The sequence below is a fragment of the Acipenser ruthenus genome, chromosome 40 (assembly GCF_902713425.1).
Source record: "Acipenser ruthenus chromosome 40, fAciRut3.2 maternal haplotype, whole genome shotgun sequence".
In the NCBI taxonomy this organism is placed as follows: Eukaryota; Metazoa; Chordata; class Actinopteri; order Acipenseriformes; family Acipenseridae; genus Acipenser; species Acipenser ruthenus.
The window spans coordinates 1,858,188-1,911,059 of NC_081228.1; the positions used below are offsets into that span (position 1 = coordinate 1,858,188).

A 52,872-nucleotide genomic window follows, 5' to 3' on the forward strand; every position below is an offset into this window, starting at 1 on the left:
GTTTTGACAGTTTTTGGAAATAATAGAATGCATTTTGGACAGTTCACCTTGATTTGCTGAAATGTATGAAACTCACTGTAAAACTATTTACTGGCGTTTTACTCCTTGAAAGAAGGAGATGAAGATTTACATGATTTCATAGCCAAGGCTCACTTTAGCATGCCTTTCTAGCAATGTTTTACTTGTGAGATCATTTGTCTTTTAACCATCTGAGAGACAGAGAGAGAGAGAAGTGTGCAAATGTATTAGAACGCCCACCTGCTTCTGTAGTTTTGATTTGTTGTGCATATGAAATCAAGCCACTGGAACTAAAAATCTTGGAAAATTGTCAAAATAGGCAAATTAGTTATTGTCTAAAATTAACTGAAGTCTTTAATAGACCACACATGCAATTCATTTCAAATAGTCAGAGAAAAGGAACACATAGACTAGAGCCACGAATGGTAAAATGTATGAGACCTTTTTAGGAGTTGTTAAAGATGGTGTAACATTTTCACGCATGAGCACCTATTGCTTCTATATGACCGATTACTGACAGAACATTGAAATTCTCACACCCTGAGGTTTTTCATGCAGGTAGGTATATAAAGGATATAAATGACAAATCTTCAGGTGTTCTAATAAGTGTGCACACTGCTGTATATATATATATATATATATATATATATATATATATATATATATATATATATATATATAAAGAATTAAATCAATAAATAAACAGTCCACATTCAGGCTGGTGCAGCAGGTGGAGATGGTAGAGGCATTGACACATATTGATTCATGTTGGGACCCTTATTTCCTAGGAGGACGATGAGCTTCGATGATTATGGACTAGCCCTGTCCTGCCCTTCCTCAGTAACTGCCTCACCTGTTAGGAAAGTCAAAGACAAGCTGTTAGTCTACAGTTACCTGGATCAGAAGCACTCAAGGGCTGTGTACAAACATGCCTGGTCTGCTGTGGAACTTGAGATGCAGCCCACTCATTACAAGAGTGTTCTTTAATGCAATTTCTATTCCATATACAGTGAGCACACGCATTGCAGTGTTCTGAATGCTCCATCGTGCTTGAAACAATTCAATACTGCTATTGAGTGGGGTCAGCTGGACGTGATATTAACCGCAGTGTAACAAGCACCATGTCCGCTTTGACTCCCATTGTATTATTGACAAGGTGCTGATAACAGACGGAGGACGACATGAACATAAGTGACACTGAGCAGGTTTGACTGGAAAGAAATCTGGCTGCAGGACTCATTTTATTGACCGGATTCACACAGCCTGGCATGTTTGAAAGCTCTTTGTTGTGCCAAACCTCAGAGCCGAGTGCTGCTTTCCATCTTTCCCACATCTAAGAAGACAACGAGCCGGGAAAGTTTCTTGCTGTTTCTTGCTGTTTCTGAATTGGTTTAATTTAAAACTGAAAATCAGTCTCTGCCAAGTCACATGCCACTCCACCCATGCACAACAAGACCGAACTGCAATAGCTTGTTCATACCAGGCACGAGGGAGTACTGAACTCTGATAATCTTAATATATAAAGAAGAAAGATTGTCTGTCTGGCTGTTCCTTTCTGCATTCGGGACCCGCAGGAGCCAGTGCAACCAAACTCTGAATGGCCTTTCATCCAGAGGAAGTTCAAGGGTTATGTTTGGATCCAAAATTTTGACCCCCGGGGTACCTTATTTAGTAACCCCATTGCTGGATCAATACAGTAGCCATGTATCTCAAATAAAAAAAAAAATTAAAGTTAAAAAAAGGGAAAGGGATCTGAGCGCATTGTGCAACACCCAAGATAATTAACTATAGGAAACCATAATGTTACCGTTCCTCAATCTGTCATGCATGAAATCTTAAAATATTGAATTTCCCCGGGCAACGCTGGGTACTTCAGCTAATATAAAATCATTTCTGTCCATTCCACAGACTGAGCCCACCTCTTTTTTTTTTTTTTTAATAATTTAGTCGTTGCCAATTAGTTTTTATTATTTTCTCCCCAATTTGAAATGCCCAATTATTTTTTTAGGCTCAGCTCACCGCTACCACCCCTGCGCTGACTCGGGAGGGGCGAAGATGAACACACGCTGTCCTCCGAAGCATGTGCCGTCAGCCGCCCGCTTCTTTACACACTGCGAACTCACCGTGCAGCCGCCTCAGAGCTACGGCGTCGGAGGACAACGCAGCTCTGGGCAGCTTACAGGCAAGCCCGCAAGCGCCCAGCCAGACTACAGGGGTCGCTGCTGCGCGGTGAGCCGAGGACACCCTGGCCGACCTAACCCTCCCTCCCCCCGGGCGACGCTTGGCCAATTGAGCGCCGCCCCCTGGGAGCTCCCGTCCACGGTCGGCTGTGGAATAGCCTGGACTCGAACCGGCGACGTCCAGGCTATAGAGCGCATCCTGCACTCTAGCGAGTGCTTTTTACTGGATGCGCCACTCGGGAGCCCCCCCACCTCTTTTGACTTAGCAAGCAACACTGGTCTTTGAACCTGGAGGTCTGTTGATCCCTTTTTAGTTCCAGTAAGTACTTATTAATTTAAGTATGTTATTAATTTAAGTATATTAAAATCAATGGGAATCTTAATGAGGCAATCTGGGTGCACAGGAACAGACTATGACATGCTAATTCTGTGCAGGTTTTAAACGTGTATAAATTCCATGCTGGAATGGGCTCTATTTTAAAACACAAATCATATTTTCAATAAAACAGCATATCATAAGCAAGAAGCAGCTCAGTTGCAATGATGATGGCCAGTTCAAAGCAGTTCCTTGCTACTTTTATTTCACAATCTTGTTTGTTGTGATTGTCCTCACTTCTTTTAATTTGATTCAAAGGTGCTAGAAGCTGCTAATTCCAATTGGAAGACTATTGAAATCTTTAAAGAGCATGCAAACATGAAACATCCATGTTTGTCCCGGCACTGGTTTATACAATTACTGGTTCTTGTATTTTTGTCTGTAAATGTGCAGGTGAGATCCAGGCCTCTAACTGAAGTGTTGCCTACCCTCTCCCCCTCCTCTCCGGGCTGGACCAGGTGGATGGGCTGCTCGTTCTCCAGATTCCGGATGCTGGGGTCCGCGGCGTGGTGCAGGAGCAGTTTAATGATTTCTTCTTGGTAGATTTCATTCCTCAGGGCGGCAGCCATGTGCAGAGCTGTATTACTGTGAGCCTGGCACCACAGAGATAAAAAAAAAAAAAAAAACAACAACAGCAACATCTTCTGTTATCTTGTGCAGATAAGCATTTCATTTCTAATTAATATGGGATGCAAAGGCAAATTTTCATGAGGGGGATTAAACAAATATAATGGTAGTACGATTAGGAACAGGAAGTAGCTGCAGCCTATAGTTCTGAGAAGTTTCTTGTTAGTTTTAAATGTGCAGCTCAATTGATTTTAACCTGAAAATTAGCTTTTGCCTCGAACTTGCTTCAGAAGAGTTTTGAAGTTGCAGTGTCACAAATGATTTATTTTTGTATTTATTAATTCAGAAGGTTATTGCCTTAGAAGTAAGAGACACATATGGTAACTCAGTGTTGACATCACCTCGCTGGTATATGACAATACAGAATGCTGCAAGTTCAAAGTGATTGTAGCTTAGAAAATAACTCCAGGAATCGTACCTGTTTTGCACTTCTATGAGCTACATAGCTCTCAGGTGTAGCAAACATATTTTTTAAATTTTAAAATACGAGCTCTGGTGCCACATTAGGTTAGGTTAGGAAATGTGTTACATTTGCACTTCCTGGGTTATTTCAACTCAGCAGTGTCTTCTGGGTCAAAGATTGTTACTAGCTGAAAGTCTGTCAGTCAGTAGGGGAAGCAGCTGGTTGGTTAATGAAGGCAAAGAAGCCGTTGAAGGGAAGGAGACAAGCTCAGCCTCCAGATGAAATGACCAAGGAAGTGCAACGCTATCTGAGAGTATGGCTCTATAACACATGCTTCTTTCAAAACTGCATAATGGAGACCGTGACAATGGATGGAAGTGGACAACGCTTTGAGGAATAATGTTTGCTACACTTCAACAGACCCCATATACTTGTGACTGCACAAGGCTCTCTACACATACCTTCATGTTAACAAAGTCCTCATCCTTTCCAGTGTTGAGTTCTAAAAAGAATTTCAGGAGTAAATAGTTCCCTTCTTGAACTGTGAGGTGGAGCACAGATTTACTGCTTTTTATATCCTAAAAAAAAAAAAACCACAAAAGAACTCTTCTGTTACTAAAAGCTCGAATAAAAGAAATGAGACATTTGGCATGGGAATTCTCACATTTTATTAAATATAAATTACAAATACAAAAGTAATAATTCATTTATTGTGTAGTGCTGTTCATGAAATGGTGGGGTTAACGGCACAAGTACTTCCCTTGATAGCTTTGACAGTGAGCGCACCTCAATCCTGAACACCCCATGAGTTAATCTGTGCTGAACTGTTTGGTGGTTTTATGAAATGGACTGGTCCACTGGTAGAGTTAAGCAGGGTCCTAAACCTGATCTCTGAAACTCTGCGACAAGACAGCCTAGTGAATTAGCCCTCTAAGACAGTGAGCTTGTTGTTTCACGCAGAGCTCCCAAGGGTTAGAGAATTAAGAGGCTGGGAATAGGTTTGTCTCATAATGGAGATCACCAAATAATAATATAAGAAGTGCATGTCACTGTGTGAGTTTTGCCCTACCTGGCTGGTAACATTGGCTCCAGCCTGGACTAATAGTTTAATGCAGGCCATCACTTCGACAATGCGCCTCTCCAGTTCTTTCTGTCTCTCTGGGGAGATTGTGAGGTCATGGTTCAGTTCCCGGCGCATGGAATTATGGGTTAAAACAGCACAGTGCAGAGGAGTGTGACCTGAGGAAAGAGTCAAAACGATGCAGTCAGAACAATTGGTGCAAGCATATCAAACTGTTAAGAGACCTGTGTGTTTGTTTCTTACCTTCAAAGTCCAATATTTCTAAACCGATGGTCGTCGCTGTGGACAATATCACCTGGAAGGAATGACACAGTAAATATATACCAGGGGGGCTTTCCAGCACTAACCCATAAAGCATATGTAGTGGGACAGGGTGGAGTGAGATGAGTGCACTAGCACCTCACCTCCAGATGTCTGGGTTCCAATCGGTCTGGGATCACACTTTGGTTTGGGGATCTCAGCTTCACTGGACAGTATTGGGAGGGACCAACTCTCTCACAACCTAAAAGGATTGTCCCTCCAGTCCAGAGCAGGGAATGATACATCAAACAGAGAAAAAAGTATTATGCAATCCCAAAAAGAAAGTATTGAAAAAAACTACCTGTGCGTGCATAACAGGCTGCATCCTTAGGCACTGTCATTTTGTTGGCAGCACTGGAGATAGGAGAATTAATAACCAGCAGAGCAGAGCCAAGATGTTAACATTTTATTTATTTACTGTTTTCCTTGTTTTCTTCTTTTTTTTATTAGTTTAAGGGTCTGTAAGATGGGAACTTTGCCTACAAATGACAAACACAAATGAAATATTTACTTTGGAAGTGGTTTAATTTATAACGCAACTGCCATGGGGTATAGTTGAAGAAAAGAACTTGTCTTCTGCCATATAGTTCTGCTGATATCATGTGCATTGAATCCTGCTTTTTGCTTCATACATTTTGCTTCATAAAGTCAAATGAAACCTGCTGAATAATGTTACGGTAACATGTTGAATTGCATAACGCTTTGTCGTTTTCCATGTACTTAACGAAAAACTGACAACTGACATTTTTTATCTAACATGAAATACTGTACTACTATTATGGCTTTGATTACATGATGTTAAATAAAAGATCTAAATTAAGTTTACATAGTTTTTTTTAATGATGTCTCAATCCTAAAATTCTAGGTGATGCAAAACTTTTGGCCATAGCTGTATATATATATATATGGTGATGTACAGGTGCCCACTGTATCTTAAAGATTAAGAGGAATCATTTCAGATGAAACCTTAAAATTTAAAAGCTGAAATGTAATCAACGATTTGTTCTGCAATCACAAGACACAACCTGTCTATGTAAACGATTCGGCAGGTAAAAGTTAACATCACTTGTTTTCAAGTAGATGTCTGGGCCTGTATGTTTGCCAATTGAATTCTGCCTTGTGGTTGATTTTATTTCAGGTTCTGTTCACATGGAACAATCTATTGGCTTTGGTAATATTTAAGTGTCACGGTCGCACTAGTCCTGCCAGCGATGGAAAACTTTGCAAACAGCTTGAAGGGTTGGACTTGGGTAACACACAGGCTTGGATCTGGTGTCACACAGCCAGTGAAAAGCAACACAATGACGAATATGCAAATCTCTTGGCAGCATGCATAACTCTGCCTCAATACCAGATGCTTGGGATAGTAAAATGCTGCAATAACTTGTTTTTTTTATTTTTTACAATAACCTTAATTTGAGCAACATTAATGGAACCCCCTCCCTCCATTACAAAATAACCTTCCTTTGACATCTGATAATTTGGCACCGTGTATCCTTAACGCTGTTGAATATATGTAGTTAGTGCAGCCAAGGTCTTGCTTGAATGCCTTCCAGATGATCTTTATTAGCGATGCAGGGGCAGTACAATGGTTCTGAACAATGGTAGCGCATCTATAATAGCCTTTGGTACTACAGTGGTAACATTTAACAGTACAGATAGAGAATACATTGGTATACCAAAATCTCATCAGAATCGGAGTGCAATAAATACCATTCATTTTAATGTGTATGTCCTGACCTACTGAAGTGTAAATAACGCGCATTCACTAATCTTTACAGACCCTTGAAGATTGCCGACATGTAGTTGCTGTTCTGCCGGTTTCTCTATCAAAAACAAGGTTTCAACATCTTTTGTTTTTGGTTGGGTGGGTCCCTCTGCTGATAAAGGAATTGATTGGATCAAAGAACAGTGTGTTGTATGTGTCGCCAGACAGTCTCACTCCTTAACTGTCCCTCAGTATTAAACTACCCAAGTGCTGTATCTTAATTTGATCATTTCACCTTTTATATGAGATCTAATTGGAATCTCGTTGGGGGTTTAATTGGGGCAATCAAATGCATGATGCTTTGTTTCAGAGGCTTTTGTAACATACAGTTTACTACACACTACAGTCTGACTCCAGAAACCTCCACAGACATGTACACCTGTAGCCTGTTTTCTTACCAGAAGCAAATCAGCGTTTTTGCACACGAGGAAGTGAAGTGCTGGTACCGTAGCTAAGCAACCATTTAGGGAGAATGAAATCATCTTGTCACTTAAGACAGAGGTATAACATAACAAGTCATGGAAGCCTTTAAGTGAGCCCTGGAGCACTGTAAATCATCCCTGCCGTCTTATCCTGCTCGTTAGCAGGAGGAATTAAATAATACAGACATGTGGCTGAGGCCTCCAAGGCATTTTTTCAAGGCCGTATTTACCCAACCCTTGCATCGTTGTCCTCAAAGTATCTAGTCCACTGACAGTTCCAAACCACAAAGTGGCTTGGTGTTCCTTCAGCTTTACTTCAAGGTTTAAACTGACTGTGTTTACGCCTTTTGTTTAACTTAATTCAGTAAACTGGGGGTGAGCTGAAGCTTTAATACACTTTGTTATCTTCTATAATAACCTGTGTTTATTATTACCATGTTCCCTTTTCCAATCTGTCCGCCTTGCCTCAATTAATACCTTTTAATGGTCCTCTCCTAACTAGTCTGTAAAGATGAACAAGGTAACAATGTAATATTACCCTCGCCATGTATTTAATAGTGCAACACCATAATGCTGTATTGTGTGTGTGCACCAGGATTTCCTCTATAGTACCACATTTCTGTAGAGTGGGGCAATCATTGCGTTCTGTGCACAGGAAGGGCCTTATTGATATTTTACTTTGTTATGCCGATGTAGGCGACTTTATTGGCGTGTCAGTAGATTGCACTGTTCCAGTGATACAATATTCAATTCAGAATAATTAAGAGAAATTCATAGGACATGGATATGAAATGCGTACGTTTAGTCTATAGCTATCAGAACAATGTTCAAGCTTTAGGAAAAAAAAATAACATTGTGATTCAGGCAATAGACCTGAATCCATTTGAATTGTGTTATTGATAATGTATTAATTGAAGCAAAGTAAATATTGCTTCTCCTCTCTCTCTCTTGCCCGGAGACTAAACGGAATTCACCTGCCAAGGCCTGTTAGGATGTCATTAGAAGGCGTGGCACTAATGCCTTTAGGTTAACACTTTATACCAGTGAAGTACACATCTCCAGGCATGGGCTCACTCTGCTCCAGTCTTTAAAGTCTTGATATCATCACAGCAATTAATCCTGAGCCAGCACATCTGGTAATCCACATTGAATCAGTGAGTCAATGGTCATTCACCATCGTTTTGCATGCAATGTAGTGGAATGTTTTTTCCCCACGATTTCTACATTTATTTTTGCATACAGCATTTACGTGGCTAGGATCTAGTTTGGTACAATGGGATTTTTCTCCTTTAAAAAAAAAAGAAAAACTAAAGCATTTCTAAATCTTTAAACTCTAAGCACAGATCTACCTAAGAACTAACTATCTCTATAATGGCAACTCTGTAATGTATATAGCCCATTTTACACTGCCTGCACATGACCCTAGACATTCTGGCCTTGTTTTGGCCCATCAACCAATAGGCTATTGCAATGGATCTCCTCCAAGCAGCTGAGTTAATCATACTGACATCTGAAGAAGACAAGATCTTACCTCTCTACTAGAGAGCTTGCTCTTGAGTTGAACGGTAAGACGTTGGTCTTTGAACCATGAGGTTAGTGGTTTGCAATCGAATTCTCCTTCGGCAATGACCCACACCCCTGTAGCTGCTGCTTGTCACTGAAGATCAGCTGGTAAGGGTGCATGCTCAGCACACTGCAGCAAAGTGGCTGACGCCAGGCCTAAAACGATGTTGGTCAGTAAAAATAAACAAAAAACCCATCCTACCTGAATAACTTCCAAGAAGCCGTAAGTAGCAGCAAGGTGCAGGGCTGTCTGACCTTTGTCATCGACCATGTTGATGTCTGCCCCGAGCATGATGAGATCATGAGCGATGTAGGGATGATTGGCAGTGACTGCAACCAAAAGAGCAGTCTGCAAATACAGGAAGAGCACAGGGTCCATTTAAAACGATCCAGTCAGCGGCATCTTAAGACAGCCACCCTGAAACTCTCAACCCAGATGGCAGACCTCTTCCTGTGTTTGTTTTATATTTACTGATGTTAATAAGCAGCTCAATAAAGCAGCCCTGGGAGTAAACACCAGCAAGATTATTAATAGAAATTGGAAAATAAATGCAAGTCATTTTGCATTAAAAAATTAGCTATGTTTCCACCCTTTTTTGTATTAAAATATGTCCAAGTGTGCATTGAAATTTCTGTTGGTCAGCATCAATGCTGGAAGTTTAAAAGATAGATTTATCAATGTGTTTTCCTTTATTGCTACCAAAATAAAAAAACCCTCAAAACCCACGTGCTGAACAGCATCGTTTGTGAATGCAAATGCAACTTTGTTTAAAACATCACAGTTAAAGCTTTGTGATATAGGCCTTGCGTTTCTTTAACTGCAGAGTTAATTTGTTCTCTTATTCAATCCAATCTGTATTCCCCTTCCAAATCAAATTTTTATCACAGTACAAGCAAGCCATTTAACACGTTTGTATTGACTGCCTAAGACAAACAGGCCCGTCTGTTATAATAGCATCTCATGGGGTGTGATGAATGTTAAAGCTCATGCGTTTATAGCCTGCTAGTCATGGGATCGTTCTCTTCAGTCTGGGACACACTTGACTAGTTAAACTGGCAGACTGATGTATGATCAAGCTCAGTCTGCCTCCCGTCTCTGCGTCACTTCCAAGACACCCCAAGAATGTCTGTTGAGAACCAACACTAAGAGAGGCCGGCAGTCTCCATCAAAACATGTAGTTGTATGGCCTGTATTAGTCCCTGTTTCAATGAAACTTCCAGACAGGTGGACTGCTCTGTGTGAACTAAAAAACCTTTTAATGAACATTTAATAAACTTTTCTTTTTAAGCACATATATACGAGTGATTGAATGCCACGAAACAGAGAAACGATGCAGGTGTGTTTTCAATGAATCGCTGGACCTTGGGCACAATGCAAAATACAGGTACATCAACTGTAATGCACTTTTTTTTTTTAAATACATGCAATTATTAACTAACAAAATAACTTGTTAAATGCATGCTGTTAATGTATAGAGTGCCATCCTCGCAATCAGATACATGTAGTAAATATCTACAGTGTAGCTACAAGTGCCTAATGTGTGTATTTTGAACTGTGTTGCAAGAGTGATGTAGAATGACATCCCAATCATTCATTTTAAACAGGGTTTGTTTTTCATTGCCAGGCATGACGATGTCAGAGGCAAGCTTGCTCTGAGTTTGGAATACTTCATTACCTTTCCATGGTGCTCCTTGGCGTCTATGCTTCTGAGCCTGCTCATTTTCTCAGCAGCTACAATGGCGTATTCCCTCATTCCCTTGGCTGTATAAATATGCAGAATCCTAAGACAATACAGAACACACCAAGGCTACGTTTTAAGATGCGGTGCAAGATGTTAATTACAATCCATGTGTGTGTGTGCCGGGTTAGGGCTCGTTTCTAGAGCAATCACTCATCTAACCTTTATCATCCACAACTAATAAACTCGCAATAGTGCTACACTAAGTAGAAACGCTAACAATCAATGAGAAGCGCTTCAACTGGAAGTCTTTGAAGACACTGAAAACGTTAAAATGTTTGTCATTGGATTAATTACATTTCCCAATGGTAACATCCCTTGTTTTATGATTCTTATAATAACGGCTACATTTTTAGTTTTTAGTAGGGTTGGTTAGATAACTATAAAGAGAAGTAAAATATTAATTTGAAAAAAATAAATCAGTGATTTGGCATTGATGTCTGTCTCAACAACACTACAGCGTCCAGCACGTTTTCATATTTAAGTATATTATGTGAACATGAGTATCTTGAGATAATTACCTATGTGCAGTTTTCTGTTTTAGAATTGTGTGTATTTCTCTTCTGCGTCTCGTGTGCTTCACTTCTCCAGCTCATTTCTGTGATACTGTTTTATAAAATGCGTCTCGTTTTGAAATGTTTTTCATTTGATTTCGCTGTAGCGTGTTTAGGAGAAACGTTTGAGACATACATCAGATGCCAAAGAAAACTAGATTCTAAAACATTTCTCTGAGAAGTGGGGATATACACCCTTTGAATGTCAACCCTAAATATTGAGAACCAGTCTTCCAGTATTTGTGCATTTTGGTATAGACATTCTTTACTTTTGTAGAATATCATTATCAGAATCTAGATCTATTTGTGCTGGAGAACGCTATGCATGGGAATAACTGTTGGATGCATTACTGCTGTTGAAGTGTTGAAGTCATGGTGGTTTAATAAGACACCTGCTCTGTGTTACTGATATCCTTGACAGGAGATATGTTACTGATATAACATATCTTCAAACCATATCGTGAAAAAAACAACAGTATATTCCAATGCTTAGATATATGTTTTATTATTGTTATTGAAAGCGTAAAATCTTGCTGAACAACCCCGAAGGAAATTGAAAATGTTACATGCTGCGGGTGCTTACTGTAAAGAAACAACAGACAGAATGAGATAAGTATACAAAACAGATGTCTAGTATGTTTACAGTGCAGTCTACATACGCCACAAAGGAAGGCATCACATTTCTTTACTGGGTTTTCCTGCAAATCGACCCTGGGTTTTGAGGTTTGCAAGTGATTACTTCCACATTAAAGGAGCATTTGCAATGCTGTTAAAGAGACTGTAACTAAGAAAATAATGCCACACAGTCCATTTCCCACGCCACACGTGTGCATTCACTAAACAGGTCTCAAATGGGTAGTTTTAACATGTATTTTCATTCCACGATACTGCATTTGGTACTACACTAGATTAAATAAATCTGTTTACAGAAACTTTTATGCCATGTCGCCTGGACAGTGAAATTGTCTCCGCCCCTTCAGGACCTTCATTCCTGTCAGTAACCAACCAGCTGCTTCCTCTAATGACTGACATGCTTTGCAGCCAGTACAATGCTTTGACCATCAAATCCATCACTTAGGGGAAATGACCTATGAAGTGAAGCAGTAACAGACTTCCTGGAAGGGAAGGCAAGCACACTGAAAACTGTAATGGCAGAAGTTTTCAAATGAAAATACGTGTTTGCAAAAGAACATGTCTTTCTTTTAAAATTGAACATTTTGAGACCATGCAAGTTTACTTCGGCAATTATTTTATCAGCTGCAACCACTTCTAAAAAGGTTTTTATAGCTTGCAGCCCTTCACTCTTTGTAATGTTTCACTTTGGGAAGTGTTATTAAGAGTGTGTGGGGTACACTCCGGGCTTTGGAGGCAGAAAAACCCAGACAAGAAAGCAATGTTTGAGTATAAAATACAGAGATGACTTTCAAATAGAATATTTAACCTGTCTTGATAACAATAAGCGTAATATGCATTTGCAAACATTTGCAATCACATGCAATGCAGTGCCCTGCCCACCGTTTGCTACACAATAAATATCATCACATCATCTGGAATCAAAAGATATTATACAAAGTCTAAGTAACAGGCTTGCACAGGCACCAGACACAAAGCAGTTCAACAGGGCTGCAGTCTCACTTTACCAACGTCATTGTAATCTTTAAAAGCTGCTGTGTGTGTGAATGAAAGACAAGCATTTTGTGATAGACAGGCAGCGTGCGACTCTTCTGCATCGCTGCAAACTAAACTGAGGCAATCGTGGAACTCCTCCATGTAGTATTATGTGAGGTCTCTCCTCAATTTGATCAGGACCGTGTGCATTTTTACCATAGCAACGTTGTAAAGTTGCCACCTGGCTTTAAAATCCACCAGTAAAATCGAAATATATAGTTTGGTTTTAAACTAAGGAGCCCCATTCAAAAATCTCTGTTTCTAAAGACTTTAAAAAAAAAAAAAATTATTTAAGACTTTTTTTTTTTTGTCTTTCGTTTAGACACGCTTTAAGAGTTAGGGGTTAGCGTTAGGATTTCTGTATGCACGCTATTATGCATCCTACTTTGGTATCATTAAAGAAAAAAAAAAAAGCTGATCATAATCTTTCAGTTATAAAAACAAAAACACGGGTTACACTACTGCAAGTGCCAACCCCATAGCATCAGCACCCCTGACTGAAAAACAAGCATTCTAATGCCATTAATGAATAATGCGTGGACGGGGTGGTTTCAGGAGCACTTTATACAATCCAAAACGAAGCCAACAGCTGAAACGCTGAAGGAAGGACTATCAGAAACCTTCAATAAAGAGGGTGTTACTGGAAACGTACGTGTCTCTGTCTTGGTCCTCCTGTAGCAGTTTCTCGATGGGCATGCTCCCCAGGGTCCTGTGCGCCTCCTCCAGCTCCTGGGCAGCTGGCTCTGGCACTGTGACGGGCAGGGGCACCAGCTGGGGGCTTGTGAAGGGCGTGGCAGCGGAGGGGCACTGAAAGGCCTGGGCTGGCAGGGCAGAGATGGGCTGAGCCCAGGGAAAGTAAGCCACTTGGGCTTGAGGGTCTTGGAGCTCCCCTTGTGGGATGGGGGACGGAGCGGGATGCCTTGGCTGGGAAAGAAAATAGAGATCTTGAGCCCATGGTATTGCATTCTTTACACCGGGATGGTTTTCCTGTTTGTGTGGTTCCTAGATGTAAAACAGATTTGGGATTCATTCATTTGCATGTTTGCCCAAGGTTTATGGACATGGTGATTTTAAAGATCACTTATAACTTCAACGACCCAGTCATAATAATATATAATAAAATATACTAAACAAGCACAGATGTCTCAATAGTTTATTACGCAGTCATATAGTTGTACAATATGTTTATATATGATGATAACAACAAATGTATACTAGGATTACATTTGAATATATCCCTACAGTGCCTGTATAAAGTATAAATAACAAAAACTAGGATATGTGTGCAACTGTTTAATGGTAATACTACATCAAATGTCTTATCTTCATAATAGTTGTTTTTTTTTTATTTACTGTACAGTAGTACCTTAATAGCACCGTAAAGTGGATGATGCATAAGATCTCGCTGGATCTATCTGAACACAAGTGAAACAGAGAGGGACTCACTGCAAAGTTTGTGAAGAGAGGTGTTGAAGTGTATGTCAGCACCGAGGAGGGGCCCACCACGGCATAGCTGGGACACATGGGCTGCACGTACATGTCTGCAGTGTAGGTGGGGGCGGAGCCATCGAGGGGGAGGTACTCGGGGCAGGGTGCCCAGTGGGTCAGCGGCTGAAGAGTGGCAGCTGAGGGCTGAGCAATCCAAGCCGTACAGATAGTGCCATCCTCTGTGTACAGAGGCTCTGAGCCACTGCTGCCAACGTCCATACAACCCGAGTAGCCTGCAATGGACAATGATAAGGGATTAGCGCTCACTGGAGCTGATGCAGTGATTCACTTTTAAGATTTACTAAATTGTTCTGGGCTGTTGTTAAAGAAATCAGTGCCATGCATACCAAACAGTGTTTTATTCATCAGCTTTAAAACATTATTTAAATGCATTTGTCATTAATATTTATTCCTATACCGCCCAGGTGTCAGCACTTTGATTTACTCGGGATAGCAGTGAACTGCAGCAATAACCAACAGAATTTTCCACACATTTGCTAGTCGGGTTTCATTAACAGTATTGTGTATTTCAAAACCTGTTATAGTTAACCGTTCAGAGCAGTGATTTGGAATTCTGAGGTCAGCCGCCACTCTGCTTTGATGATGTCACAATGATCATGTCTGATTCGCTGCGACTACAAGCCAATAAAACGTACCGACTGGTGAATATGTTGACAGTGCAGCATGTGGGAGCACAACCTGGAGAAAAAAAGAAGAAAACACAAGTGCATTAACATGTGTGTGTGTGTGTGTTTGATCTTGAAAAGGCATCATTATCTGCAAAACAATTGTGAGACATTGAGCCAATTATGCAAGTGCTTTATTTATTAATGTATTAATTTATTTACTTATTCTAAGCCATTAGAGGTATATTTTAGTCGGACAGGATGGCTTCAAGCTAAAACAAAGTTTTGGTGTTAAAAATGTATAATATATATACATGTATATATATACATTTGTCATCTCTGTATTTAATAAAAATTCGAATAAGTGAAACTGACTACATTAATGTTCTATTAATACAAAATGTTATCCAAATTGGACCATCAGCTTATTTTAACTTTGGAAATAAGCAAGCCTGAACCTGTGTACCTGTAATCCCTCCCCCTCCTCCCCCCCCCCCCCGCCCGCCCCCTTCTAAGTGGGGGGGGGGCGGGTTGCCGATGAACACCACCAGCAGTCCTCTTTACACTGGCCTCAGCACCACATCTTGCTATAGATAGCTAAAATACGTACTTCTAAACATGCCAAACAGGCCAGGAACAGTTACAAACAATGATTAAGAACATATCACGGCCTAAAAAAATAGATCTGAAATATACATCATGGCAAATTCAGGGTACCAAGTTAAGGATACAAAATGCTGTTTGAGCTGTTGACAGGTTGAAGCTACTAGGTATCCTGTTGGCAGGAAATACCAAAGCAGGCTTGTGTTTCAATTTGCATGGGCCGAATGCCGAACCCTCAGGTGAAGAAAATTTAAACTGCCGGTTAAAAACACCTGGAAAAAATATGGAGAAACTGAAAAAGCCCCTTTTAAATCACGTGCGTTCCTCAGGTGTGTTGTTTAGGGTGTAGAATTAAAGGGCCATACAGAAACCAACTGACAACTGACAGGGCTTTAATACTGGGGAGAGCAGGCTCAATATTCAGTTTGGTTATGCGCTTATGCCAAAGGCGACAGAGATAATAGTGGAGGTTGTACTAATGACACACTTGTTTACATATATATTGAAAACAGCTTTGGATAATTGTTGGTTCAGTTACATTTATGAGATTTCATCAGTGGCGTGCAGTGACTTTTTAGCAACTTTTAGATAACAGATAAAAAGATGTTCTTATCGTGTAGGCTACGAATAGCGATTCAATAAACCAAATACCACTGAAATACCTGCAATTTTGGTTTTGGCCTTCCTTTTTTGATTATTTCTGTTTTTGTTGCAAAGTCTCTTGCACTAAATGGATTAGTCAACAAACTTTTTCACTAAGTTTTCCATTTTGATTTTGACGACAAGAGTTTGTGTGCCACTTCAGTCAAGGTGGATTCAATTCTACAGTTGCATGCCTTGCCTATGTTTTCCAGGGCACTGCCACCAGAAAGTGAGGTGCACGCTGCGTCACGTTGCCTAGGCAACACGATGCCACTTGGAATGTTGCAAGCCTTGACCAACAAAACAAGAAGACTGCCGAGGTGACTTGCATACAGGGCTATCATATACTTAAAAATGTTGTAGAATAAACATATTTTTCTATCGTATTCTTAAAAACGTTGTGGAACATATTCCAAGGCATGCAACATAGAAGGCACGTCACTGGAATTAGTTCAGATCATTTAGCAGTGCGTGCTGTATTTACCAATCAAAATGCATCCATACCCATTTCTAAGCATACTCTTTAAACATAAAGCAGAACATAGTGACCCGATAGATTAAGTTTGATTGTACCTGAAAATGCATCTGTAGATCACGCTGGCTAGTTTGAGCTGTTTTTGCGATTTTAACAATTTAACTGAGCGTGGATGTGTGTCGCTGTCGTTGGGGACCCCCTTGTCAACAAGATCTCACTGGAGTTTTATTCTGACTTTACAAAAATGAAATGCATTAAATAGAGACACACAGAGCTGCCTCTATTGCACATCTCCAGCAGGGCGAGGCAGGAGGAATAAATCGTTTCTCTTACTGTGGGAGGTGACGTCACCATAGTGTTATTATGATTCCCCCGTTTTCTCTTCAGTAATTCCTTGACTGGCTCTTTCACACGAACCCCCTGGTACGGTCGCGGTTCGGGCTGGTCAGAGGAAGAAGCTACAAAAGAAAAAACTCATATTTAGGAATGAAGAACTGCATTCTGTTTAAAGTGTCATACACCTCCTAGACAAGTCGTATCCACATGCAGCTGCCAGTAACCGCAGTCATGTTTAACACAACTGGTAACAGAGTAAATAATAAACTGTTTATTTATTACATTCTTCAGTGCATTCTGCTTTCTCAGACAGCACGCCCTGCCCTAAAGATATCTGCGGGTGACATCTGCAAGCATCTAAACGCTTGCAAACTGATTGTCACCCTTTGTCTAATTATAGCACACCTATTTTAAAGTTAGTGTTACATAATGTGGTGTGTGATGCTCTTTTGAATTGTGTTAAGACCCTCGCTCGCTGGTTCACGTCGAGCCTCGGCTCTGTAACATTGGAGCTGTGATTTCATAGAATCACTGCGGCTGATCGCTGAGGGTAATACTTTACTATCTCTGATTACTGTCTATTCACATAGTAGTTACACGCTAAATACATGTGTACATTTACATGATTACATAGGGTATTAACTACAGGTAAGTGTGTAATAAGCCTGTTAAAGTCTACATCTCACATAGAAAATCATTTTTTGGCTTTGGGGTAATACTTGGTTTACTTTCACAATGAGCAAGAAATGAAATCTCTACGATCAATTTTATGGCACATGAAAATACCAACAAAGCGCCGATGGTGCACGAAGTTGGCGTGACATCACTAGAGGAACACATACCAGAAGCAGAGGAGAGATATACATGACTTCAGACTGTGAAAGCGACCGTTACGGATTTCTCCGAAGTTTTGAGTAGTCTGTATTACAGTAAGGGCAGCGGGAGTGTGGTGTGTAATGAAAGAAATTGTGGGGAGGAAGAATACGTGGTTTGAGACCCGATTCTGAACTGTTTAGAGCCTCCAGCAGAGGAAAAAAACACGCTGGCATGAAGAACGCGAGCGACACGGCCCCCTTGTCTGCAGGTCGGCAATTCTGAGTGTTGTTCTTGTGTACAGTTTAAAAAAAAAAAAAGTGTATTTCTATATTTGGTTTGTTATAGCATTTATATCTTGCATATAGTGTTTACCATTTCCCATCCACTTCAATAATAAAGCATTGTTTATATTACAGGGCCGAGGTGAATTGCATGGTCACGTATAGCTCTTCAACTTCATTCATGCAATAAACTCTTACGCTTTCCCCGATTTAGTGAAATTAAATAGTCAGCAATATGAAAGCCGTGCTCACGTTTATTTTCTTTGGGTAGTTTTGGGCCACGGAGTTTATTTGATAACGGTATATTGTATAGTAATAATTATGATAATAGTAATATCTGACGTCTGAAAAAACAAGTGCAACACTATTGCGGTTTCTAAATGGTTCCGCTGTTGTCAGGGGAAAATGAATCAGTGGTCACTTACTTGATGAATGTCTTCGTGAACAGCTGTCTTTGTAAAGGTCTGCGTGTGTTTGTGAACTTGTGTACCAGTGTGTCTTACAAAAGATAGGCCTGTATGATCGTTTTGTTTATGCCACAGACATATGCATGTTTATGGTTCGTGTTTTCCCCTAGTGACGAGATTCGAAATCAGGGTTTTTTGGCGGAACTTGGAAGCACTCAAAACAAGCTTTACAATTGAAAATTTCTTACAGTTACAGCGCAAAAGTATAAATGTATATATATATATATAAACTGTAGAAACTCGTTTGTCTCCCCGCATGAGGTCGCGATGCTCCTTGGTCCGGGGTGTGAAATGGAGACCGTTCAGAAAAAAAAAAATCTAATGTTCAGGAGCGTTGCCTGGTCCGCCATTCCGACTGCTCCTCAAGCAAACAGCAGATTTATTTCGTCATCCGTGAGAGAGTCAGCCCGGTGAGCAGCATTTCCCTTTCTTCTTTCTTTGAGAAACCGTTTGCCGAGAGTCCGCCATTTTTTTCACAGTTTGTTTAGAATTCTGACAGGGTGATGACGTCACTGTAATCGATGACAGGCCACGGCAGTGACGTCACAGTCTTAGTCCACACACTTACATGGTCGTCATAAGAGTGTAAGCTCTGTAGGAGTACAACTCTTCCATATATAATGATGTCTTATGCATAGTTACAATGTACTTAACGCTCGGTCCGATATAGGTAGTCAGGGTACAGCACCGCGTGCTGTGTAAATATACCTGCAGAAAGAATTCTACGGTCAAAGAATTATGTAATGAAAGCCCTGCACCATTTAAAGAGTGTGCTGACTGACGGGGCAGTTCTGTTTTTTCAACGTTCACTTTGTGCGTACTTAAAATCAGGAAACCTTTTTTATTTTCATTCCTGCAGAGCATTTCATTTTTCTTTTTAAAGTTAATGCAGGATAATTAATAGTACCACTCCTTTTTTCCTCCTTCAAACAAATGAACAGGTTCCTTCTTATCTCCCCTCTAGCTATTGCGCAAAGAGTTTTCATTCTATGTCAGACAGACTTTCCAACAGGCCCCAACAAAGATAGAACTCTGTTTATTTGACAATTGAAATGGCAAAATGAAAGTTAATTAAAGTGTGAAATATCAATGGCTTAAAATATCTCCTTTTTATTTATTTCATTAATGTTTTTGTAATGAAAAGGTATATGATCTGTGACTATTATTATTATTATTATTATCATTATTATTAATTAGCAGACTATAAAATGCTCAAAAGGTAACAAACGCAGCAACGCTAGAGAAACTAGTACAATTCTTTGACAAACGGTTCCCCTGGAAATCTTTACCGATGCCCTCAACATACAGACTTCTGCTCACAAAGATTGCCAGGATACATGTCAAGACAGCTTCCTTGATTTACACATCGACCAGGTTCACACATTCATTTTGGAAGCAGTTTCAAGACGAGTTGCACCCCAAGTTCAAAATGATTAGCTGCAGGTGTCTCGGGTAAAACCCTAAAATCATAACCCCTATATCTGAACTCTCTTCCGGAGCTCAGGGATTTGGACAGCATATAAGACCGTCTTTTAAAGAGTAGCATGCCGCTCTGTTGAGATAACTAGGCCTTTCTTATCAGACCGCTTTAATCTGAGTGTTTAGTTTAGATCAAGATGAAGATTGTGGAGGGTTTTATGGTCACCGTAAACACACTGAAGCTAACCCGGTCTTCTGCCTGCCAGCTGAAAGTCTGGATTGTAAAGCTGCTTCAAATCCAGGCAGCTGCTTTCTGAAGCCCCCGTCGTCGCTGCATTGCAAGCGAAGCAGGTGACCTGAGAGATAACGTGACATAAGCAAGGCCCGGATCAATGGCTTTAAACCACGTGCAGTTTGAACCTTGTTGTGAAACTGTTTACTGTTACAAAAATAGCAGGCATATGCCGAGTTCTTACATGAAGCAGGAGGTTTCACATTTGATAGCATTCACACACGAGTCAGTAAGTGAGCCGGGATTTGAACCGGGGACCTCCTGGTTACAGGCCCTTTTCTTTAACCACTGGAATCAAGCCTACTGTAGCTAGGTTCTTTAAGTTTGAAGATTTCACAGTGGCTACAGTTTCAAGGCCGGTATTACAGACTAATTATTATTTTTCAAAATGTGAGAAAATGAGAAACAAACAACTTAAGCTCTATTTTAACGATTTAAACACCAACGGATCTAAATATTGCCGCACTAAAATGTCTCTGTAATGTTTATTGCATGTAGTAACATTAATAAGCGAGTCAATAAACCCTGCCAAGGGGAAGATAGCAGAAGAGTAATATGGAGTTCTATATCCCAGGATCCTATGTTTTAATGCTGCAGCGTTGGATGATTGCCCTCTAGTGAGACACCAGCGATACTTCATACATCTGCTTGACATGAAGGTCACCAATTTGATTACTGACAAGGTCCAAACTTGCTTAGCTCCTGAGAGTTGAAACAATAAGACTCCAATGTGAATGGCCTTTGCATCCATGTCCTTGTTTTCAATTGAAAGCACATTGGATTGCTGTTTTTATCATAGCATTTTCAAGGAAACACCGCTATACAGTTAATAACGACACAGAACAATAATTGCAAAAGACATTTGCCTGCCAATTGAAAAAGTACACAGAGCATACTGTCTGTTTATAATAAACAGGAACAGTTAAGGAATATAGGACTGCCTGGGGACACACAACGAAGCCCTGTTTCAGACTCAAGCACTAACTGCAGACGGTTTTTTCAAAGCATTCAGTGCTGCCAGTCCTAAACAAAGCAACCACAATTGCATGTCATTAAACTGCAACGATGACAGTAAAGTGCATTATTACAGGGCATTTATTATAACTACAGTACTGCTATATAAGAAAAGCTGAAGACATTTAAGGAGATACTTTCACCAAATCTGAATCAAATATTATAAAGTAGTACAATCCTTTAAAGAGGTATATATATATATATATATATATATATATATATATATATACACATACACACACACACCACCCTATACCCACGTGTTTAATACAACTTCCAGGTACTTGGAAATAAATGAAGAAGGACTAGGAATAGGGGTTTGTTCCCTGTTTGACCCCACTCAGACCCCCTGCTTACTAAACAGATTGGCATCCCTGATTGCATTTGTTACCCTCCCTCAAAGACTGGTGTCAAATTAAACTTTTGACTTGGGGCATAAAGTTGTTCACCTTTTATTTGACCCCCTCCCTGTAAAAAACAAACAGCTATGCAGTCACCCAAGAGGAATACGTTTAAAAACACATCATCTACCAAGCAGTGGTGCTCAAACTGGAGGTCCCCAAAGGTTGTCCAGGGGGTCCCAAGTAAATTCGAGACTTTTTAATTTTTGTGTAAACATATATACCACAGAAATATGTACTGTTATTGTGAGAAGACGACACTACCAGAAAATATAAATTAAACATCTTTCAGCGCTGTACAGTTTTACTTTGTGGTTTGCCAGAAAGACATCATCAAGTTCCTATGTATTCCCCTAAAGCTTGCAGCAACCTTGAATAACAGGGATTAAATCAAACAGTTTGAACATGGACGCCTGCACTGAAACAATGCTGATAAGACAAATGGTTTTAGAATAGTCCAAGTGGAACAAGGTGGAGACTGCATGAACCACCAACCACACACACACTTAACCACAGCACATAACAGCTAGTTATTATAAGGCATACATCCTCATATCAACTGCAGGTGTCATCAGCAAGCTTGATACAAAACCATGGTGAATCACAGGCAAGCATGATGAATCACAAAAAAAACATGGTCAACCACGGGACATAGCACAGATGTTACACATAGTATAGGGTAGGCACTGTCAGCTGCAAAATGACTGTTCAAATATACTGTCGTGTATCGCCATGGTTAATGTGAATATCATTTTATTCACAAAGACTGTAAGAGTTCATATTTGGAGCTGGGGTGAGATACCACAGAATTGACCCTGCATTACTCCTCAAAGTGGTTCCCACAGAATGTGACCCAGCAGTCAATCACATGCAGAGATGTGCATGAAGGGCAATCCCCACAACTCTTGGTTGCGTTTCTCTGGAACTGAAACCCAAGTGCCGAGGAGGTCTTAGAAACAGTCAAGAGGGCCTTTGAAACAGTCGAGGGGGTCTTTGACACAGTCGAGGGGGTCTTTGACACAGTCGAGGGGGTCTTTGAAACAGTCGAGGGGGTCTTGTCAAATTTAGTTTTAATTTTCATTGGTCATATTCACTAAGCTTTAGCCTGAGTTTTTTCAAGGTTGTTTTGTTTTATTGATAAAGTCATGGTTACGCCACAGAATTTTCTGTTTCCAGTGCAGTAAATTCAGCGTCCTCCACAAGAATTCAAATCTATTTATTAAAAAAGTGAATCGGCAAGTCTTGCTTTTTTTTTTGCCATTGCACAATCAAAACAGAAAAAGTTGTACCGTTCAAAGCCCCACAAAGATGAAATATTTACGGTAAATAAATTAGCATTGATTCCTCTTTTAGTATTGGTAACCGAAAAACAGTCGACATTTCAGTTCCCCTGAAATGATTTCCGAGTCACAAAAATAACCTCATACCACCTGGCCTACGCTTCTTCCTCATGCCTTGAACTCAGATGTGTGCCAAGCTATCGAAAATCAATACCACACCATTTTTACAATAGTGCATTTCAGATTAATTTAGTTTGCAGTTGCCAGTACATTTTGGTAGCTGTATAACCACAGAAAGACCACAGAATCAGATTGCTCTGTAATAACTGAAGATGCACATTGCTGGACATGTTGTGATTGCAGATGTTAAAGCGAGATAGGTCATTCATCTATAACTTACAAATGCTAACGAGGCCATCTGCGTTAAACTTAAAAAGACAACATTTGTGTTCAACTGTTTTGTTGTTTTTTCATGGGATGCTAATGTCCATCCTCTCATATTTAAATGATTTCAAAGCACAAGGCCATGATTTACCATGGTAACGATTTCTGGTCGCCAATACCAAGTAGTTGATACAGTCAAAGGGCTCCTTTAGGACCCTATTTGACAAAGTTTTGGGATTCAATCAACTGCTAGGAAGCAGAAGAGCTTGTTAGGCTGAAAAGCCACCTCTCGTTTTGAAATGTTCTTATGCTCTTATAACACGGGTAATGTTCTATTCTGTATGCATTCTATAGCTTAAAAGATTAGAATAGAGTATGATAAGACATTTAGGAATTTAGGGTTAAACACAAAAACATTTTTTCTTTTTAGCTTAACTGTACAGCACTCTGCATTGCATCCCATTGGATTAGAAAGCCTTAAGAATCGTTTTGAAAATACTACTGGGCCCCACACTATCCAATGCTGATGTCAAAATACGGCTACAACTGTGTTACCTCACACCTTAGTACAAAAACATTGCACTGCAAGTGCAGTGTCACTGTCTGCAGCTCCTTTATCGCGATAGGAAGTTTAAAGCATTACCTCTTGCATACACACTGTAATCACATTGCGTGTGTTTTTGCTTCGGCTAGCAACAGCAGGTTGCTAACAAGCAAAGGAAACTGTTGAGTTGTACACAGAACATTCTGAGAATCAGTAACCACATAACCAAATATAGGAGAGGATCTCCTCCGAGGCAGGATGGGGGAGGGACAGGCTTTGCAGTGCAGCATGCTTTCTGACAACCTTGCTGTCGTGAACTCATGGAAGAAAAACCCATTGAGCCGCACACAGCAATCGGAAGGACCCGGCTCAGATTCAATCGGAATTCTCCGCTCTCTCGGAGCACGGCGATCAATATTTATGATTCAGTGTCTGACGGAAACAATGGTCAGTCGATTCTGCTGTACCAATTTACAGCAGGAGCCTCGTATGTTGAAACGATGAGAGTGACGGTGTTTCCTAAGCAACTCGAATGGAAATAGGATGTGTACTTCGTTTTTTGGGGGGTTATCTGTGTGAAGGTGGCAGGAAAAACAAAACTGCAGAAACACATTCATTTATGCCACCGATTTGTAAGCTTTCTAGTATCTTATTTTTCCCTCTGTTTGCATCTAAACAAATTTAAGCACATAGACAAATATATTAAGTGCTTGATTCTAAAAGAAATCAAGCTATTTTTTTAAATGTTATAAAAACTGCAAACAATCTGCAAATAATCTGTTTTTTGCTACCTTAACTTTCCTTTAAATCTAAACAGTTTGGAATGTTAAGAACAATGCTGACATGACAAAAAAGTGACTCAGCAAACTGGTCTTTATAGAAGAAAAGGAAATTCAGAGGGTGAAATTCAGCAAACTCCTGATTGCAGGAACTCTGCAGTTTACATGCAGTTGCTCATCACTGGATGAGCAACTTACAACAGCTCCTTCAAATTGTACAGTGTTGTTCTGATCAAGCAATGGGAACAGAAGTGTATCAGAACAATGATTGAGTCTGTAGGTGTGTGTGTGTTTTATTTAGTCTTATTTCCCAAATAAACGGAAATGAACGATAATCACAAAAAGAGGAAGATCAGTACAAACAACTCCAACACAAGGCTGCAGCTGGGCTTGGTTTCAACCCAGAAGTGCCGTTATGCAGTTTTGCATATCACAATGGTTGACGCTTCATTAGGGCCAGAAAATAATATTTATCAGACTTGGAGGAAGCCGTTGGCTTTGGCTTTTAAGATAGTGCGTCTCCTCAGTTTGGCCTGATGATACGCTGGTTACTTGTTGACAATTGTAGCGCCCACGTTTCTATAATCACACTTTCTGTAATTGCTCCGGCGTTGTCACACAAAGTGGGATGTTTCTCTTTTAAATGTACGTTTTTTAAACAGAACATCCACATGAATCATTGGATTCCCTTTTTGCAAAACGTGTGAACCTGCAAAAATAAAAAACTTTCTCCTAAATTCTTTGGAAGTGTTCTGCTTTCCTGACTGATTGTTTGAGCAAACAGACCCTGCCAAGATAAGATAACAGCATTCAACTGCAGAGTCAAATCACCCCTACGAACTAATCTTCAGGGTTTTCCTTAAATAGGCGTAACTGTTTGGACAAGACCTCTGAATTACTGGAAACCAGTATACAGTAAGCGTATGCAGTGATATTGCAGTTTGGGAAGATTACATGGTTTTAGTTCAGTTTTCCTGTTTTATTTCCCTGTATTGTGTGTTATTCATAAAGCACTATTGCTGCGGTATTTCTGTATCACGGTACAGTACCATTTCCTAACTGCTTTAAAACGAGAAGCTCAGCAGTGAAAGATGTCATGGTACTGGCTCTTGAAGGACAGCTCTGCGGGGGTCCACTTGAGCCCGCCAGGCACCTGACCAGTAGGGTCCATTTGTAGCGTGGCAGGAGAAATAGCCCGTGACTATTTTGCCTCCCTAACCCGCAGGAGCACCAGAGCCTATGCAACGCTCCCTGTGGAATCCCCAACAGAGACTTCAACTTCAACTTCCCACAGCCAGGAGGCACACTGTATGACTAAACTGCACACTGTAGGATAAGTATGACTTAATTTGAAACTAGGGCTATAAAATCAGGTACTTGATTAGATTGTGAGAACATTGCATAACAGTTACACTAACAAAAAAAAAGATTATGCAATGGATTTTACGTAATTTTGTGCGAGAGAAATGACTTACTGCATTTTAAAATGCTTCGATCATTGTATACCGCGTTAAACTGAAAATGTCTGAATATTGTAATGAGGATATTTTACTCTTCCAAATCGTCCACATGGTAACAGTACTGAATTGATTTTGTGGTGTTTTTTCCTTGTTGGTAGCATGTGCACTAATTCTTGTCCCTCGAGAGCGCTGTCTTCTTCAGTGTCTGGAAATAACATTTTTGGGTTTCTTCTTTCACTTTGCATCATAAAACATGAAACTGTTCGTACCTTGTAAAACCTCACATCTGCTTTCATTACCTCAAGATTTTCAGCTTATAACATTTGAACCACTAAGAAACTAATCGCTCTGAAAGCGTTCAACCAATCAAGCTGCATCCTTTTTGTCAATTAACTTGGAATAACGCAGCCAGAACCAAAGTGGTATAGCTGAACCACTACCTGCTGCACCAAGGAATTCCTTTAACCCTTTCAGTCCTGGCAGGACCCCAGTCCCACCTTATCTTCACATCGTATGTTAACTCATGCCATCGGAAATCACATTGGAACCTCCCAGGACTCCTAGGTCTCAGTCTGAGGTTCTGTATTTTGAGTGTATACATTGAGTACGCATATACTCAATAAATGAGTTTATTCTTCAGCTCAGCAAAAATAATTCAGGACTGAGAGGGTTAAAAATTGTGCTTTGGTGTAATCAAGCTTAGAGTTAAATTAATTACATACATCTGCAGCCTCAATAGTATTTAAAACTACAAAAAATGTCATTTAACCAGTGTGACGTCAATTCATCAAAATTTGCTACCGGTAGCAAAATATGACGTATAAGCATCAGATTTTGCTACCTTGTCAAAATCTGCTACCTGTACCTAAATTTCATCTGTAGCTATTTTTTTTTTTTCATTTTTCAGGAAATATCTCTAACAATACTACTACTAATAATAATAATAATAACAATACTATCTTTGCAAAACAATTTTACAAATGTGTAAGGGTTACTTAGTGTCAAGAAAACACTGCGCTTCAATGTAAAACAAATATTGAAGTATAATTGCCTTTTTATCTTTTGTTTTTTTTATTTTTAGAAACATGTACCTAGCTCTATAGTTCACTGTACCGTTCGTTAACACCACCTGTCTGTATTTAATATAAAACTAATTATTACACGTGGAGTAAAATGTAACTTTACAAAACACGTACTCATCCAAAAAAATAGGTAGCCGTTTTTGTTGAGCGTCTTAAGGAAAAAAAAAATATTTGGGCCTGAGCAGTGCAGGGTATAAATAGTCTGGGCATGCGCAGTATGCAAAGTAGGAATATTTAATAGGGAGCATACATTGCAACCTTTCATGCAACCTTTCTATTGTCAAATGCAGCAAGTGGACTTGTATACACTCAAGTGGCTTTGCCTTTATAGAGTCCCAAAGTTAACACGTGTTGCTTGTAACAGCCTTGGTCCTTTTCATGGCAGAGCTCTTACATAAGCATTTTCGTTATCTTTTTAAATCGAGACCTTTCAAAATAATATCCAAATATCAGATTTGAAAATGTTTTTGTTTTTTTTTTGTTGCTTGCGTGACTCACTAAAACTAAGTGGATGGAAAAACAAAAAAATGGAAAAAAGAAATAATACAGTCGATTTGACTAAAAATAGACAGAAAAAGGCACAACATGTGACCACAACAAAAAGAAGTGTGTCTCAGTGAGTCATTGCAGGCTGGTGACAAAGGGTAATACAATCATCGTGAAGCACCTATGCGGACCACTGACAGGGCGACTGTAAAACATTCAAATTTATAACTACAGCTCTTTCCCCTCATTTATTTGTGTTTGCCAATTCCTAATATATAGGCGTGCAGAAGCAAATATCACATTTAACAAAAGAAAATTGATACGGCCCACTTTTCTACTCCTACTTATTGAACGTTCCAAAATAGATTAGGAAATAACACTTCCCCCTCCGTTAGATAACTTCTGAAGAGGTGGGATGTTTTTAACTACCTGACACGACTTGTGTTGCTCATTGCTAACACTGCACATATTTATATATAGATATAGATATATATATAGATATCAGGGCTTGACACTAACGGTTGCCCGGGGCAACCAAAATTCAGCCACCACAATTTTGTTCATTATCAGATCAGAACCTGTCTAAATATATAACAGAACTTAAACTGACTTCAACTGCTCCTCTCTCGCTCCCCACATGGACGATCTGATAATCTGATTCGGTTAGTCGTGCATGGCGTTGACGGACACACAACATTCTCACCGTTACCTGTATAAACTGTCCGGTTTGCCCCAGTATAACCGACCATGTAAAAAAAAAAAAGAAATCAGTCATAAGAGGCTTTTTCAATTTGGATTCAGCCCTTCCCAAAAGACAAAGGAAAGCGGCGATCAACAAGAGGACTGTACCCCCTCGACATCATCAGTCTCTGCTGTGCCACAGGCTGCCGGTAAAGGGGACGCGGCGATTTCGTATGAGGAGAAACAGCAACACAAACTCCAGGTTCAGTGGAACAGATGGTGGACAGCAGGGGGAAGGGCTCATCGGCCAGACTATATGAAAGTCTGAACTGATGCAACGTACATCTGTGACTGAAAGTGATGCTGTATATCACAATGAAATGTTCAGTGTTTGTTGGCCTGGATAAGGGTGTCTGCTTGGTAAATAAATAATACATTTTAAGAAAATAGCAATGTTTATTTATTTTATTTTTTTTGGGCAACCTAAATTCCACTCAGGGCAACCTGGATTTTTTTCTGATAATATGATATGACATGTGGGATCTCTCTGCTTTTCTTTTTCATCCGGCATGCCAGGACATGGCACAGTTTCAGTAAACATCACAAAGGCCCCCCTCAAAGCACACCACAGCCTTTCTGGGAATGGCTGAAGCTAAAGTGTGGAAGTCACACACAATTGACTTTGTTAGAAAGATTCAGGGCTTGGTGGTGCGATGGTTAAAGAAAGGGGCTTGTTACCAGGAGGTTCCCAGTTCAAACCCTGGCTCAGCCACTGACTCCCTGTGTGTGACCCTGAGCAAGTCCACTTAACCTCCCTGTGCTCCGTCCTTTGGATGAGACATAAAACCAAGGTCCTATTATAAGTGACTCTGCAGCAGCAGTTGTGATGCATAGATCACCCCATAGTCTCTGTAAGTCTCTTTGAATAAAAGTTTCTGCTAAATGACTCATTAATAATAATATTAGCTTTACCTAGATTGCTTGGAAATAAGTTTCCCATGTGGATACAATCTGAGACAAAGTCCAGGCTTTTTTTTACAGATGCGCTAGAAAAGTGAAACCTAATATATTTTAAATCAGCAGGCTATAAAGACTACTCTGAGACAGTCCTATAGAACCGGCCAGCATAAAGACAGAAGATTAGCGGTTATTTTTTGTATCTATTCATAACTCATCTATATACGTGCGATTAACTCTTTCAACAAACCTTGAATAGCTAGAAGCTAACTCCACTCAAAACTGCAGACTGCTATTGCTGTATAGAAAAGATAACTTCACATTTATATTAGGACACTGTTTCATCTTTATCATTATGCGATGTTGATTCGTGCTACTAGGAGTATAGATGACGAGGGGCGAGCTAAACGTTGCTCTGTAGAGTCAATGGCAAGTAATGTTTTCTTACACTACACTCTGTATTTCTATAGCCTGTTTATTGATATCTGACTGATGTTTATAACAGATATTAGATACCTATATATATATACTGTATATAGTTTAATAAAAGAGCTTGCATATATTTTACATGTATTCCTCTCAGCCACATTTGTTATTAAACAGACATCAGTGACGTGTTAAAAGGCTGTACTTACGTTTTTCCCAGTGCATATTCTATTGTGGCAGCCTTTTTTCTTAATCCTCGGGAGCAGATCGTAAGTGGACCCAGGTATTTAACAAGTGGCAGATCTCACTGCTTTTTAAAAGCCCGCTAGAAAACCTCAAGTGATGTCACTTCCAACCACAGCCTGTTTTTCCCTCAGCTCTCCGAATCTCACACTGCTTGAACGGAAATACACAGAAACATCAGGTTTTCAGTGGCTGACCTGAACATTGAACCTTTCACCAAATACCAGAGCTGGGGTCAATTACAATTACAATTACAATTACAATTACATTTACATTTGCAATTACAATTATTCTGCAGTAATTACAAAGCACAATGAGTTCATTCTATAGGGTGATGCAAAACGTTTGGCCATAGCTGTACTATTGATATATGACATAGTCATCAGCGACATGCAGATAGCTCTGAATTTGAATTTACAGCCGTGGAGGGGGGATGTATGTCACTGACAAACTTGCTCCATTACTATTACAGTATCAGATCAACCCATCATTAAACATGTTTAAGTTACAGCATGGTTGAAATTGAGAACAGAAGAAAAGGAGACACATTATACTGCATGTCCACGCAAGGCAACTCTTTATGTTTAAATTTGAATCTGCACAATATGAAGTAGAATTGTATCCTTATCTCAGAGCTCAACGCAGTTCAGTCATTTTAAATGAGAACGCTTAATCCCCACGGGCCAGACTATCAGTGTGCTTAAAGGAAACACCTGTAAACACTTCAGGGTTCGTTGATTAACTATGTACTGAAAACAATTAAATAAAACAACATCTTCCTGTTGAGATCTTCATAGCAAGCACTATATTTATTATTTAGTTTTTGAACAGAATAGATTGGAGGACAATATATACTTTTCCAGTTGCAACTGCAAGAACCAAATGAAGAAACAACTGTACTGAGTTGTCTGCAAATCAGATTATCTGTGTTACCAGAGCACTTGTGAGACGGATTGCATGTATTTGAAGATGTAACGGTTCTCTGTTCAGGCACTGTGTTTGTCCCCATCCTGCTTTTGTGACCTCAAGGGTTGGTTCTTGCATTTCTTTGCTTACAGGTTTCCCAGATGCCTCACTGATTAGGGTGCAGCTAGTTCATAATGTGACAACTAGAATAATTACAGTACACATACCAAGTCAACCTGCCCCTAGTTATAAGGACTGTGTGTTGATTTTACAATGGTAACTGTGATCAACATCATTTGCTACAAAGAATCATGGAATGAATACGGATAATTAAATCCACATAAATTAAAAGGGGCGGAATTCAAAATGAATGACTTCAGAACTCAGAGTACATGCAGAAGATATTCAGGTGCTATTCCTGTGATATTCAGTCAGAATTCATTAGGCATTTGCAGGCATTATTTTGAAGAGTTATCCCCACACAAATAAACAAAATACCATTGCAGTGATGTCATAATAGTATGAATGTTTAATGACTGGACTGGGTGCGTCCAAATAAAAAGATGAAATCTGCAATTCTGTGCTGCTGTGCACTGAGGCTTGCCACTTCCACTTCTGCAAATTAAAATGATAACACATCCAAAATTTATAATGAAGAAATGTTTTAATTTGTGGCTTTGGATGTCATTATCAAAGTGCTGCTTTAAACCAAGCACTTATGAAAGTTCAGCTATACAGACTATACCTTTAGCTGTCTATCGTGTTAAAAAAAAAAAAAAACGCTTTACCTGAACTCTGATTACTGTGTATTTACATAGTAGCTACTGAGCAAATGCACATGTGCCTGCACATCATTGCAATGGTATTATGCATAGTTACAATGTACTTCATGTATTTCTTGAATTGAATTTCACCTGCAGCTCTCAACTTGGCACAGTTTGCCAAGACCCTTCCTGACATGCAGAATTCCATTTAGCCCTTAATCCACACCACCCGACAGGCAAAGGAATAAACCTTAAATAAAAACCCACCCCTTTGTCCCGGGATAAACCTTTTAAACAGCGTAACTGGCACGGTCATTATTTTCTATTTGGTTTCATAGAAAGTATGACAGTTCATACCTAATGGGCGTTTCATGCTGGATAGAAGCTGAAGCTGAAACAGGAGATTTACAAGGTGTATTATTCAGAAAGAAGTAAACAGTGTCTGCAGCAACCCTGCATTTAACACTCTAAGAACTATTAATGCATGCTGCAGTATACCCACATTTTATTTTCACTCAATTATCATTACAAGGTGTTGTTCTTTTTTCCTGCTACATTCTTTCATAGTTTCTCTTCAAGTACAGTGCGAAAGCAAGCATTGGTGACTGTTCAGTTTGCGTCTAAAATCACAAAGGCAGTCTTAGCTGTGCGGGGACCTTCAAAACGACATCACTCAAGAGATGCCAAGGTCAGAGCATCCAAATTAGCAACATCTGAAAATCAACGGAGATTTGGGAATACTCCTTTGAAATGCAAGGTCATTTCCTTGTTTTTAAGAGAGAGACAAAGAAAACCGATGCCCAAAAAAAAGTGTCCGATGACTTTAAGAAAATCAGGCATGCTGCTTTTACTAGTGCACTTGGAAATAGTTTGTGTAACCACAATCCATCTGAGCATACTTGGGATGAACTTGAACAGTGCAATCGTCATGGCGATTCTCTGCCTACCTCTCTGAGCCAATTACATGAAATATTAACGACTGGATGGATTAACATCCTTGGAGACACTTTCTTTCCCCTTATGGAGCCTTTTTGTGGTTGTTTTAATACAAAAGACAGTGCTGTACCTGAAAGCAAACTTTAACCTTGCTGGCAGGATAAGCTAGTTAACAATTATCCAGTCTCTTTTGGCACCACCACTGGCATAGTCATTAGCATGTTATCACTGTCTTACTACCACAACATGGCATTTAGTGGATGCGGGGAAACAGTGCCCCCTCCTGGTTAAAAAGAATATCAAGAAGTATTTTTCTCTTTGGCTACTGATGGCTTGCACCAATGAGTTTTTTTTTTTTCATTTCTGGATTCATTTTATATTTTGCCAATATAATGTTTGAACAAAAGTAAGTCACATGTCCATTCCATTTAGAACGCCCTGTTACAAAACATCAACAGCTACCCGATGAGCTCATTCTCTTTGGTGAACTGGCCTCAACCCTATTCCTGTTAGTGTCGTTTTGAGAAGCTGTTGTTTTTTGGTTGTTGTAACTTTAAAACTATGCTGTACACACGGGATGACATCTACACACATCATGAGATGTGCTGGAATTCATACCTGTCAGTGCTTCTCACACATGTGATTTTCTGTTATTAATATTAGCTACCCAATGAACACAATCTTGTATTATAATTGAACGTTCCTCGCAGACAGGGGCTTCCTCCATTCTTGCTTGCCACAATATCAGCATGCCAGCCAAACACTGCAGCAGCAGGTGCTTAAAACTAAGGCCCCTGTGTTTATTCTTTTCATGATGTCATGGTTTTGCAGGAGGCATTTCAGATACCACCTATACACCTGACGTGTTAAAACCTTGTTGTTGTTTTGTAACTGTACTGGGCAATACCTTCAGTCCTGCATCCATGCAAGATGTACTAATCTTCTAGTGCTGCTTCTCAGTGGGACTCACCCAGTCACGAAGGCTGTGTTCTTTAATAGGATAAAGAGGGCAGTAGAAGGGTTGTGCCTATCACATTCTTCCTCCCAATCAATGCCAGTTTTTTAGTGCTTGCTTGTTCACTATACCCTGCCCTAAGGCTTGGACACTCTATTCCCGAGCTCTCAGCTTTCAGATCCACAAAGAACTTGGATAACATATCTTATTACCAATCCTGTCCCATTGGCGTCTATTCACACTACCTAGAAACCTCTTCCTCTAATAGAAGGATGTTTATCTCAACCATTATCTCATACCATTGCATGATAGCAGTTTAATAAGAGAATAATGCATGTCTTGTCTTGTCCTTTACCGTTGCTACATTTAAAAAAAAGGGATTGGATTGGTTTCAAGTTCATCTATTCTCTGGCGATTATTTTATAATAATGACACACAGCCATTTCAAGAAAAAGACATTATGTGTAATTTAACCCATGCATTTGAGATACAGTATTCTACCCCGTACTGTATATTCACATACTTTCAATATGCTTTCATATATTTTACCATTGTAGGTATACATAGAAGTATTTCACCAAACACATTACCATGCATGGTTTTTATAGCCCTGTAAATATGAAGACGCTATCTCATACAGTGAGATACAAGGCCTTGACATGGCGGCAAACTTGCAAAAAAAAAAACCCACCTGTCCCACACTGGAACCTGAACGTGAGAATCCGATGTGTCTCTCAAGTATGAAGTCGATAGCTCAAAGCGTTAGGTCTTTATCACCCGCAAACCAAAAAGTCACATGGCCTCACTATTGGCAGCCATCATACACCTGAATAGAGCCGATAGAGTTTGCCTGAAAGGTTTGATGTCGCTGAACATTGGAAGCTGCCAAAATGGTTTACGGGGTACTGTGAGTAGTCGTTGGATTCTTAAGTGTCTGATTCTAGCAAACCTGAGACCAATCTCTATTGCACTATGCATTGCAGTGGAATCACAGTAGTCTCAATGCTGATCCTATGTACTGTTCTGCAGCAGTCATGCACCAGATAACTGCACATGGCAATATAATGTCTGTGCATATTATAGAAATCTTAAAGGATTTCATTGCAATTGGCTGCAAGTGGACTATTTGATTTTGATATGGTGCTGTGTTCCAAGGAAAGGCATGACTGTGCAAACACAGGAATGATTCCTATAGACGTGGGCGTGTGTTTGCTGTGTCGCTTTCATGCGGCTCCTGCCTACTTTGCTTTTGTCAGACAGACATAATCACTAACAACCCAGGCTACAGAGCGATATCATTGCTTATTATTACTTTTATAAAGTAGTAAAAGAACCCCCCCTTTTTAAGTGCCATGAATCTGATTCCAGCTAACAAACAATAAGGACACCTGCTAATTCAACAGAAAGTGCTCTTATAACGTGCAGGCATAGGGGGCCGATGATATGATTTGCTTGCTCAAAAGATAATCAGATTAATAAAAAAAAAATGAGCATGCAGGTGCTGTGCACTGAGGGAAAAGCATTATGAGATGAGATGACTATTGAACATAATATTGTTTAAAGCTGGCACCCATGTTAAACGGAGGAAAAGCAGGGAAAGGCCTTAAAATGAGCAAACTTGCACGAGTGGGCCGACAGAGGAATTTGACACAAAGAGAATGTGGCGACAGTATCTGAAAAGACACACGATGGTAGTTTCATTAAAGCAGAAACAGCTTTCAAACAGCTGGCAGAATTGACCCTAGTGCTTTCTTTGGATGTTGCACAACAACAGAAGATGAAATATGTGTATAATGGTCTAACTTTTCAAAGTTCAACAGCAGAACTGCTCTGGGGCACAGACAGCTTAAGTGATTGAACTGAGTGGCCCTTTTTAAATACTCCCCCCTCCCCCCCAATTAAAAGGACGTTAAATTATATAATCAACTAAATGCAGGTTTTGTTTTGATTGTATACAATCAATATATTGAAAAATGTTGATGTACCACAGTGAAAAACAACACATGATGTCCACATTAAAATAGCAAGTATAAACTGATATTCCAACACCAAATCAAATCACGTGCAAACCAATGACAGTGTTTCAGGGTTTAGAAGCATTTGGGCCTTCAATAAATCACCGGAAAGCAATTACCTTCCAGTATTCAATTAGATTTTCAACTCATTCACTCCCATTTATGCTGCCTCCCGGACTGACGATCGTCGACCTGCTGTACATTTCAAGCAGTCAATTGCTGGCCTGAGGTTCAAAACTGGCTCTCAGCACCCATTTCACTGACCCCACCGTTGACCCACAAAGATGCAAATATTATCAAAGGGGTCAGTATTTGCATAAATCTGGGATGCACCCCAATGTGAGGTTTGTACCATTTTCTAAGAAGTATGTTCTACCAAACATCTGTTTTGACGGTAGTTGATACCATACACATTTAACCCTATTTTTTATAAATGGTCAAGCAAAATATATTTAATATATTTCTATTTTACATAAAGATTATTGCACTCCACCACAGCTTTTACATTACCAGAAGAAAAATAAATTAAATTTAAAAAATGTAATAAAAAAAACACAAACCAACTTATGGGGCAGAATTTTAAAAAATAAATAAAAAGCAAATAAAAGCATTCATAGTTACCTGAAAGGTAATACTGTATTTGGCAATATAAAAAAAAGACCTCCGTTTGCATGCCTTACTTTAAGTAGTCTTGCACTTTCTAGGTCACTTCCCCTCAGCAATCAAAGGCAAAAGCGTTATTTCAGCTAGTTTGGTGTCATGTGCATTTGTACAGTTTATTTCTCAGACAAAAGTATTGGCACTTGAAATTGTTTATGTGCTTATTTTATATAAAGATTGTTTGTTAAACTACCAGAAATTGTGCATGTTGGTCTTTTTCTTATTAATTAGTGGCTAGTGTTAACTAAAGGCTGTATTTAACATGTGTTCTTGAATTGTCTTATATGAAGTGTAGGGTGCCAATAATTGTGTCTGCAACTGTATCTATCTATCTATCTATATAAAGGTATTATGTTTAAAGTCTTTTACAGCATTTATTATTTATTAACTATTAATATCTAACCAGATTTCATATAAGCCTTGATTAAAATCAGGTAAAAACTTAGCAACTGGATATGATAATAAAAATGTCGAAAACTGACATTAAAACAAGTGCTTAGACATCTGCTTAGCTGGGTGCTGTCCGTATCACAGTTATCAACAAACAAGCATGCAGCCTTGCATTTGCATTTATGAGCTTGAGATGGGAAGTGAACAGTTACCATATGCTTCACGGGGCAGAGCAAGGCCACCTGATGCAGTGTTTAAAGACATCTAAAACGTGTAGAGAGAGGGGCTCCGCCTCTTCAAGGCCCAACAAATAGAAGGGGGCTTCCATCATTGAGAAGACCTGACACACAGGAGGGGGGCCATCTGAGACCCGACATACGAAGAGGCTTGCCAACCACAAAGAAAACCCAGAGTTAGTAGTTACTAGAACATATGGAGTGGGGTGTTCCACCTCTTCAAAAGCCCAACATATAGAAAGGGGGTTCCCCCGCTGAGGAGACCCGACACACAAGAGGGGGGCCACAGTCTCTGAGGAGACCCGACAAAGGGTTCCACCACTTGGGGCCCTCACATCAGTAGGGGCATCAGAACCTGAAAGGTAAGAAGACAAGCAGCTTTGGATAACACCAGATACAACTCTGGCCCGCTCCTAGCTGCGCTTGTTCAGGGAGATTGTTCATTTAGAGTAGACCACAGCCAGGCTGAATGGGGGCGAGACCAGCAAAGGCAAAGGCATGCAGTTCAGTCTCTACTGCCCTGATTGAACTTGTTATGGCATGACTGCTGTGCTTAGTTTCCTCTTGTTTTTTTTGGTTTTTTTTTGTAAAGTCCCTGGCACTTTCTTTTAATAAGTTAGAAGAGGTTAAGTTGCAAACTTCCCATTTTTTTCCCTGAAGAACCTGATGTGTAATTCCCCTTGTTTAATCGCCTTTGTTTTGTTGGCACACAGCTCAGTAATCTTCACTGTATAAATGGGTAAACATTTACTTTAAGAAACTGGCCTGCTCCGAATCCCACCCGCTGTAGTTTCAACATTGACAGATTTCAGTACTGTATAACAAAAGAGTAACCAAGTATCATCAATGTCAACAGCATGTACAGAATAAGAAATGGAAATTAGCATTTTTATGAAAAGTGGTATTTAAGACCTAGATGTCATTAAATCAAGCAAATGAGATGCAAATAACTTTCATAAGCTGGTTTCCAAATATATATAAATATGCAAAAATAAACACTAAAGGCGCAACAAGGTGTAATAAAGCACAGTGAAAGCATGGTAGAGCAGAGGTGAGCACTGTAAAGAGAGGCACAGTAAAGCACAATACGACCATGGAAAACCATTGTAAATGCACAGTATAACCTTGGGAAAATGGCAAAATTATCGTGCACATTTACTGTGAGGTACAGACAAAGACACTCTTATATTTGTTATGATCAATTGTTTCTTTTATTTAAACAATAATCATAAAGAAATATAACAAATTCACAAAACTATATACAATGGAGAGCCCCCCTCCTCCTCCTCCACCCCCCCCCCCCCGAAAATGCTCAATATCTTCTGCCACATAATGTTAAAACCAAGTTCTACCTGCATACGCGATTTTGCAGCTCTAATGCATGCAAACACAGTATTCACAGTATTCACTCCTTCAACCTCACTCAGAACACCACATTCTTTCAAGTCTCATTTTTATTTGTCCCTAACACAATGAACGATGTGAACTAGCACCCTTGACCATAAAATATAAATACATGCATTAATAAGGACAGAAATGACAAGCATTTCTATGTTATTCTGTGTCAGTTCCCCTCACAGCAGTAGTGTCAGCAGACCTTCTATTGCACACCTTGTTCAGGGTTTAGCTCAACACACTTCATAAAATCACTCATCCTGACCCGTAACAACAAGCAAGGGTGCCCCCCAGTGTTTTATGCGTGAATAATTAGTTGAGAAGACTACTGTCTCCATTACAGCAGAATGATCTATTTTGCAAATGTTCTTTTGAGCAGGATTAATTCAAGTTTTTGAACATAAGAAACGTTTGCGATTGAGATGAGGCAGTTTGAAATAGTTTCGCTTGAAACAAATATGAATATGTTGGACTTAACGTTGCCACCTGTGAGGTACAAAGAAACAGGGGGTCGTTGAAAGTTTAAACTCTCCTTAAAAATCCTATATTCATAATTAGTCATTTAGCAGATGCTTTTATCCAAAGCGACTTACAGAGTGAACTATGCATCAACAACTGCTGCAGAGTCACTTCCAATAGGACCTCATTTGTTTTACGTCTCATCCGAAGGACAGAGCATAAGGAGGTTCAGTGACTTGCTCAGGGTCACACACAGTGAGTCAGTGGCTGGGGTTGAACCTGGAACCTGCTAACACAAGCCCCTTTCTTTAACCACTGCACCACCAAGCCTCCAAGAGGTACTATTGTTAATATTACTGCTATAGTACTGACAGCCAATTAACATTGTGGGTTTATTGCAAAAATATTGCATATTGATTTATTATTATTATTTATTTCTTAGCAGACACCCTTATCCAGTGCGATTTATAATTGTTGCAAGATATCACATTAGTTTTATATACAATTACCCATTTATACAGTTGGGTTTTTACTGGAGCAATCTAGGTAAAGTACCTTGCTCAAGGGTACAGCAGCAGTGTCCCCCCACCTGGGATTGAACCCACAACCCTCCGGTCAAGAGTCCAGAGCCTTAACCACTACTCCACACTGCTGAGGTATAGTACTTGTGGCTCAATTTACATTCCTGGCATTGCAGGGGAGCTGTAGTAATCCATATGGATGTGGCAGAATAACCAGGATAAGATTCAAATCCAGGATCTTTTAGAGTCTTTTAGAGGGAAAACAGGGACATGTGGCAACCATAATTGGACTTCACGGTCGGCAGAATTTACACATTATGTCAGAAAGGGATGGTACATACAGCATGACACATTATCCACGTGCCCTGGGGCATGTTCTAATTCCTGGGAATGACATTTACAATATCCATGATACAGGAGATCGGCACGTTATCAACTAGGAACTGGCCTAGCCTGTTTGCTCCCAGTCAACAAAATGCAGCAAAGTTCTGACTTGCCCGGCTTAAACCAGCAATTGACATTTTGTGACTGCAGTAGAACATTCCTCATCTGATTTATGAAACGTTGCAGTCATGCATGTTAGCGGGGTCTCAGTAATGTAACAAAATATCAAACCACTCAGTTGGGCAGATTTGAAAACGTACATCCTTCGCTGACATTTTCTGTTCTTTCCCGGTTTCATTCAAAAGCATGAAGTGAAAGTTTCTTCTAGTAATTCTCTATCACTGTCAGCAGTTTTGTTAATGGCCAGTTTATCATTTAGCAAACAGACCGTTATATCATTGCAGGCAGTGCAGTTTGTATGAACAGCTTCATCAAATACCAATGGCAAACGTTCTCAGCAGAGCTTTCTCATTGGGTCAGACACTCAACATAAAGCCACTAGGCTGATGTCTCTGTAATGATAATGTAGCAGGATATATTAGGCAGTTATTTAATTGATTCTGTAACTACGCTTTCAAAAATACAATACCACTTATACAGACAACTACTGTACTGAATCATTAGTAGATAGGAGGACAATAGCATTGTTTTCAGTAACTTCTCCCTCAGTAACTTCTCCCTTCAGTCTCCCTCCTGCCCATTAACAACCTTAACCTTCTGTCACAATATTGTTTCAGACTGATCCATTAAAACAGAGAAAGTTTATACAAGGCTGCATTTATCTGTGAGATTACCTGACCTGGTCTAATGGTTTCCAGTGCAATTGTGCCTGCTTTAATGGGCTAAAACAAGAGGAAGGAATGAGTAAGACACCCTTCATTATTTCCAGTTTTCCTTTTGGATTCAGACGGCTGATACAGACGACACAGAAGGTAGTCTACTACTGCCCTCCCCTCCTACCCTTCATGCACACTGAACACAGTGCATTTGAATGGGCTACATTGTGTTTGCTTTACATCAGACCAGCTCTTTGGTCTTTCTTCTTGTCAAGCCACAAACAGCAGTCAAAAGCAGACAATAAGTCAGCTTGCCGTCTTCTTTAGTGCCCGTTGAGTTCTTGCACAATGATCCGTTTGGGGATGTTTTCATTTCTAGCGCAGGTATTGAGAAAGCTTCTGTTTGCTTTGCAGAAGCACGTGGCCTTTGATATCGAATTCCAATTGTCTCTTCTACCCGGCTGCCATGCAAATGCCTTTATATATCCTGGTCTGAAAGAAAAACGACAACAAAACCAGAGCTGCATGCCATCAGTCCACACCTCAAGTCTTTACTAGGTTAGCTTTGTAAAAATGCCCTTTGCTTTATTTGTTTGCCTTCTACAATAACCCCCTTTACCGCGCAGGTTGCCCCATTTAATTCGTGTTTGAACGGAGCAAAACCCCATTGCTTTTCACTTGACAATGAAAACCAGCCACTACACAAAACACAATGGAGGCATTCAATGATTAATGAAACTCCACTGTATTTTGGGTCATACTGTGTCATCAAACCACACAGCACTGACACATCATTGGCTTCAGCTCCAGTGCCTGCACCTGCAGATCAATTCTGTGTAGACCGTGAGTGTAACTTATAATGGGTCTCCCAACTGCAGGAAGGTTCAGACCCAGCCCGCATATTCAAATCAGGGTGGAACAGCAAATGTACACAACGCTGTCCATTTCGATTAGTTTGCATTGAAAATATACATACAAAATAAATAGTAGAGTTTAAAACAAATAACTTCTAGCTGGTAGATTACAGGCTTTTACATTTACAGCGCACTAAAACTCATTTTCCAACAGCATACAAAATGTTCAGAGAGAGAACGATCTGTCTTTTACTAGCACATGGAATGAGTATTGACCAATGGTTATCTTTCACAAAAAGGCTCCATAGTTTGCTAGTGCAGTAGCAACAGGTGCTGTGTAGGTGAAAAGCTTTTAATCTCATCTCCCCGACCAGTCAGAAACCTTACAGGCAGAGGCACCCAACATTATCCGTTGTTATATACATAAACTACAGCTAAGTTCAATCTCTGACCACAATTCAGGTGTTGAATGAAGCTACTTCATTATGAACACAGTGCAGAGGTATTGTACAGCAATATCATGAAGCTACTTCATTATGAACACAGTGCAGAGGGATTGTACAGCAATATGAAGCTACTTCATTATGAACACAGTGCAGAGGGATTGTACAGCAATATCATGAAGCTACTTCATTATGAACACAGTGCAGAGGGATTGTACAGTAATATCATGACTACTTCATTATGAACACAGTGCAGAGGGATTGTACAGCAATATCATGAAGCTACTTCATTATGAACACAGTGCAGAGGGATTGTACAGCAATATCATGAAGCTACTTCATTATGAACACAGTGCAGAGGGATTGTACAGCAATATCATGAAGCTACTTCATTATGAACACAGTGCAGAGGGATTGTACAGCAATATCATGAAGCTACTTCATTATGAACACAGTGCAGAGGGATTGTACAGCAATATGAAGCTACTTCATTATGAACACAGTGCAGAGGGATTGTACAGCAATATCATGAAGCTACTTCATTATGAACACAGTGCAGAGGGATTGTACAGCAATATGAAGCTACTTCATTATGAACACAGTGCAGAGGGATTGTACAGCAATATCATGAAGCTACTTCATTATGAACACAGTGCAGAGGGATTGTACAGCAATATCATGAAGCTACTTCATTATGAACACAGTGCAGAGGGATTGTACAGCAATATCATGAAGCTACTTCATTATGAACACAGTGCAGAGGGATTGTACAGCAATATCATGAAGCTACTTCATTATGAACACAGTGCAGAGGGATTGTACAGCAATATCATGAAGCTACTTCATTATGAACGCAGTGCAGAGAGATTGTACAGCAATATCATGAAGCTACTTCATTATGAACGCAGTGCAGAGGCATTGTACAGTAATATCATGAAGCTACGAACCCTCTCAACTCCAGCTGAAAGGGGTTTCTTAATAACTTGATGTCATCAAAATTATCTTTGAAAAAACTGTCCTTAAGAACACATTCCTTCAAACAGCCCTTAGACTTCAGTGAATAAGGCTCAATAGGCAGAGCTGGATGCTTTTGACAGGCTGACAGCTTGTCTGGTTATTTTACTGAAAGCCCTTGTGACCAGCGTGGGAAACCCCGATGCTAGTGCCTGGTTTTGGAAGCTGTTAGAATACTGTTGGGTACTGCTCAGTATCTAGTACATGTTTCTTACACGAGTAGGAAGTGTAGCTTTAGCAAATAGTGCGGTGTCAGTTGGTATTTTTTAACTGTTATTAATTTTTTTTTTCACTTTCCCAAGAAATAAAGAAAAGCCTCATTAATCTCATTCATCTTTTGGCACTGGCCGGTGACTTCCTGTTTTTGCGGTCACAAAGATCCCTTCACATTTTTTTTCCCAGTATTTCCTGGTATATTACAGTTGCAATAAATTTCACTTAAACTCAAACAGTTTTATTCAGGGAAGGAGACATATCAGAGGAAGCAGGGGTCATGGAGTTGACCAAAAGCACCAGAAGTTTCTACATTGGTAGAGAAAGGTGTTCATTTCACAGGAATTCCCAATACACTTTGCACACAGATTTAGAGGATGGAGAGAAGTCAAGACCTGAACTGTATTCTACTAGAGTTCTTCGCTGCAGTCCAGAATGTAGTCAAATCTGTCTTTCAAGGAATCACACGGACTGGGCAATATAACCCCCTGTCGGACACTACACCCCCCTCTGGGGAAAAAAGGGTTCCTTTTTACGCCTCAAGCCCAGTCCATATTTTTAAAATAATGTTATGTTAGTTCTATTGAGGCCATCCCCTTATTAAAGTTTCCCCATCTTAAAAGCACAAGTGTTATAAGCACAGTGAAAGCACGGTAAAGCATAGGTAAGCATTGTAAAGCCCAGAGAAGGAATGGTAAAGCATATTAAAAAAAACATGACAAACCATGGTAAACTATGGTAATAGTATAACCATGGGGAAAGCTGCTAAATGACTGTGGCTTACTGTAACTCTTCTGAGAACTTTTATAAGGACACAATAATGTTTTAACGGTCTCAGTGAATTGTACAGTAATTGTGTGTCTGTCACCCTGAACACTTCCTTTCCAGAGTCAGTCAATGGGCTGTGCTTGCAGAATGCCTTGCGTGTGGCTCTGGTATTGTCCTCTTACAGGGCATCGTGCCACATGCAGGTGTGCACTCCTGTTTATTGTCCCCACTGTTCACTGCGTTTTTCCTTTGTTCCCTTTTCTATTTGTATTCTCTGTAATTGAACTCTTTGTGGTCTGCCTCTTACATCTCTGTAGACATGTAAAGAAGCATTTTTATGTCTTTTCTTTCTTTATTTCTTTACTTACATTCACTTGAATATTATGTCTGTATTTGGTTAACTAGGCAAATCCTGTTTTAATCTCCGACACACCTGGCTGCAACACACATGGAGGGCACAACTAGACACGGTTTGCAGGGACAATAACATTATTGTAATATTACATTTATATAAATAAGAACGAGAGAAGAAACCACATTTATTTGTGCGCTCTAATAAAAACCCCTTTTGTGTCTTTTTTGAAAGTGTTTCCATAGTGATCAGAAAGCAGACCTTGGCTGCAGGCCGGTTTGTTTACCACCTCAAGGCAGTTGTATCTGTAGAATGGAGTGTCTTAAAACCTAACCACTGCCACTCTGAGATAAACAAGCACGCCACTTTCATTATTCATCTCATATCTTTGGAAGAACTGGAACTGATTGAAAAGGAACGGGAATTGGAATTTAAAAAAGGAATTGAGATTGGAAAAAGGAAATTGATCCCAACTCTGGTGCAGAAACCACAAATAAATGGATGTTGATATGTTCCCATGTTTATCATGATACATTTGCACATTCATTATGTTTTTCTCATGTGTATAACCTGTATGCATCATCCACAGCTGTAGAACACACATAGTAACAGTACGTTAAGAAATTCAACGACAAACATTGCATTGAGGTGTGCAAGGCTAATGCCTAACATGTATATTCATCTTAATAGGAGCATTAAGGTATCCTCACACTTACCCCTTGGGGTGGAGTCCACATGATTGGGCGATACAGGTATATGAATCTAAAATTAATTTTAACATTAAAGATATTTAAAAAATGTAGTACTTTGTTTAGTATTTCTCAACACGTCTCTTTATCATGCAACATTCCTTTACATAACTACACTATACTTTTACCATCTTTGATAAGGGTTTCAACAGTAAAATAACAAATCAGAACCAACATCTTCATTTAAAAAAACAAACAAACACTGAAGCTAATCAGCATAGTTATAAAAACGTGTCTGCTGATGCGTGTAAAATAAACCCAGCAAAACCTGTTTAACTGTCTGAATTTCTGTCCTCTGGCGTTCATTTCAGCAAGCCTCTACAACACTGCAAAGAATATCTGTTCTGTGGAAAAGGACACTGAAACCCAAGGACCATCTCGCTTGAACATAAATATAATAGCGCCAACGTGTCACTTTAGCTTTAAAGAAGTAACAAGAGGCAAGTGTTTCAGTGTGCCGGAAGTAAAACAAAACAACACACATATTCAGTACTGGGTGTCTTTATATTTAGTGGGGTCCAAGAAGGACAAAGGCCAGCCCTGTAGGTGGTAACTTGTGGTCAGAGGGCAGCTGTCCAGTAGGGTCTGCTGTAGGGCGGTGAGGGGTCACAGAACCTGACAATGGAGCCATCCTAATCCGTTGGACAGAATTAGCCAATACAGCCCCCCTGTGGAACCCCCAGCAAAGAAGAAGCACTTCACACAACCATGACCTAAACCTGCGTTCCCCTGACTGTACGACTCACCCTGCACACCACACCACTGTGCCTTTACTAGGGAGCTCTCGAAAGGCTCTGTGCTGTAGGCAATGGTAAGAGCAGTGGCATGCCAATGGAATCACAATGAAGCAGTACACATTATCATTTCTTTTATGCACATCTGGGTTTCTCTTGTGCGATTGGGATTTTTAAGTGGTGCTGCACTTTTCTGTGCTTCTATCATGGTGTGTACTCCAGGAACGACTGCAGTTTTGAGATCAGGCTGGGTTTATGATAAGAAAAATCTTCAAAAGCAATAAGCTTTTAAGAAACAGTTTGCATTCCCTAGATTCTGTTCACGCCTACTGTACAGTTTGTTACGCAACGTGTGAGTGTGTGCAACGATTATACGGAGATTTAAAACGTTTCCCTAAATAGGAAATGAAACCTGAGAGAAAACATTGAAAAAATACATGCCAGTTTTAATTTGCACAGTCATTCTGCACAGTTTAACGAAAACATAAATAAACACAATAAATCGGAAGAAGGAAATCATTTTTTACATTGGAGTGTGAAAACAGCAAGAGAATTTGCATATGTGTATAATCGATTCAAAACCAGTCCTTTGGCGCCACCTGGAGGTGACACTGGGATTCAGCATTAACACAATCTTGATCAATAAACTATAGATTGATATAGTGTTAAAAACTAGATATTTGAAATTAGAGATTTTTTTTTAATCTAAAACACACAATTATAAACAATAATAAAATATATAGCTCAGTACAGTTTTTTGGGGGCTGGGTATTTTATTCACAGAGGTTTAATCTTGAAAACCGCATCCAACCTTAGTCCACTCGCACCACCTTGTGGTTAAAATTAGAACTGCCAATCGAAAAACAGTAATGTTAACGCTTCTTACCTTATACTTCAGTAGCAAAAGCTGAGATTCTGTTTACTTCTTTTTTGTATTTGTGTTGATAATCGTGGTACCCCACTTATTATTTATTTTTTTATTTTTTACAGTCTTCTGTTGTTATGTGTTTAACATGTTATTATGATCAGTTCAGTTTTTCAGCAATACATGAATTCTGGAACCCCCCCCCCCAAATAAAAGGAAATACATGTTCTGCTAAAGGCAAGTTGTGCTTATTTTAACATGTTACACAAGTCGAGACCCTGTCTTCATAAGAGCGTACAAGAGCACTGTCCAGGGAAGCTGCGACTCTCTCACATTAAGAGACCTTCGTGATCTCAAAGACGAGCGTGTTTTAAATGCATAATCAGCTGATCCTATTCGGTTTAACTACGAACCTTTATTATACTTCACAACGACCTAACAAAGCCCTATTTGTTTGAAGCCAGATGCCAAATGGTTGATTTTACAGCACGCTGGTCATTAAATCTACAATCTCGACATCAGTATTATGGTATCGCATTATGTTATTTAGGGAAAACAGTTGCAAATGCTGGCGTTAAACAAATATATGCACTTTCCCATTGCACACTTTCGAAACAGCAGCAGCTGCACTGCGAATCCTGTATTGGGTTACTAGACATGCCCGTTATGTTTCTCTGCTGACGTCAGACGTGGATTTCAGGTTCTCTTCCACTTATCTCTTTTTCAAACCACGTGGTTAGGCAAACAGGCAGCAAATCAGACAGCCGCTGGAACGGCAATGCAAGTAAGCCCCGCCCCTGACCCCGCCCCCGACCGCTCCTTTTTTAGCCCCAGCCTAGGACTAACCTGCATCATTGAAGCCAAATGGAATAATGAATGAATTGACTTGGCCATCAATTAAACCCCCCAGTTTCCTCAATCCCAGCCACATTCTCACTTGGAAATGAACAGACATGAAGGGTCAAAAGTAACCCTTTCCTGGGCTCCTGACACATTTAACAACAAAAACAAACCCATTTAAATATAAAGATCGCACAGTTACTGATGTAGCTGGTGGAATAATTCTGTGCAAATAAATACTTCATTTCCACAACACAGTGAACCAAATGAAAGCCACGTTTGCATGTGAGGGGTCTGCACCCCACCCCGCGGTGCTGTTTCGATGCAGTGTTGTAATGGGCAGACGTGTGTGACATGTTAAAAGGTCTATAATCACACCTGTAGTGGAGCCTGGATCTTTTGCATAGTGGTTCTGAGAAGTGCACTCAGAGCATTGACATGCAATGTGGTTCCTATTCCCGCCCACTAAACCCTGTGACTGAACTGTTCCCGTGTGATGAACCAAGCAGAGTGCTTGAGGGATTATTTCTCAATCAATGCTGCTTTGTGTCAAACTGCAAGCTCCTGTTTGAATGATTTGCATAAAAAACATTAAGCTCCAAATTCTGTAAACGACAACTAAAGAAACAACATCTCTGGAGTGTTCAAAGAGTGCTCCTCAGAGGCACCCCTGACATAGACTGGCATGGGAAAAGCAAGCAGGACCTGCTCATGAATATATTTCAATTACACAGTTAGGCTGAGGAAACACAAAGCCACTTTTTCAGGAACAGTGGCTTGAAACCTGCTTCCAGAAGAGCAGGAGACCTAGTTTGAGGCAACGTTGCTGTATCAAACCCCAAGTCTCCCCTGGTATGCCGTGCAGTGACCTGAAACCTCGTCTCCTGACACACACTGACACGCACACACACGGACACGTGCACACACACACACACTGACACGTGCACACACACACACCGACACACACACACACTGACACGTGCACACACACACACTGACACGTGCACACACACACACTCAGCAGCCATCATTGCACTTCCTACATTTGCACTGCAGAGGGCTGACTTTCCCCCAGTTCAAGTTAATTTGCAGGGTTGCCACCTGGCAACCTACCACATACATACATGCCAGCCAGTATGATATTAATACATGTGTTGTCAGATTGTGCAAAAAATGAAGAGAAAGACACTTGTCTAGTCATCCTAAATCTGCTGGACTATGCAAACCTGCTTAATAGATTAGGTACAATTATCTCTGCCTGGCAAAAATGGATCTGGCTTTTATACCAACTTTAAAAGAGTGTTTGTGCTTTTAGTCTGTGTTGTTGATAAGAAAAACCAAAATATAAAACACTCGATGAATAGGTGTTTTAAAACTTTGAAATTCCTTATCACTAATTTGAATTTGCTTTGCATATTTTTTCTTACAGTTTTAGACTTGGTCATCGGACCAAAGGTACAAGGCTGCTAGTTTATTTTCACTGGCTTTACCACACTTTACAAATCAATCATTAACAAATAATTAAACCCGTCTGTTAATGTGTTAGTTTAAAAAGTTTTTAGCAGTTTACACACAAAACAGTGTCCATTCCACTTTTGCCCCAATTGCTGGGCAGCAGTGTGGAGTAGTGGTTAGGGCTCTGGACTCTTGACCGGAGGGTCGCGGGTTCAATCCCAGGTGGGGGACACTGCTGCTGTACTCTTGAGCAAGGTACTTTACTTAGATTGCTCCAGTAAAAACCCAACTGTATAAATGGGTAATTGTATGTAAAAAAATAATGTGATGTGTAAAAAATAATGTTATTGTATGTAAAAATAATGTGATATATTGAAACAATTGTAAGTCGCCCTGGAATGCTAAGAAATAAATAATAATAATTGTATCCAATTTCACTTTTCCAAGTGTTAAGTGGGCACTAGATCCTCACCAGTGTCACGTGTGATTATTACCATTGTTCAGATTGAAATAGATGCTCTCAAATGAAAAGGCAGTCTTTTTAATAGCAGTTCGAGATAATAAATTAAACAGGGAAAGCAATTTGTCTGGATGGTCGTTTTATGTGTAATTGCCACACTAGCCACTAGGAGGGGTAAGTATTAATTACAGATAAGTTCATGGGTCGGTAGCTTCTTTGAACACAAGCACAACCCTACACAGTCATGGGCCTTCATCGTTTCTTTCTTATATATAGTTTAATTCTTCTTCTCACGGTCACTGTATTCAAACAGCCATTTAAATTAGTATGGTGACTAAAGGTAATTACATCAATGCCATTCAACAGTTTTTCATTAAGACTGCATGTTGGGTTACATTCTCATTTTAGTCAGCAGGGGGCACTCTTTCTTCAAGTAACACCCTTAAAACACTGCCTTACAAAACCAAAAGGCACTTCTCTCTGGTATCCTAAAAGCTTACAGCTCGGTATCCTAAAAGCTTACAGCTCGTTCAGAATACCGCCGCCAGAATTCGGACTAAAACCAGGAAAAGTGAACATATTACCCCTGTTTTAGCCTCCTTACACTGGCTCCCTGTGCAGTAGAGAACTGATTTTAAAATGTTGCTGTTAACCTATAAAGCCTACATTGTGATACTTTTGTATGAAAGGCGCTATATAAATTTAGTAAATACATAAATAAATATATTACTAGACCAGTCTGGAGTAGAATTTCCTATAGTACTCGAGAGGTGTGCAACTGTTACAGTGCCCCAAAACATAAACTCTGGGTGAGATACAGCTGTAGCCCAAAAATTCACGGGCGCTGCATGGTCTAACCACAATGAAGCAATTAGTACAATAAAATGCTCCATTTAGAACACTGCTTAGGTGTGGAATGCATTGGTCTTTAATCATGACTCACACACCTGTGGGGTGTTATGCCTCATCGCACGTCCACACAGCCTCAGTTACTGTTTACATTAATCTAACATTAAAGTAGGGGGAACAGTAGCGGGACAATATGGTGAATACATATTGTAGCGATCTCGGTTAACGCAGGCAGGCGCATCACACAGGGCAAGGCAATCCACACACAGGCAGAGGGCGGCTGCGAACCGGGGACCTCTCGCACTAAAGCATTGTACAGCGGTGCATGCCACATTGTAATATATAGGTCCGCACACGTTGTATTAAACGTGTTTTGCTTCTAACCTATTCGAGAGGGAATGGCGAGGAGATTTCACGAGTATTTCCTGTGACACCCGAGCCGCAGTAATCTCGCATTCCAAAACCACAAACATACATAGTAAAACGCCTAATCGTTTCACTGGAAGTGTTATTGTTAACATAATGCGTCAAGCAACGCATTTCTTCCTTAATCCACGCCCCTTCACACTGGATTATAAAACAGGTATACAGCCCCTGAGATGAAAAACCGTGCATTGAGATACTTTGAATCGGGATGTGCATAAACTGAGCAGCCCCTTCAGTTCAGCAGCATTGGTGAGACACACTGTTTTTGTCATTTCTGGACCCTGCACAACATTTCAATAACAAATTAACATCGTTTACTATCGCGCTTCTTGGGGATTAAAGAAGAGAGCCGCATTTCCACGGGGTTTGCTGCTTGCGAATAGAAATGCTTACTTTCAACATGAACCCCGAAGGTCGATGCGCGCAGAGCCTCGAGGACATCTCCAGCAGTGACGCGGGGTATGGAAGCAACAGGTCACCGTTACCCGGACAACCGGCAAGTCCCCAAAACATCCCCGCGTCACCGGCCTCGGGTTTAACTGAGGTCAATAATTTGGACAGGGAGCGGGCGCTGGCACAGGGGTCTCCGCCTGCTTCACTTAACACGGATCGTTACCCTGGTAAGAAGCCTGGAAATACAATCATTATATAAATACCATTTGCAGCCAGACCAGTCACTTGCACCTTAGTGTGCTTTGAAGCTAATCACAGGCCACAGGACAGGTTTGCAAAACGAATGTTTCCGGTAATTGTTAAATTCCTAAATTAAATTTAACTGGAGATGAAGTTCAAAGAAATACTGTTGCACCTGTCTTTAAACTCTAAAATCTGTTAAAATATAATTGTGCAGAAAGCGTATAGATTACACGTAATAAGCGTGCAGTATTACAAATGGAAGCAGATTAAAACTTGGGTCTTATTATTATTATTATTATTATTATTATTATTATTATTATTATTATTATTATTGCAACAAGAATGTCATGTATTAGTGTTTATTAACTTAGAAACATTTTGTTTGTTTTTTCAGACTCCAATCTGGGAAAAACACAACCTCAGAAAAGATATATAGGAGTCAGGGTTAGATTGCCTGTCAAAGACATGCTGAGAAAAATCAGAATTGCAAAAGGCGTCGATCCTAGTGACTTGCAGGTAAGAAGCGGCACCGCCCCCCCGCATCTAAACACTGTAACAACTTTATTACACAGATATGAAGAGACCAGCAGAAAGTACAAGTGTAATTACCAGTGTTGCTATTCTTTTTCTTCAGGAAACCCCAGCGAAAGGATCCAAACCACATTCAGGTATGCACGTTAATCTGAAAGAGACGGTCATTTTAAAAAATGTTAATGTAGTGAGACGCTGCAAATCTTCCCAATCCACTTATTTGTGCAATCCTGTTTCTATCTTTGGTGCAGGAGACAAAAGACGAGTTTATCCCAATTCAGAAAGGCGAAACAGGCAGGTGAGTTGACCCTTTCCCATATTATTATTATTATTATTACTATGGACATCTGCTTGTTAATAAAGTCTAGTTATGCAGCATCTACCTCACAACCTAATGCAAATATTTCCTTCTGCTGCAGAATAAGTTGTCAGCAAAGAGCCTGGAAGTTTTGGATATGCTTGTTGAGGTCTTGGAAGAGGATTTAAGAACAAGCAAATCCAACAGACACAAAGCATCGCAAGGCATGTTCCCAAACTGTGTTTCTCAAACCCCCTACCCCAACCTGCAGAGAGTCCCATGGAAACAAGACTTTATCAACCAGGCGTCTAACTCCCTTATGGAGTACTGCCCAGGGAGCAGCACGCCACCGTCGCAAAGTTATTACCTTCCAGCTGATTTCTCTCCAGCGAGCTCCCCAGAAAGCCTTGATTACAACGCCTCTCCAAATTACGAGCCAACGCCGGTCCAGTCCCCGGTCTTTACAAACGACTGTGCGGAGGAAATGTTGCCTGTCCAACATTCTTACACTGCGTATTCGCCGCTGAGCGTGGACTACCAGGTGTCCCCTCCGTCCCCTGCAGAATCCGTGTACCACAGTCCACAGTCACACCTTTACAAAGGGCGTCTGGACACAAACCGCGGCGATTCTCCGGTGACATTTAAGAATCATTCTCCGAACGACCTGCGGCAGGACACGGGAGGGCTTTCCTTTTTCCGGTTTCAACTGCAGAGGGAAGAGAGTTTCCTCCGCACGATTTCTGATCAGGAGCTGTTCGCGGTGGATAAATGTGGGAACACGTAAGTAGTGTTTAATAAAACTGAACCTAAATTAGCATTTTGTTGCAACACTTAAAAAACAAAACATCTAGAATAAACAATAATATCATCTCCAAACGCAGGTCAAAATGACTTTGTACATTGTATACAAAAATTGCGAACATTTTATATTTAGTAAATTAGGATTACGGTTATTCTTAGATTAACCCCTTTTGCATATTGTGACCATTGGAGTCATTAGTAATAATCTATAGGCAATAGGAATGCTTAAACTATTGATAGGTTAAACTTTGTACTGCACATGCAGTTAAAGGCAAGAATCATTAATTCTGATGGCAGAATTCTGCC

The 52,872-nt window shown here is 40.0% G+C and overlaps 2 protein-coding genes across 3 annotated transcripts in view; one reads left to right on the forward strand and one right to left on the reverse strand.

The window, feature by feature from the left end:
• Positions 1-713: 713 nt before the first annotated feature.
• On the reverse strand, positions 714-30,068 carry LOC117397203 (NF-kappa-B inhibitor delta-like). The gene is made up of 14 exons (XM_059009949.1): positions 29,848-30,068; positions 16,867-16,991; positions 14,844-14,886; positions 14,146-14,420; positions 13,352-13,701; positions 10,415-10,520; positions 8,941-9,087; positions 8,810-8,894; positions 5,090-5,151; positions 4,929-4,980; positions 4,674-4,843; positions 4,066-4,182; positions 3,003-3,167; positions 714-871 (listed from the first exon to the last, which is right to left on the reverse strand). The coding sequence occupies exons 1-14, from the start codon at positions 29,861-29,863 to the stop codon at positions 803-805; spliced, it is 1,782 nt and encodes a 593-aa protein (XP_058865932.1). The 5' UTR covers positions 29,864-30,068; the 3' UTR covers positions 714-802.
• A 20,617-nt stretch (positions 30,069-50,685) lies between these two features.
• LOC117397202 (NF-kappa-B inhibitor zeta-like) overlaps positions 50,686-52,872 on the forward strand; it is a 6,514-nt gene continuing 4,327 nt past the window's right edge. For both annotated transcript variants that reach the window (XM_034913262.2, XM_034913261.2), the window contains exons 1-5: positions 50,686-50,920; positions 51,331-51,452; positions 51,571-51,604; positions 51,719-51,765; positions 51,887-52,545. In XM_034913262.2, the coding sequence (XP_034769153.1) occupies positions 50,686-50,920; positions 51,331-51,452; positions 51,571-51,604; positions 51,719-51,765; positions 51,887-52,545 (1,097 nt within the window). The remainder of the gene's footprint in view (positions 50,921-51,330; positions 51,453-51,570; positions 51,605-51,718; positions 51,766-51,886; positions 52,546-52,872) is intronic.

What these genes read in the sequence shown, in the direction of transcription:
- LOC117397203 (XM_059009949.1), bottom strand. An exon ending in CTCTCTTCACAAACTTTGCA is followed by an intron (nt 13,702 to 14,145) that starts GTGAGTCCCTCT and finishes TTTTACATCTAG; the next exon opens with GAACCACACAAACAGGAAAA. An exon ending in GAGGACCAAGACAGAGACAC is followed by an intron (nt 10,521 to 13,351) that starts GTACGTTTCCAG and finishes GTATTGTCTTAG; the next exon opens with GATTCTGCATATTTATACAG.